Below are 64,421 nucleotides of genomic sequence, written 5' to 3'. Positions count from 1 at the left end.
CCCCAGGACACCAGCATTAGTCTCACCTGCCAGTTATGATCCAGGCCTGCCCCCCAGAGAACGTGCCACCTCAGGAGGGGGTACAAGAGGACCATGTCCAGATTCAGCCCCATCTCAGTATTGCTGCAGGGGTCCCATGCCCACTTATTTCATGGGTCCAGGTCGTGGCCACCTTAAGTGAACACACCGAATCTCTGCTGATTAAGCTGGAAGAGGGTTCCAACAATGGGCACTGAAGTGTCAAATCCTACTTACAAGTGCCCTCAACTTTCCAACGTGATTTCCACAGGGCTGTGCCCCATATGGGCATCCTTTTATTTATTTATTTTTAATTTTTTCTTTTTGGCCTGGCCTTTCAGCTTGCAGGATCTTATTGCGCCAACCAGGGATCAAACCCAGGCCCCTGCAGTGGAAGCGCAAGTTAGAGGAGTCCTCACCACTGGCCCACCAAGGAAGTCCCCAGGCATCCCTTTAAGAAGCTAGCTTTCCATCACCCTCCTGCCTGACTGTGAGTCTGTAGAAACCAAAACATAGGAAATTTCACCACTGCCAATTCTCCCATCACAGCTCGGAAAACAGCTTGCAGTTCAGCCCACCAGGCTGACCTGTTTTCACCTTCTTTGGTCAGAGTGGTGACCTTCCAAAGACGAGGTTGTCTGTTCACCTGGGAACTACTGTCCACAGGCCGAGCAGCTCTTTGAAGGTCATTTAAGAGCTGTTAATGGAGCATTCGCTGTCCAGAGATGGAATTCAGAACTGCTCACACAGTGGCACGTTCAGTCCTCGGAGAAGAGGCTCCCTGCTCCTGTCGGTCTCCGCGGGCAGCACCATCCTGGGAAAACGACTTCCGTCCTATGAGGGGACTTTTCTGGGCACTGCCCTCTCCATTGGAGCATTTTTCTGACATCTGCCTAGACGTTATGGATATTTCCGGTTTCAAGATCATTGTATGTCCTTTAGTCATAGGGTAGCTTCAGTTAACGTCTGAAAACTAGGTCCTGTAATCCCCTACCTAGGAACCTTCAGGTTGCAAACTTTCAAAGATGCAAGCGCACACTGGCATATGCAGTCACATAAGGCGCGAGTGACATTACAGCTTGCCGTCCGTCTCCTATTGCTGACAACCTTTCAGCTCTACCATCTCCCGCCTCCTCTCCCCGCTCCAGTCAGTAACTCTTCTTCCTGTTCACTTGATGCCAGCCCCTGTATGCCAGCTGTTGCACTGTATTACTGTACTTTTCAGGGTACAGTGTGGTAAGATTAAAAATGTTTCTTTCATTTTTTTGGTTTTTACTATACTATTTGAGTGAAAAGTATTATAAGACCATTACAGTTCAGGACTGCATAGCTGATTGTGTTAGTTGGGTACCTAGGCCAGCTTTTTTTTGGACTCCAAACGCACTCTTGGAATGGAACTTGTTCATATGTAGGCGACTTACTGTAGTAAATAACCCTGGAAACTCTCTAGTTAAAGTCCCAGTAGTCGTCGCTGGGCATGCTCACAGGCTTTTGCCTTAAGCCACAGTCTACACTCCACATAGGGCTACTGTGCAGAGATTTAGTCTGAGCCAGCACCCCGCCTTCTATTCCACACTGTGTGGACTCGGGCAATCTTACTGGTTCCTGTTTAGCTTGTCCACATAACCTTGCTTGAAATTCAGATTTGCACACCTTCTGTTTCACAGTACCATTTAAGGGAAACAGTCCCCAGTCAAATACAGTGTCAATCCCATAATTCAGTTCAGTTCAGTTCAGTTCACTCGCTCAGCCATGTCCCACTTTGTGACCCCATGGACTGCAGCACACCAGGCTTCCCTATCCATCACCAACTCCTGGAACTTGCTCAGACTCATGCCCATTGAGTCAGTGACGCCATCCAACCGTCTCATCCCCTGTCGTCCCCATCTCCTCTTGCCTTCAGTCTTTCCCAGCATCAGGGTCTTGTCCAGTGAGTCAGTTCTTCACATCGGGTGGCCAAAATATCGGAGCTTCAGCTTCAGCATCAGTCCTTGCAATGAATATTAAGGACTGATCTCCTTTAGGATGGACTGGTTTGATCTCCTTGCAGTCCAAGGGACTCTCAAGAGTCTTCTCCAACACCACAGCTCAAAAGCATCAATTCTTCAGCATCAGCTTTATTTATGGTCCAACTCTCACATCCATACATGACTACTGGAAAAACCATAGCTCTGACTAGACAGACCTTTGTTGGCAAAGTAATGTCTCTGCTTTTTAATATGCTGTCTAGGTTGGTCATAGCTTTTCTTCCAAGGAGCAAGTGTCTTCTAATTTCATGGAAATTAAAATTTCATTGAAATCTTTTCATTTCAATCCCATAATTGCACTCAGGTAAAAGAGGCACTTCACAGAAAGTCTGACTGATTATTCCAATTAGTAGAATTCCAACTAGTAGAACTTTTACCGTAATTCCATAGACCCTGTGATTTCATCTATAGGTTTGGAGTTTACGATACCAGGTAGGGGAAATGTGCCCAATAGGACATAATATTCGTTCCCATGAAACGTTAGGTAGAGGAGATACCACTGCTCACATAAAGCCTGTTCAAACATCCCACCTTCCGTAAGCTCATGAGCTCTTGCCATTCTGTGCTGTTCTCTCAGTCTAACTGCAGCCGAGTCAGGGCTTCATACACAGAGTTTTGGTACCACAGTGAGTGAGGCCCCTGTGTCCAGGAGTGCTGGGAACTTCCCTTCTCCTCCGCCCCCCGCCTCTCCCCCCTCAGTTTCCCACTCTTGTGCAAAAGGCTTTGGATCAGAGAAGATTCTGGAAGATGGTGATGCAGGAAGCACCAGAAATCTGTCTCCCCACCTGGGCAGCAACTGCAGGGCAGAGTCTCTCTGATGGAACTGTTCTGGAGCCCTGAAGGCTTCCAACTTCAAGGGGAAGCCTCCGACCGTAAATGGACATCCGACAGTAAATGGGCATCCCCGTCAGCTCTCAGTCCGGTAGCCCCCGCCCATCCCCGACCTGGAGGGCTTCCAGAAAGGACCTGAGCAGAAACAAACTGGTCCCCCAGGGGTGGGGGATCTGGGCTCTGATAGCTTATCACCGAGGTGCAGACAGAGGGGGCTGAAGTCATTCTTGCAGCCCCTGCCCCCTGCTGTAGCCTCCGCCTCCCTCCCAAGTGAGGGTTTAAAGGGCCGGACCCCTTTTTCACCGCCTTTTTTCGATTTTTCCCTTTCGGGAGTCAGACACTAAAGAAGAGGGCATAAAAAAAAGAAAGAAACCCTACATCCATGGGGAAAATTAGAAAGTAACTGTGTGTCCCCAAGGCTCAGAGAAGACCTAAGAACATATAAAGTTCACACTTCAGTCACAGACAGCCTATAACATTAAAAAAAATAAAAATAATAAAGCTCCCAAACAACAACAAAAACCAACAAACCCTGGGGAAGGGAGAGAATCTGACTTTCAGAGTTACCACATTATTAGATTTAAATGTCCAGTGTTCAACAAAAATCACAGGGCAAACAAAGAGACAGGAAACGTGGCCAGTTCAAAGGAAAAACACTGACAGAAACCTGTCCCTGGAAGACTTGTGTGCGTGCATGCTAAGTTGCGTCTGACTCTTTGCAGCCCCGTGGGCTGTAGCCCGCCGGGCTCCTCTGTCCATGGGATTCTCCAGGCAAGAACACTGGAGTGGGTTGCCATGCCCTCCTTCAGGGGATCTTCCAGACCCAGAGATCGAACCTGCATTTCTTTATCTCTTGCATTGGCAGCTGGGTTCTTTACCACTAGCGTCACCTGGGAAGCCCTGAGAAAGACTCAATGGCAGACAAATTCTATACAGTTCCACTAATATGTGGTACTTAGAGCTGTCAAATTCACAGAGACAGGAAGTACAGTGGTGACTGCCAGGGGCCAAGAGTGGGCAGAGTTTCAGTTTTATAAGCTGAAAGGAGTTGTGGGATTGAGGGTGCTCATTTCTGCACAGCAATATGACTGTATTTAATACCACTGACCTCTCCACTTAAAAATGGTCAAGATGATAAATTTTATATACGTGTATTATACCACGATAAGAAAAAAAGGTTAATTTTGGGAAAACTATATGATTCCTTTTATGTTTAGCAAATGCAAACCAATCTACTGGGATAGAAAGCAGTTGGTTGGTTGCGGGGAGGCAGAAGGGAGGAACTGAAACTGAGCAGAACACTGTGGTACCCTGTCCCCCACCCCAGATACAAAGGTCCTTCCATGCCCCCTGCCTCTTGTTTATAGAAAAGCTGAAGTCACCCAAGTTTGATCCCTGGTCGGAGAACTAGATCCCATGTACCGCAACTAGAAAACCAGGCATAGCCAAAGGAGAAAAGGAAAGCTGAAGCCTCCCGATCCTCACAAAAGGGCAGGCTCAAGCAGTTAATGATCCGGACAATGGAATCACAGCACCTTTCAGTGTCGGATGTACACTCCAGAGTTGCTTTACAGATACTGTAACTGCTCCCCGGTGGGGAAGGGCTAACTGAATGATGGCCGGACAGCAGCCATGATATAAGCTGTGCCATCTTGAGCAGTACTGAATTTATGGTGAGCGACATTCCAAGAGCTGGCCCCAAGAGAATGGGATTAACGCTACTGTTCATAATAGTCTGTATCTTTGTGGACATCAAAATAACTGTAGCTTGCTCTGCCCACATGTGTGAGCGGGCAACTAAAATTGTCAGCAGAGATGCTCCAGACCCATGTCGACATATTCCACTCTAAGAATAGGCACCCTGTGTCAGCAGGAGAAAGTTGTAGGAGACAGAACTTTGCCCATGATGCCCTGGAAATAGAGTGAGGATATGTAAGCAGCTTTTTGCAGGAAAAGAGGGTTTGTTTTCTTTTTGCAGGAAAGAGCTCTCTGCAGGAGGTCCCTTTTGTTTTATCACTTTAGCAAAGCCGTATTGTAACTAACCTCCGGCCCAAGCCCACGTTTCAAATCTTTTGCTCACACAATACTTTGCCTAAACTGTTTTCTTTCCTTAGATCAAAGAAATAGAGATGAAGAAAAAGGAATTAACAGATGGCTAGATTTCTTCCTTAGCTTCCCCTTCAGTAATCTCCCAAAGAAATTATGTGAACAAGATAACATCGAAAGAAAGGTTACAAGGCTGCCTGCAAAGGGAGATGGCGGTCAATGATTAGCTGAGATTACTTTCCGTTTTGCTCTTCCAGAACGTTCATGGCCAAGCAGAACTTCAGAGAGAGTTCTGGGACACAAGTCTGCCTTCTCCCCAGCTTGCTAGCTTCCCAAGTTTTTTTTTTTTTCTGGCCACATGCACGGTTCTCAACCAGGGATCAAACTTGCGCCTCCTACACTGGAAGCCTGGATCTTAATTACTGGGTCACCAGGGAAGTCCCTCTCTCCGCTTGTTTTCCTTTGTTTCATTCTATCGATATTCGTTTTATTCACCTTGTTTTTAATAACCCTTTAAAAATTGTTCACCTGCTGAGATCTCTCTCTTGATTCTCTACTCTGCCTTTCCTGATTTTCTTGTTAATTAGCCTGATGTTTCTTTAGTAAGACCCAGAAGGGGGAGCTGGGACCACAAATTCACAAGGCTTCCTGAACTGTCCTTTGGTTTGGGCAGCAGTCAGGTTATCTGAGGCACTCACGCGGAAGGGCCACCCCAACCACAGCACGCACTGTGGCCCGGGTGAGGGGCAGCCTCAGTGGGTGAACGTCCAGGCCCACCCTGGATTGGCCACACCGGGTCTTAGTGGCGGCACAGGGGATCTTCTAGTCAGAATGTGTGGGATCTAGCTCCCCGACCAGAGCTCGAACCTGGGCCCCCTGCATTGGGAATGTGGAGTCTTAGCCACTAGACCACCAGGGAAGTCCCTCCAGGTCATCACAAAGTCCTTCCGGGTCATCCCAGGTGGCTGGCATACCGCATTATCAGCCGCTTCGTCTGGGAGCGTTCCTTTTGGTGTTTATGGGGGGAGATGGACAGTTCTCTTTCTCAGGGAAATTAGACCTTATGGGGGCTTTTATCTAGTTCACCAGGCTGGCTGTTCCCTCTGAAATAACCTCCTACAGGGCTGGATCCTGTAAAAACCATCCATGATGGCTTCATGTTGAGCTGTGTGTCCCCACTCAGACTCTGCAGATTCAGAACCAGGGAACGGCCCCTAAGCTAGTGACTCTCACCATCCCTTTCAGTAAAGGGTCTTCAAGAAGGTGAGGATAAGGATACACAAAATGAGAAGTCCCTCCAGGCTGTCCCTCTGCTCTCAGTAGCTCCTTGGGTTTGCCCTTCCCCGCACCCTGACTCCCTTCCTGGTGACTCGAGGTCTCAGAGGTACTTAGAGTTGTCCCAGTGTGACTCTTCCCTCCGTGGCTGGCACTAGACTAGTGGTCAAACCTCAGATTCACCGAAATCTGCCCAGTACCAAGGTTCCAGCCAGCACTCCCTTTTACTTTCCTTCTAGCTATCACAGATAACAATAATAACCGGCAGAATATTAATAGTTAGCCTTTTTCTTATTGCTTTTCATTTCTTTCTGCCTCCCTTAAACCAACTCCCTGGGAGTTGGATCCCTTCCTAAATTCCGTTGCCAGCTGTTACTTTCAGTACTTGAGTACAGGGGGCTTCCCTGGTGGCTCAGTGGTAGAGAACCCGCCTCCCACTGTAGGAGACACGGGTTCAATCCCTGTGTCAGGAAGATCTCCTGGAGGAGGGCATGGCAACCCAGTCCAGTATGCCTGCCTGGGAAATCCCATGGACAGAGGAGCCTGACAGGCTTCAGTCCGTGGGGTCGTAAAGAATTGGACACAACTGAGCAACTAAACAATAAAAACAACAATCTGAGCACAGCGCAGCTGCTTCTCCAGACTGTGGGTGACCACATGGCCACCAGGAAGCAGAATGTCTGCAACCCCGCCCCTTCATCCTTTCTCTTCCCAACCCACCAGTTTCCGTGAGTTCCAGCAAAACCCACTTCACTGACAACAACATAACGAAAGCCTCATCTCTCCTAGCCTCTTATTCACAAGGGCTTTAGGAGCTTTGCACCAGAAACTGAGAGCAGAGACTGATAAGTAAGTTTTCTATTATTTCATACCATGTCCATCATCAGACTGGCAAAACTGATAAAGCCTTGTAGTCGCTAGGTTCGGGCCAGATGAAACTCACACTCTGCTTATAGGAGTATGTTTCATGGTTGCTCTGTAATGGGATCAAACCTTCCACACAAAATTTGGTTCAGGGGACTTCTGCAGGGGGTTCAGTGGCTAAGACGCCATGCTCCCAATGCAGGGGGCCTGGGTTCAACCCCTGGGCAGGGAACTAGATCCTACATACAGCAACTAAGAGTCCACAAGCTGCAACTGAAGATCCTGCGTGCTGCAACTAAGACCCAAATAAATGAGCAAAAATACATTTAAAAATAAATGTGGTTCAGATGTGAAGACTGATGAGGCCACAGGGAGCAAGAGAACAGGATGAGATTGGTGACTCACGTAGTGAGGCTTCCTGGGTGAGCCGGGCAGGTGTTCCAGCCGGTCTGAAATGGCTTGAGAGGGTGGGGAGGGGCCTTCACTGTGGTCAAGGGGAGAGGCTGGGCTGAGGGCCCCTCCACTCTGGCCAGAGCACTCCTGGCTTAAGTTTCTCTCCTCTGCATGGAAGCAGGCATCAGGGCCTTCTTATTAGTTTGTCCAGATGTGGGACAAGAAGAAAGAGGAAGCCTGTTTTAGGCCATCAACGAACATCAGTAATGGTGTTAGACTTATTATTACAGAGTGTAAATTAATACCTACCCCTTGGGCCATATTTACTAAAGAGGTGAAGTCGCTCAGTCGTCTCCGACTCTTTGCCACCCCCTGGACTGTAGCCTACCAGGCTCCTCCGTCCATGGGATTCTCCAGGCAAGAATACTGGAGTGGGGTGCCATTTCCTTCTCCAGGGGATCTTCCTGACCCAGGGATCGAACCCAGGTCTGCCTCATTGGAGGCAGACGCTTTAACCTCTGAGCCACCAGGGAAGCCCAAAGGTGAAGGAGTCTGAAAAATGACCGCAAATTCTACTCCCGCGGAGCTGCGGAATCTACTCCTTGCCCCTTGAACCTGGGCTCACTCAGCGCCTTGTCTGACCAGAAGCTTGCTGTAGAAGTGACGGTTCTGGGAACTTCAGGACTTCCCTGGTGGTCTCGTGGTTAAGAATCCACCTGCCAATGTAGGAGAGCCAGGTTAGCTCCCTGGTCCCAGCAAGACTCCACGTACCGCGCGGCAGCTTAATCTGTGCCACAGCTGCTGAGCCCGCCCTCTAGAGCTGGAGAGCCGCAACTGCTGAAGCCTGTGTCCCAGGGCTGGTGCCCGCAACAGGAGAAGCCCGGACTCCGTAACGAAGAGCAGCCCAGTGCAAAGCAACAAAGATCCAGCGCAGCCAAAGATAAGTGAATGAATTTAAAAAAAAAAAAAAAAAAAGAAGCCTGGCAGCTTCTGCTCTGGTTTCTTGGAACCTCATTTTGGGGAAGTCAGCTGCCTCCAGTCAAGGATAGCCTCCCTGGGAGGAAATTCAGGCGGCCACGTGCAGAGGCTGCATCCAGAAAGAAACGCTGTCTGACCCCAGCTGACCCAGCCAGCCAGCCCAGGCGCCAGATGTGGAAGCTGAGACACCATCTGACTCCAGCCCCACCGCTGTCTTACCTGCAACCACATGAGACTCCAGCAGAAGCCAGCCGACCCTCAGAACGGTGAGAGAGAAAACCAAATTGTTGTTCCAAGCCTCTAAATGGTGGGATAGTTACTACCCAGCAAGAGGTCACTAGAACACCTCCCCCCACCGATTTCAGAAGTAGATGAACGACGGCATAAAATTTCCACCCAAGAGTCCACGGAAATCTGTGTACAGCGATGAGGATCTGCGTTAAAACACTGTTTATAACTTGGAAAAAGTGCCAGGAGACTAAGTGCTCAGTGATAGGCGAGTGGAGAAATAAACTGGGGCATAAACATTGGATGAAATACCTTACAGCTGTTAAGTACAAACTAAATCTAAATACATCTTCCTGGATAAGTCTGAGAACATTCTGGAAAGCAGCTGCTCGAATTCACCCCCACAAAGTCAATGTCCCAAAAGACACATAAAAAGGCAGGGGGAGTGTTGTTGATGAAAGGAGGCTAAAGAGAAACGGTCAGCTGATCACATGTGATAAAGGTACATGGTTCCGTAGCGGGGTGTCTGCGTCCTCAGAGAGGCAAGCCGAAGTAGCTGACGCTTAGCAAAGTGTGTGCACGTGTGTGTAACAGCGGAGAAGGCAATGGCGCCCCACTCCAGTACTCTTGCCTGGAACATCCCGTGGACAGAGGAGCCTGGTAGGCTGCAGCCCGTGGGGTCGCTAGGAGTCGGACATGGCTGAGCGAGTCATGTAAGAGAGAGAGAGAGCCAGTGGGGCAAAGTGGCCACCACTGGGAGCCAAGTGGAGGGTGTTTGTTATGTCATTCCTGTGACTTTCTTTTGTGTGTCTGTGTGTTGGTTGCTCAGCTGTGACCCATGGACTGCCACCTGCCAGGCTCCTCTGTCCGTGAAATTCTCTAGGCAAGAACACTGGAGTGGGTTGCCATTCCCTTCTCCTGGGGATCTTCCCAACCCAGAGATTGAACTCCAGGTCTCTTGCATTGCAGGCAGATTCTTTACCATCTGAGCCACCCGGGGCTTTGTTGCCATATGCGGGATCTATGATCTTCCTGCGGTGTGCCAACTGTTCGTTGAGATGTGAATGCTTAGTTTCATCATGCGGGATCTTTAGTTACAGCATGTGGGATTTAGATCCCTGTGCATTGGGAGCTCAGAGTCTTTGCCCCTGGACTACCAGGGAAGTCCTCAACTCTATTGATTCCACTGATACACACAACATGGGTGAATCTCAGCAGCATTATGCTGGGTCGAAACAGCCAGGCACCAAAGACTACACATGGGACATGACTCTGATGCAGGAGATTTATAGCTGGCCTCCTGCTGGCATCTCTTGGGGCACCAAGAAGTGGGCTTCAGGCTGGCTACTTACAACTGTTAGCATTTCTTGAGACAAGAGATAGGTGGGCTCCAGTGAAGGCATTTACAGTTAGCCTCCTGTTTGCCCTCTAAAATGGAAGTAACAACAGAAACAGGGTAAATAACCAGTGTTTGTCTCTTGTACGTAATAGTGTTTGTCTGTTGAGATAAAAGTCATAGCAGTAGTCAAGGTGAGGGCAAAGAGGGACAGAAGCCTGTTTGAGAAAAGGATTAAGGTATCTCCGCTTGCCCCTCTTTGGGGGCAAGGGAGACTACACATGTGCAGAAAAACTCCTTGTGGGTCAAAAGTCGAGGGATAACGCCAGGCCATAATGAGTCTTGCTTCTCCCAGAAGCCTTCACTTTGAGATCCATCTTGGCTGAGGGGTGTACGCACACCCAGGGGAGTGTCCCAGGGTAGGTCATGTGTGGATAAAGGAAACAGATAATTGGCCTGAAGGAAGACAAAGACCCGGAAGGACTGTCCTGTATAAACAACTCAACCACCTCTCTTCTGCGCTCCTTCTCACTAGGGGGCACGCTCACACCCTTTCTCTCTGGGTGTCCATCCCTGCCTTGCCTCTGGCTTAACTAAACAAACCATTCCTCTATGTGCTCTCCCACTTGGCGCGCTGTGTCTCTAACAATAAACTTTGTACCTGTATTTACAGTTTCTGCCTCTGTGATAAGTGCATTTTTCAATGGGGGCAAAGATCCAGGGGGAAATAGCTTCTAGCCTCTAGCCCTCGCTGGTCCTGTGGCTAGGACTGATGGTTCTCTCTCATCCAGGCTTCTCAGTTTCAACTCCTGGGCAGGGAATAAAGATCTCGTTTCACCCCACTGCTCACTGCTGCCTCGCTGTGATCAATTTCACTTAGAGAGCGTTCTGGAGTGAAATGAAATATTTCCTGAGGTACCAGTGGGCAAGAGATGTCCCAGCTATCCATGATTCAGTTCAGTTCAGTTCAGTCGCTCAGTCATGTCCGACTCTTTGCAACCCCATGAATCGCAGCACACCAGGCCCCCCTGTCCATCACCAACTCCCGGAGTTCACTCAGACTCACGTCCATCGAGTCAGTGATGCCATCCAGCCATCTCATCCTCTGTCATCCCCTTCTCCTCCTGCCCCCAATCCCTCCCAGCATCAGAGTCTTTTCCAATGAGTCAACTCTTCGCATGAGGTGGCCAAAGTACTGCAGTTTCAGCTTTAGCATCAGTCCTTCCAAAGAACACCCAGGACTGATCTCCTTTAGAATGGACTGGTTGGATCCCCTTGCAGTCCAAGGGACTCTCAAGAGTCTTCTCCAATACCACAGTTCAAAAGCATCAATTCTTCGGCACTCAGCTTTCTTCACAGTCCAACTCTCACATCCATACATGACTACTGGAAAAATCATAGCCTTGACTAGACAGACCTTTGTTGGCAAAGTCCTCTGCTTTTGAATATGCTATCTAGGTTGGTCATAACTTTTCTTCCAAGGAGTAAGCGTCTTTTAATTTCATGGCTGCAGTCACCATCTGCAGTGATTTTGGAGCCCAGAAAAATAAAGTCTGACACTGTTTCCGCTGTTTCTCCATCTATTTCCCATGAAGTGATGGAACCAGATGCCATGATCTTCGTTTTCTGAATGTTGAGCTTTAAGCCAACTTTTTCATTCTCCTCTTTCACTTTCATCAAGAGGCTTTTTAGTTCCTCTTCACTTTCTGCCATAAGGGTGGTGTCATCTGCATATCTGAGGTTATTAATGTTTCTCCCAGCAATCTTGATTCCAGCTTGTGTTTCTTCCAGCCCAGCGTTTCTCCTGGTGTACTCTTCATAGAAGTTAAATTAGCAGGGTGACAATATACAGCCTTGGCATCCTCCTTTTCCTATTTGGAACCAGTCTGTTGTTCCATGTCCAGTTCTAACTGTTGCTTCCTGACCAGCATATAGGTTTCTCAAGAGGCAGGTCAAGTGGTCTGGCATTCCCATCTCTTTCAGAATTTTCCACAGTTTATTGTGATCCACACAGTCAAAGGCTTTGGCATAGTCAATAAAGCAGAAATAGATGTTTTTCTGGAACTCTCTTGCTTTTTCCATGATCCAGCGGATGTTGGCAGTTTGATCTCTGGTTCCTCTGCCTTTTCTAAAACCAGCTTGAACGTCTGGAAGTTCATGGTTCATGTATTGCTGAAGCCTGGCTTGGAGAATTTTGAGCATTACTTTACTAGCGTGTGAGATGAGTGCAATTGTGCGGTAGTTTGAGCATTCTTTGGCATTGCCTTTCTTTGGGATTGGAATGAAAACTGACCTTTTCCAGTCCTGTGGCCATGCTGAGTTTTCCAAATTTGCTGGCATATTGAGTGCAGCACTTTCACAGCATCATCTTTCAGGATTTGAAATAGCTCCACTGGAATTCCATCACCTCCAGTAGCTTTGTTCGTAGTGATGCTTTCTAAGGCCCACTTGACTTCACATTCCAGGATGTCTGGCTCTAGGTGAGTGATCACACCATCGTGAAGAAATGGAGTAGCCTTCATGGTCAACAAAAGAGTCCGAAATGCAGTACTTGGATGCAATCTCAGAAACAACAGAATGATCTCTGTTCGTTTCCAAGGCAAACCATTCAATATCACAATTCAATCCAAGTCTATGCCCCAACCAGTAACGCTGAAGAAGCTGAAGTTGAACAGTTTTATGAAGACCTATAAGACCTTTTAGAACTAACACAAAAAAAGATGTCCTTTTCATTATAGGGGACTGGAAAGCAAAAGTAGGAAGTCAAGAAACACCTGGAGTAACAGGCAAATTTGGCCTTGGAATGCAGAATGAAGCAGGGCAAAGACTAATAGAGTTTTGCCAAGAAATGCACTGGTCATAGCAAACACCCTGTTCCAACAACACAAGAGAAGACTCTACACATGGACATCACCAGATGGTCAACACCAAAATCAGATTGATTATATTCTTTGCAGCCAAAGATGGAGAAGCTCTATACAGTCAACAAAAACAAGACCAGGAGCTGACTGTGGCTCAGATCATGAACTCCTTATTGCCAAATGCAGACTTAAATTGAAGAAAGTAGGGAAAACCGCTAGACCATTCCGGTATGACCTAAATCAAATCCCTTATGATTATACAGTGGAAGTGAGAAATAGATGTAAGGGACTAGATCTGTTAGATAGAGTGCCTGATGAACTATGGAATAAGGTTCGTGACATTGTACAGGAGACAGGCATCAAGACCATCCCCATGGAAAAGAAATGCAAAAAAGCAAAATGGCTGTCTGGGAGGCCTTACAAATAGCTGTGAAAAGAAGAGAAGCAAAAAGCAAAGGAGAAAAGGAAAGATACAATCATCTGAATGCAGAGTTCCAAACAATAGCAAGAAGAGATAAGAAAGCCTTCCTCAGCGATCAATGCAAAGAATTAGAAGAAAACAACAGAATGGGAAAGACTAGAGATCTCTTCAAAAAAATTAGAGATACCAAGGGAACATTTCATGCAAAGATGGGCTTGATAAAGGACAGAAATGGTCTGGACCTAACAGAAACAGAAGATATTAAGAAGAGGTGGCAAGAATACACAGAAGAACTATACAAAGAAGATCTCCAAGACCAAGATAATCACGATGGTGTGATCACTCACCTAGAGCCAGACATCCTGGAATGTGAAGTCAAGTGGGCCTTAGTCATGGTGGGAATCAAATTTGAACTTCTGAGCCACGCCAAAAGGTGGCGCCACTCCCTACATGCGGAACTTAAGGATGTCACAGTCAAGATTGATTACAGCCCTCCAGTGTGCCCTAAGGGAATTCAAGAAGATTTGGATACCTCTGTAAAAATGCAGGATGCTGGTCTCAGATAGCTGAGATGCATGTGAAAGGAATGCCTTCAATAATCCCAGACACTTGGGGCTCTCCCTGTGGCTCAGACAGTAAAGAATTTGCCTGCATTGCAGGAGACTCAGGTTCAATCCCTGGGTCAGGAAGATCCCCTGGAGAAGGGAGTGACAATCCACTCCAGTATTCTTGCCTGGAGAATCCCATGAACAGAGGAGCCTGGCAGGACTGAGCAACTAACGCGTTCACTTGCTTTCACTTGCATCTTCCCATACATAGAAGAATGCTAAATTCCTTAACGTGATCTTTGGTTTGCTTTACCTAACAGTAATATTTGATGTTCAGACCACCTGCCCCCTTTGTTGCAAGCTTGTTTATAGCCTGACTCCCTCTCCCACCTCCTCAGAGCAGTCTCTCAGGGCTACCTGAATTGCTATCTCCCAGGCTCGGAGTCCCTAAGGTTCCCACCAAATAAAATAACTGCCTAAGGCTGTGACTGGTTTTTCAGTTGACTCTGGAAGAGGCAAAGTCAAGCTGATCAGTGGTTGCCAGGGGATAAGCCCTGCGGAAGGAGCCTGGGGAGCTCTGAGTACTGGACCACAGAGCTGGGAGAGATGCCACCGACCGACGCTCCAGGAGGAGCCAGCCCTGCCTGCAGCTGACCCCCAGGACTATGAGACAATTTGCCCCTGTTGTTTGAGCATCCCGTTTGTGGCCGTTTGTTAGAGAAGCCCTAGGAAATGAGCGTGTATGCATGCTCAGTTCAGTCCAGTCGCTCAGTCGTGTCCGACTCTTTGCGACCCCATGAACCGCAGCACGCCAGGCCTCCCTGTCCATCACCAACTCTAGGTCGTGTCCAGTTCTTTGTGACCTTGTGGTCTATGGCCCACCAGGCTCCTCTGTCCATGGAATTTCCCAGACAAGAATACTGGAGTGGGTTACCACGCCCTCCTCCAGAGGATCTTCCCAACCCCGGGATCGAACCCACGTCTCTTGTGTATCCTGCACCGGCAGGCGGATTTTTTACCACGGCACCACCTGGGAAACCCATAAGAAATCAAAGTCCTTTTTTTTTTTTTAAGTTGAGGGGAAGAAAAAAAAAAAAACCTTGGAAATAACAGGCTAAATGAAAAAAGCAAGTTTCAGAACAATGTATTCAGTGTAAAACATTTTATAGGAAGGTTTGCAAAGGCCCCAAACAATACTGCTTATTGTTCATAGGCTTTGCATATGTTGCAAGCACCGGGAGGTGCCCTGGTCTGGAAGTGCACCAACCCCCAGTTGTCTTAATGGAGGGGGTGGAGCATTCTGCCGGCTTCCCCCACCCAGCGGAGTCCCTGTGAGGCCTGCAGAGGCTTCCCGAAGGAGGAAATGCCTAGGAGGAAATGCCAAGATTTGGAACACTAGGCGCCCACCAGGCGGCAGGGAGGGTCGGGGAGAGTATTCAGGGCTAAGCCCAGGCTTGGAGGCTGAAGGAGGCAGGCTTGCTTGAGGGGCACCTGGAGACCAGAGGACTGCATACCTTCCCTTCTTTTATCTGAACCTGTCCCAGTATCACTAGGGCTTCCCTGGGGCCACTCTGTCCCTCTTCTCCATCTTCACCTGGAATCAGCAAGGAGCCTGGAGGCCAGGTTCAAATGCCCCAAGAATGACCCTGGCTGGGAGGCAGGCAAGCTGGGATGAAGCGCTGGTCATGCAGGCACAGACAAATCACTTTACTTCCCTGAGCTGGTAAACTGTGAATGGTCATGACCTCACAGGGCTGCTGTGCAGATGGAATACACTGTCATATTAACACACGTGGTGAGTCACTTCTTATGGCCCTGCTGAGCGGCAGCGCAGCCTAAGTGCTCACACCCTACCTTCACCCTCATTCAACAGTCAGAACTCCATTACCTGGGGACTGTGATCACCTCCATTCTACATATGGGGGACTGAGGGCAGCTGAATGACTCAGACACACACAGCTGATATGTAGCCAGTCTGGGATCTAGACTGAAGCCATGCAATGCCAGCACCTGTGAGCTGCACTCCGTAATGTGTTGTTTTATTGGTTCATTTCTAGTTTACATAGGTCTACACCTCCTCCTACCTCCTGGGGTGGACTGTGAACCTCCTAAGAGTAGGGCCTTCATGACTTATCTCCAGGTGAGCCCAGCCCCTGCCTGGTAGGACTGGGGCTCAGGGAAGGCGTGCTGAGTGTGGGTGTGGTATAGGTGGAGCCCTGGGTGATCCTGGCATTTGGAGGGAGTTGTGCAGCCGCACAGAGGCAAGGCTGGGGTGCCTCCAGCCCCCTGAAGTCCACCAGGCTGTCGCCCAGGTGCTGCGGAAGAATGTGGTGGCTTTACCAGGCGAGGCAGCCCACAGACCACTTTGCTATGGAACTAGTGGCGCCCCTGCTCTACGCTGGCAGGAAACCCTGTCCCATCCTAGAACACAGGAGTCCCAGACTGGAACCGGCCCTCACATCCAATTCCCCACGAGTCAGGAGTCCCAGCTTCCATCTTCCTTTTTCTCTAAGACTCAGCCAGACAGGACCCCAGTCCTCCAAGGCTCAGAAACCCTGACACACCAAAGTCAGAGGGGCAGGGGACCCAGCCAGTACTGGCTGGCAAAAGCTGATATGGACGTCTCTGCCCATCTCCACATTCAAAGATGTCATGTCAGTAGCTTGAAATCAGCCTTGGGACATTCCCTGGTGGTACAATAGTCAAGAATCGCACTTCTAAGACATCCCTGGTGGCACAGTGGATAAGAATCTGCATGCCAATGCAGGGGACCCGGGTTCTATCCCTGGTCTGGGAAGAGTCTAACTGCCTTGGAGTAACTAAGCCCGTATGTGACAACTTTTGAGCCGGTGTGCTGCAACTACTGAAGACCGTGTGCCTAGAGACCATGCTCTGCAACAAGAGAAGCCACCGCAATGAGAAGCCTGTGCACCGCAATGAGGAGCAGCCCTGCTCTTCGCAACTAGGGAAAGTCTGTGCGCAACAACAAAGACCCAGTGCATCCAAAATAAACACATTTTTAAAAAGAGTCGTGCTTCGACTGCAAGGGGCATGGGTTCAGTCCCTGGTTAAGGAAGTAAGATCCACATGCTGCCCAGTGCTGCCAAAAAAAAAAAAAGAAAGAAAGGAAAAAAAAAGTAATCAGCCTTGGAGGGAGTATTTATAGCACAGAAATGGGCAGAATTAACAAGTCAAGGCTTTTTCCTTCCCCTGAAAGCCTGTTATTAGAGTTACCAACACACCACTGCTCCCAGCCCTCCATCCGTCCCCACTCACTAGGCCAGGAGCCCCTTTCACAGGGACCCAGGGAGCCCTGAAGTCTGAGGAGACTCTTGAGAAGCCACCAGGCCACGGCTGGGGCATCGCCCACAAGCCCCAGGCTGCCCTGGGCTTGACCCTGGAATTCAGCCATGGGTCCTCCTAGTCTCCTCACCCCATCCTCTGCCCCTGACTCTGCAGCCTAGGAGCTGATAGCGACAGGCTGGGAGGAGCACAGGCTAAGGTGTGGTTATGGGCAAGTCACTTCAGCCGTCCTCACCTACCACACGGGAATCAGACTAAGAAGTCACATCTGTGCTGCTCACGTTCAACTCCTGTCCATGTGACCCCAAGCAAGATAGATCCTTGCTAGGCCTCAGTTTCCTCATCTGTAAAACGGGGATAATGGCAGTTCCTGCTTCATGAGGATGTCATGAAAGTAAATAAGAGCTTTCTTAGCAGAGTGCTTAATACCCGCTAGATTTGCTGCTGTCGTTAATAATGTCCTATCTCAAAGGGCAGTTGTGAGGGGAAAGGGAACCGACGTCTATGTTCAGCGTGGGGTGTGCATACAGCAGGTGCTCAATTAATGGGCCCTGTCGTTTTCGGCGGCAGCAAGGTGGGTCAGCGGCTCTGACCTGGGTGGAGTTGCCTTTCTTTAGGCCCCACCTGGCCATTCCAGCCACCAGGGGGCGCCCCGTGGCCCCGCCCCTCACCTGTGCGGGCGGAGCACCCGGCACCGCCCCCGGAAGAGGGGATCCGGGGCCGCGGGGACCTCGGAGGCAGCCCGGCGCCGTCGGGTGAGAGCCGAGGGGGCGCGAGGACAGGGGCCCTCTCGAGCTTCGGGTGGACCCGGCCGGGCCAAACGGGCGCGGGCCGATGGGGCGGGCAGGGGTGGCCGGGCCGGACTCTGGGGGCCGGGAAACCCGGGAGCGGGCAGGAAGGAAGGCGGGAAGGCTGCGGCTGGGCTTCCGACGCCGAGGGTTGGGGGTCGAGAGGCTGGTGGCCCCGACGCCCGGGTGGAGGTGCTAAGAGCTAGCAGCTCAGTGCGGGGAGAGGCGAGGAGGCGGGATGCGCCCGAGTCCCGGGGCGGGCTGGACCCGCGGGGGCCACGTCGGGGAGACCCCCGGTCCGTCCGGGGGCAGTTGAGTTGGGAAGACCGCGGATGCCTGGGTCCTGCGGAGAGGCCTGGGGTCTGACACCTGTCAAGAGGAGGAAGGGAAAGTCAGGTGTGTGTGTGCTTGCGCGTGCGCGTGCGCGCGCGCTCACAGTGGGCGAGGAAGCCCCAGGCATGCTGGTGGGGGGTAACATGGGGAAAAGGCCAGGGAAGCCCGTGGGCCCCCTCCCTCCTGAGCCCCAGAACTGCGGGCCCTGGCGGCCCTGGGGGAGCGCCGCCAGGCTCCCATCCCCAGGGCCGGGCGGGAAGTAAACAGAAACCTGGAGTGGCCAGGCGGCAGTGCCCGCGCGGGCATAACCTGTTACCTCGCCCAGGGTGGCTGGGAACTGCGGCGCCTGGGCCAGCAGTCCAGAAGCGGTGGGCTGAGGGCCTGGGGAAGAGGAAGCGGGGGGGGGGCCGGTGGCTGGGGCGGGCTGTGGTCCTGGAGCACTGGGACAAGTTCCCCGGGGCAGAAACCATCCACCAGAGGCGGGGCTCCGCAGCTCTCTTCCTGCTTCCCCCTGCCTCAGTTTACCCTGGGGACATTAACGGAACTGGGCGGACAAGACACAGATCATTAACCCTTCTTGGCCCGGAAGACTCAGAGGGCCAGTGGCAGGTGAAGAATTTCAAGAGAGCCTTGTCTTGGCCAGCGAGGGGGCAAACCCCTTTGGGTTGCAGAGGAGTCCTGTCGCCACTTCTCCTCACAGCCCTACCTGCCCCTACAGATGCTGCCGGTGCCATGAACTCCCCAGAAGGGCCCAGCTTTCCGGCCAGGCTGCTCTCTGGGGGCGCCTCGCCCAGTGGTGACGAGGGCTTCTTCCCCTTCGTGCTGGAGCGGCGGGACTCATTCCTGGGAGGGGGCCCAGGGCCTGAGGAGCCGGAGGACCTGGCCTTGCAGCTGCAGCAGAAGGAGAAAGACCTGCTGTTGGCAGCGGAGCTCGGCAAGATGCTTCTGGAACGCAACGAGGAGCTGCAGCGGCAGCTGGACACGCTGAGCGCCCAGCATGCTGAGCGTGAAGAAGTGAGCTGGCGGCAGAGGGCAGGGCTGAGGAGTGGAGGACAGGGGGCAGGGACCAGGCCAGGGGCGGAGGGACGAAAGTGGGGCAGGGGGTTGCCTCTGGAACAGCAGTCCAGGGCTAGGACCAGTCTCCCTGGCAGTGTTGCCCAATAGTTAAGAACATGGGTTCCCTGGCGGTCCAGCGTTTGGGACTCTGTTTCCAATGCAGGGATGCAGGTTCCGTCCCTGATCGGGGAACTAAAGGTCCCACAGGCTGCCCACTGCAGAGAAGAGAACACGGGCTCCGAGGGCAAGGCAGGACCCAAGTTCAGATCCCTGCCAGGCTGTGTGACCTTGAGCAAGCCGCTGGCCCTTTCTGAACCTTGGGTCTGGCTCCTCAGCAGTATTGCACAAACCCCAGCGAGCAGATCCTAGGCACTCTCTCCCTGGCTCGCTCTGGGCTGAGCACTTTCCACTCATGATCTTGGTCAATTCTCACTCAGCTCTGGGAGATATGCATGGTTCCCTCTGCCCATGCTGCGGTCACCCTCACCCTGGGCGTCACATCCGGCCCCCTACACACGCCAAGGACACCACTGACTCCTGCATCCATGTTGTCGGCCCCACACCCGCCCCACTTGGCCACCTAATGGGCATCTCAACATAAGTGGCACTGGATTCCGTGATCCCATCACCTGCTGCCCACCCCAGCTTCCCACCGCAGGGCCCCAGCCTGAGCATCTCCACAACCCCTTTCCTCCCACACTGGCAAGTCCTGTTGATTCTTTTTTGAAACTAGACACCAAGTCTACTCACTTCTTATCATCTCTCCAAGCTGGCCGCAGTGCCATCATCTCTGCCCTAGACACAGCAGCTGCCTCCTCACTGGTCCCCAGCTTCCACCTTCCCCCTTGAGCTCCTTCTCCACGGGGTAGCCAAACAGATCTTCAAAAATTGCAAATCAGATCATTTCAGTCTTTGCCCAGAATCTCCCAATGGCTCCCCCTCATTTAGAATGAAACCAAAAGTTCTCACCAGGGCCTAAACGTCCTAAGTGACCCCCCCGATCTCATCTCAGCCACGTGGCCTCTCCTCTGAGAGGGCCTTTTTTCAGTTCTCTGAGCAACCCACACTTACTGCCTCAGGGTCTTTGCACCTGCTGTTCCTTGGTGTAGCCCTCTTCCTTCTTACCCTGCAGGAGTCAACTTAGATACCACTTCCTCCTGAAGGAGCCCCCACCGCACCTCACTCCTCTTCATCACTTCCCAGGGTTTCTTTAGAGCCCTCAATGTGCCCCTCTCCGAAACTGCCTGGTTCAAATGTGTTCATTCGCCTCTGGACTCTAAGCTGTTTCAGGTAGTGAATTTGGTGGTCTCACTTACTGCTGATAGCCAGACCCCAAAATGGGGCAAGCTCAGGAAATACTGGATAGATGAACAGATGGATGGATGGATGGCTAGATGGGACTTGGAGGTGTTAGGGAGCTGGGCACTGGCCAGAGCAATAGGGCCCCAGACTGGTGGGCTTAATCCTAGAGCTGTGTTGTCCACACCCCACCCCCGTGGTATTTGGTTAAGGATTTGGCTGTCTGGGTTAGAATCCCTGCTCTAATAACTCACTGTGTGTCCTTGGGCAAGGCATTTAACCTCTCTGAGGCCCAGTTTCCTCATCTGTAGAATGAAGATGTTAAAGATTTTAAAGGTTTCCCTGGTGGCTCAGCGGTAAAGAATCCACCTGCCGGTGCAGAACATGCGGGTTTAGTGCCTGGGTCAGGAAGATCGCCTGGGGAATGAAATGGCAACCCGCTCCAGTATTCTCGTCTGGGAAATTCCGTGGACAGAGGAGCCTGGCAGGCTACAGTCTATGGGGCTGAAGAGTCGCACATGACTTGGTGACTAAACAGCAACAATAGGATTCTAATTCCCCGGGAGTAAAGACAATATAGGTGAAGCCCCAGCAGGAGGGCTTGCTAATCATCGTAGCAGCTATGGTTAGTGTCACCGTCCTGCATGGAGTCTACAGAGGGGTGAGGGGGCAGACGCTGGCCTCTGACTTGCCTGCCTCCCCAAGCTGGTCCTCTGGGTGTGCCAGGAGCGTCCCCCCGCTGGTTAGACAGGTTCTAGGGGAGGGCAGGCAGAGGCGTGGGGCCGGGGTGCGGCTGCCCAGGGTTAATTAGAGGGAGCTGGCCAGGAGGAGCTGGGGGAGAGGGGTTGAGCAGAGGCGGAATCTCCAGAGCACGCAGCTGTGTGAGGCCATGGGCCGGGGCTTCAATTCTGCCAGACTCAGGCGCCAAAAACGGCGCCTGCAACCTCAGGCCCAGAAACCCCGGAGGCAGGCAGAGGTGAGTGGGCACCGGGGAGCCTCGCCCAGCTCAGGCCCAGGGTCAGCCCCTCCAGAAGCCGCTCTAAGGCTCCTCTGCCTCCTCTACTGTCCAAGGCTGCGTCTTGCCCCCCTGCCTGCTCCCCCCCAGCTCTGTCCTGTTTCTGGCTCTCAGGCCTGCCTCGGACCCCCTCGGCCCCCCCCAGGTCTCTGCCTGTTGCTCTGCATTCCCTCCAGTCTCACTGTCCCGTCTCTGTCTCTGCCCCACAGCAGCTGCAGCAGCAGAACCATGAACTGCGCCGGGGCCTGGCAGCCCGGGGAGCCGAGTGGGAGGCCAGGGCAGTGGAGCTGGAGAGGGACGTGGAGGCCCTTAGGGCTCAGCTTGGGGAGCAGCGTTCCGAGCAGCAGGACAGTGGCCGGGAGCGGGCTCGGGCCCTCAGCGAACTCGGCGAACAGAACCTCCGGCTCAGCCAGCAGCTGGCCCAGGTGGGACGACCCTGACCCTGGGTCCCTTGGCAAGGAGGGGGCGTACGCCCTGTCCTGGTGGGGGTGGGCGCGCTGGGCCGAGTCCTGGTGGCGGTGGTTGCGCTGGCCCAGGCTGGATGGCCCTGACCCTGGGTCTCCCAGCAAGGAGGGGTGGACGTCTGGGGATGGGAGTGCTGGGCCTGTTGCAGTGTGGGCCAGCTGAGGACTCTGATCCCCAACCCCATTCCCAGGCCTCACAGACTGAGCAGGAGCTTCAGCGGGAACTGGACAGCCTTCAAGGGCAGTGCCAGGCTCAGGCCCTGGCTGGGGCAGAGCTGAGGACGCGGCTGGAGAGTCTGCAGGGGGAGGTGAGTGCCAGTTGGGGCCGGGGGTCTGTTAAGTGGGGAAGGCTGGTGTGGGGGCTGTGTAGGCCCCCACAAGGAGGGCAAGGCTGGGCCCTGATGTGCTTTTCCCCAGAATCAGATGCTCCAGAGTCGCCGGCAGGACCTGGAAGCCCAGATTCGAGGTCTGCGTGAGGAGCTGGAGAAGGGACGGGGCAGGCTGCAGGCCACCCATGAGGAGCTGCTGCTGCTGCGGCGGGAGAGGCGGGAGCACGGTCTGGAGGTGACTGGCAGGGCTGGGGTGGGTGGGCGCGTCAGGCTGAGGGCCTGGATCACTGCCTCGGGGCCTCCTGGGAGAAGACCCCAGAGCTGGGTCACTGGGAGCCCTAGCAGCCAGGCCAGAAGGGCAAAGGCATTAGCACAAGGGCAAGTGGGAGCCACAGAGAGACTGAGTCGGGCTGGTGGTTCTAGGATGCATCAGAGACCAGCAACTGGAGGCCAGGGATGGGGCCGAGGCGAGAGCTCACCATCGGAGGTGATGGGGACCTGGACCAGGTCTGGGTGTGAAAACAGAGGAAAGAAAATGGAAGGAGGCAGTATGCCTTGATGTTTGAGATCTTAGGAGCTTGCGCTTGCTTTGAGGTCAGATTACTGGGTTTCTTATCCCAGGGTCCCTCCCTACTATTGTGGGACACCAGCCTCAGTTTCCCCATCTGTGAGATGGGTGGTAATGCTGCATGGCTGCGGGAAGGGTGTGAGACGTTCAGCAGGTCGCCTGGCTGAGAAGAGAGGATCAGTCAGGGCCGAGTGACAACTTTAGTAAGAAGGTGGGCCTGCCGGGTCAGGGACGGGGCGGGGCTTTTCCAGTGATCGGATGGGGCGGGACTGGAGGGTGACTGGAGACTTTGAAATCTGGGTGCTCGTCGGGGCCCTGCTCTGTAGGTGAGGCAAGTGGCATCTGCCGAGGGGTACTGCGGGTCCCACGGCCGCCCCGCGCTGTGGGAGCGAGAGCCAACTTCGGCGCTGGGCGGGGCGGACGCGCGCGGATGCCTGACTCCTGCGGCGCGCTGGCGCCCCCTGTCGGCCGGCGGTGGGGGCATCCGTCTGACGCTCACTGTTTCGCTCTGCTGCCACAGCTGGAACGCGCGAGGTCCGAGACGGAGGAGGCGCTGAGCGCGCTGCGGAGGCTGCAGCAGCGTGTCTCGGAGCTGGAGGAGGAGTCGCGCCTCCAGGACGCCGACCTCTCGGGAGCCTCGCTGCAGTTAGAGCTCGCCCACAGCCTAGACAGCGACCAGGACCAAAACCAGAACACGGACAGAAGCGGAGGTGCTCTGGTGAGCTCTCGGCCCACCAGGCTCCACACTCACCATCCCGGAGGGCTGCAGACTCCGCCCCTCCTTTTTTATCCCTAGAAGGTTTGACACTGCCCTGATCGATTTCTTTGGTGGACAGACCACTCTATCCCCGGAGACCCAAGAAGCATCCAGCCAGCAGTGTTCGCCCCAAGAGGAGAGGTTGGAGCCTCCCAGGAAGGGAGCATCCCTGAGCCCAGAGGAGATATTGGGAGAAGAGGAGGAGGAAGTGGTCCGGTTACAGGTTGAGGTGAGGGAAGCATAGTATTGGATGCAAAGCTCCTCTCAATGTCAGTTTCTCTTTCCCATCTATACTGCCAAGGCTTTGCCCACGAATCCCTCTCTACTTGGATACCCCTTCACAAACTTGCCATCAAGTTTCAACAGCCAGCCTGTATGTCACCTCCAGGAAGACTTCCTGAACTACACTCCCCCTTAAGTCCCATCTCCTCCATGCATCCTTCCTGCAGGCTTAGACCATCCATCTAACCCCGACCCACCCCACCCCGCTAGGCACTCAGAAGATTCATCTCCAGCACAGGACCATTAGCTGTCAGGGTTGTTTGTGGAGCAGGTGGAGATGGGAGGTGGGAGGTGCGCGAAGGCAGCGAATGAGTCTAGACTGCCTGGAAGAGCAAGCGCTGGGACACCCAGGGGCCTAACTGCCTCTTCTGGACTTTGCCCTGCCCGCAGATGGCACTGCAGCAGGCAGAGCTACAGTCCCTGCGGGAGGAACTGCAAAGGCAGAAGGCACTGCGGGTGCAGGACCCCGAGGAGGCCTTAAGCAGCGCCCTCTCAGACCGAGACGAGGCCATGAACAAGTAAGCATCTGCAACCATTCACCACCGCCCCGGGGGCCCTCTGACTTCCCTGGTTTCGTATTAGTGGTCTGACTCCCGCCTGGGTCCAGGAGCCCCCATCACCCCTGCACGCTGAAGCCCCAGCGTCCTCGGACCTGCTCTTTGCCCCTCGCCTGCAGGGTCCTGGAACTGTCCCTGGAGCTCAGCCGCGTTTCTCTGGAGCGGGACTCCCTCTCCCGGGAGCTGCTTCGCACCATCCGCCAGAAGGTGGCGCTGACGCAAGAGCTGGAGGCCTGGCAGGTGAGGGGCGGGGCGCACGGGGCCGACGGGGAGGAGCCGGTGGGGCGGGGCCGAACGCTGACCCGCCCCGCCGGCCCGCCCACAGGACGACATGCAGGTGGTCATCGGCCAGCAGCTGCGCTCGCAACGCCAGCAAGAGCTGAGTGCTGCCGCCTCCGCCCCGCGCCCCGCCCCAACGCGCTTCTCCCTGCGCCTGAGCCCCGGGCCCGCCGGCGGCTTCTTCAGCACCCTCTTCCGAAGGACCTGAGCGCCGGGAACAGGCAGGGCTGGCTTTGCCCTCTTGGCTCACTTTTCTTTTCTGGCCAACAGAGCGATGTGTCCCGACTGTCTGCCAAAGGCGGCTGGTGCCCTCCCCTCCCTTGGAGGCTGGGCAAGGGCTCACTGGGAGCAGGGGCCAGCTTTGGGGTCCAGAGACCCCAGACGGGTGGCAGGGGCATGTGTGGCAGAGCTGTTTATCAAATCTATATAAATCTATCTTTTCTAGGCATTAAGCCCCCTGGCCCTCAGCTGTGGGTCGGGGATGGGGGTGGGTATTTATGTATCAACATCAGACAGAGTAATATATAAATCATTACACTGACTTGGCCTCCATTCTTGGTAAGAAAGCACATTAAAAAAAAACAAAACACTAATTTTATTTGTATAAAAAAAGAAGAAAACACTGTGAACTCCTCAGATGGAGGTGGAGACACTGTTGGAGGTCAGAAGGACAGAGAGAAAGCTCGGTAGCCCAGATTAGTGAAGACATCCACCCTGCAGCTGTTGCCTGCTGCTGTCAGGACCTAGAAACAAGAGGGGAGTGACTGACCTGCCCCAACGCCCTGGCCTCCCAGGGTCCCCACCACCCCTGGCCGGACCCACCTTGCACTCAGGGGCTGCTGGTTGCTGGTTGAGGCTGAGGCTTAGCAGTCCCGGGGAGGAGCCAGGCACTTGGGCCTTGAGCTCCCCACTCAGCTGCCACTGGTTGACACAGCGGCCCTGTCCAGCTGATAGAATCTGTGGAAGACAGGGAGGGAGCTCAGAGTTCAGGCCTGGAGGGGGAGCGCGGCAGGGACAGCAGAAACAAGACAGAGGGCCTCACCAGGTCCTGGTAGAAGGTGACGTGCTTCTGTGGCGCCCGCATGGGGAAGACGGTGGTGGGTGTGGAGGATCGGAGGTGCCAGAGGGTGAGTGCTGGGCCTCCTCCGCAGACCTGGGCAGGAAGTTGGGGGTCCCAAGTTACCGTGAGCCATGGGCCCTCAGCCAGACAGGGCCCGAGCTGCCACCCCAGCCTGCACGCTGCCTGGCTCACCATCCAGTCCGAGTCAGTTGCCAAACATCCGATCCAGCGCCCATTGTGGGGCCTCGAGCACTCCTGGGAGGGGGGAGAACAGAGCGGAAGGTGAAGACACCGGGGATGCCCAGGAAGGAAGGAGGGAGGACAGAACGTGGGGTGTGCCCTCACCTCGTGCTTATAGACCTCGACTGTCTGGACCTCCTTGGCTGTGCGCAGGTCTGCAGAGGAAGAACCTCGAGAGGTATCCTCCTCGCCTCAGGCTCCCTCACCACCAGCCTTCCCTCCGATGTGACACTCCTTACCCCAAAGCCGCACGGCCCCATCCTCGCCGCCCGACAGCACCTCAGGGCTCCGCTCCCGCAGTGCCAAGCAGTGGATGTAGTCCGTGTGGCCCCGGAGGGCCCACTGCAGGGAGAGAGGTAGTGTCAGGACAAGACCCGGGAGGAATGCCGTTGCCCCTGCTCCCCTGGCCCTGCTCTCTCACCATGAAGGTCCCTGTCTCAAGGTCCATTGCATGCAGCTGACAGTCTCCCCCCGCCAGGATGAGCAAATTCTCCTGCAGAGGAAGGTGGGATGGAGTCAGAAGTCAGGGTCAAGTCAGGCCACGGAGAGGGGAAGGATCAAAATCTGGGCCAAAAACAGGACAGGGAAGAGCCCTGAATTTACGAAGGGCTCGAACCTTGGGCACGAGAAGCAGAGCATTGATCTCAGGTACTTCCAGGCTGGTCCTGGGGAAAGGAAAGCAGAGTCAACTCTGGTGAGGTGGCACCTTCACCCCCAGGTGCCCTCTGCTCACAGGGCCTGGCTCACCTGTATGGGGGCTGACGACGCCACAGCTCCTTACAGCCCTTCGTGGAGAGAAATGCTTGTTGTACAATCGCTGAATTGTGTTAGACTCTGTGACCCCATGCACTGGGTGGCCTCAAAGGCTCTCTGTGTCTGGGTACCTCACCCTTCCCCCAGCTCCACACTCACCTTCTTAAGGATCTCCGCCCAAAGCCAGGCCTTCACCTCCCCATCACCAGCACTCAGCAGATGTCGATCAGTGGAGACCATGCTGTAGACGGGCCCATCATGGGCTAAATGGAAGCACAGAACCTGAGTGACCTCGTCCTGCTCCTGTCATCCACCCTGGGGTCCCCCAAGCCAGACTCAACGTCTGCACCCACCATGGAAGGTCACCATGGGCTTCTTACTTTCCTCTTTGGCCTCGGAGCTCAAAGCAGCAGACAAGCTGAAGGGAAAGGGGAGAGGGGCCTGAGTGTCAGAAGAAGGGGGCATTAGCCCCCCAGAGGGCCAAGTGCCAGAGCTCATGGACAGTGGGGAGCAGGGGCAAGGGTACCTAAAGATAGCTATCTGTCCATAATTGTTGCCAGCAGCCAGGAACTTCCCACAGGGTGAGACGCTCTGGGAGAATATGGTCATGTGCAGCCGCTGCAGAGCCTGAAACACTTCCATCTGTGGAGAGAGGCTGGATAAAGGCAGGCTCGGGCATCCGGGACCTCTGACCCACACACTTCTTCCTGCTTCCCCTGCAGCAGTCGGGCCTCCCATCACCCAGTTCTCCTTTGAGACAGCCCACCAAGTGGGCCTTGCCCATTTAAGTCCCAGGGGCGGCTCCAGGGAGGTGAGGAAGAGGAGAGTTGAGGCATGATGCCCAGTGGAAATCTGAGCAAAGACTCAGCCTCTCCTCCCGGTTTCCTTAACTGTCTAATGGAGCTCATGGGAGATTTTGTCATGATTGGATGAGCTACTGTACATAGCGTCGCAGTTTCTGTCTTCGCTCAGAAACGGCTTAAAAAACTCTATTACTCCAATACAGAAAAACGTACTGACCCCTGATCCGCATCCTATGACTTTCACGTTAGGCCCCTGAGGTATTTCTGGGTTATCCTCCCTCCCCTGGGTCAGAATCCGATCCCACCAACAGCCCACGCAAAACAGTGCTCAGGGCACGACTCCCCGCCGCGCCCCTTCGGAGCCAGACGTGGACTACAAATCCCAGAAGGCACTGCGCATCGCCCCACCCTCACCTGACCCAGAGGCACCGCTTGCTGCGCCGCTCGCTCCATCTCGAAACTAAAAGTCCCAGAGTGCTCCGCGCGCAACGCAGCCTCACGAGTCCGGAAGTGCCAGTGGGCGCCTCCCTTTCGCGGTTCCTCACCTACCCTATACCGTTGGCCGGCCCAGCGTGAAGACGGCCACCGCGTAACCCGAGTTCCAGGAGCAGAGGTGACCACCGAGAAGACACCCCAACACCAAATGGCGCCCACCGCAACCCCGCTACGCCGGGTCCCCTCCCCCACCCCGCTGAGCGGACCCGCCTTCTAGCCGCGTGAGGTTCTTCTTCCGCGCCTGCGCGGAACCTGGCAGCGCACGCGCCTAAAGCCACGCCCCACGCACTGGGTCACGCCCTCAAAGGCTCCGCCCCTGCTGCCTGGATCCCACCCCTCTGCCCGCAGGACCCCGAACACCAATGATCCTGCAGCAACCCCTGGAGCGAGGCCCCCAGGGTCGGGCCCAGCGCGACCCGCGGGCCGCCTCGGGGGCTTCTGGAGGCCTGGACGCGAGGTGTGTGTGGGACCCTGGCTGGGCCCGGCCTAGGGTCCCAGGAGCTTTGGCTGGGGCCTCGAGCAGGTCTGCAGGATGAGACGCGGTGGGGCTTATCGGCAGAGCTTGGGCATAAGCTGAGACAAGGTTGGAGACCTCCGAGGCAGGCTCGTGGATGGTCTGGGCGAGAGGGTGACTTAGACGTCAGCGACAGGCATGGGCCGGGGGGCTGCTGGCTGACGCTGCAGGCTCACGCGGGCAGATCCTGGGGATGGCGCCAAGAGGGTGGGGTGCTCCTAGCTCTCTTTTCTTCCCAGCTCCCCTCTCCGAGGAGCTGTGCCCATGAGCACCAAGCGGCGCCTGGAGGAGGAGCAGTGAGTTTGGGGGCAGGGAGGGACTCCCGCCAAGTCCTCCGTCACCTCAGGTCCCCATCAGGCTACCTCTCCTCTGAATCCCAGCCTGCCTGCGCCCCCGTCTCTCTCCAGGGAGCCCCTGCGAAAGCAGTTCCTGTCCGAAGAGAACATGGCCACCCACTTCTCTCAACTCAGCCTGCACAATGACCACCCTTACTGCAGCCCCCCCAGGGCATTCCCCCCAGCTCTGCCCCCACTCAGGTAGGCACCATCCACAGTCCTCCGGCTGGGCCTTCCAGGGTATCATACCCAGTCCTCGGAGCCCATTTCCAGGCTCTGCCTCACTCTGCTATTTTTAGCTTCTCGCCAACCTCTGTTGTTTCCCTACTTGGCTCCTTGGAAGGTGCCAGCAGTCCAGGAGCCCCTGGGGACCTGGACCAGGTGGGGCGTGGCTCTGCCAGGCCAGCCTCTGCCCCTGTGTCCTGTTATTTCCTCTTCCAGAAGCCCTTGCTCTGAGCTGCTTCTCTGGCGCTACCCTGGGAATCTGATCCCTGAGGCTCTCCGGCTGCTGAGGCTGGGGGACACTCCCACCCCCCACTACCCTGCATCCCCAGCTGGGGACATGATGGAGCTCTGAGATCTGGGGAGGAGTGCCCCTGCCCCCCCCCCCACTTCCTTCTTCCCCTGAACAAGGGAGAGCAGCACTCACAGGAAGGGACCAGCTGCCCTGCTTTTCCTCCAGACCAGGCCTCTGGGCACCAGGACCTCCCCTCAACAGAGGACACAGAGCCCTGAGGTGAAAGGGGCAGGAACATGGGAAAGGAGGCCATCCCCTCCCCGCCGAGAACTGAATAAAGATTGCTGAGTGAATGAAAGCTTCATCTGGAACCCAGCCTCTTTGGGGAAGGGAGGGCAGGGAGGGGTGCTGGATGCCGGATTTCTCCTCAAGCACTTCCCTGGAAAACGGTCGCAGCCGGCCAGGTCCTGGCAGGCTGGGCTCAGGCATTGAGAATGGGTGAGTCAGAGCCTCGCCCCCACCCCCGCGGTGACTCACTCCTCCCCTCCAGCTCTGGGAAGTCAGGCTGGGATCATGGCATTCTCCAAACCATTTAAAGTTAAAGATTCTTTTATTAATAAATTCTCTCCCCCTCCACATTTTCTCCCCAAATAAATATCTCCCCCTGTGTTAGGGGGTTCGAGGGGGCAGTGTCTTAGGGCCAGCCCCATTAGAGGGCCAGCCCTCTAGTGTTAGGAACAGGTCCCTAACCCCCCCCAGGCTGAGATCCCAAGTAGTGGAATTTCAGTACATCTGAGTGGGTGGGGCCTGGTGTTGTGTCGGTCCCTCAGGTCAGCCTGGCCCCCAGGCCATGGTAGGGGTGGGGGTGGGGACCCTTGTGCAAATGCTGCGGTTCCTTAGCGTCAGCTGTCTGGCATGAGCCAGCCAGGGTCTCCTTTTCTATTCTGGAGCCAGAGACAGGGCGGTCAGACACCTTGGAAGGCCCTTCGGAAGCTTGGGCCCAGACCGTAGAGAGGTGATTCACTGTCCCCCATCCCTCCACACCCCTGTGGTTGGAGCAGCCTGGCTCTGGCTGTGTCTGGGAGGCTGGAGCTGGCTCCAGAATGAATGAATGATGAGCGGGCACAGCCTCCTGCTGGCAGGGGGCGCGCCCCGTCACTGGATCAGGGCCACGCCAGGACAGCTCTCCCCACCGGTCTCCTCGATGGGGGCTGCAAGATAAGAAGAGGGGTGTCAGGAGTGGGGGAGATGTTGAGGAATGATGGGGGGCCATTGGGCGGGCGAGGACACACTTACTGGTAAACTTCTCTCTCCTGCGGCACCGTCTCCAGACCAGGAAGCCAGAAAGCAGCCCCAGCACGAGGGCCAGGCCCAGGGCGCCCCCCAGGATGGGCCACAGCAACCTGAAGGGGGCTGGAGGGGCCGCAGTGCCTGGGGGCCGGACTTCAAGTCAGACCTCGCCCCTCTCAGGCCAGCCCCGCCCCCTAGATCGGACCTTCCAGGCTTCCTTTCCCCAGGTCCCTACCCTGGTGAGAGCCCCTTCCTCACTCCAGCCTCCCCCCAACCCCGATTAACTTCCCAGATCTCAAGTCCCCTGCTCCCCCCTCCACCCCGCAAGCCTCTCCCCTAACCTGGGGTCCGCTCACCCCGGCCCCGCCCCCACTCACAGCCCAGGCAGAAGTCGCTGTGTGGTCTCGCCCGGCACGAGGCGCAGTCCATGCACTTGTCTAGGTCCGCGCTCCAGGAGGTGCCGCGAGAGCAGGGGGTGGTGCCTGGGGAGGGGGCCGCGGGTCAGAGGCTGGGGGCGGGGCGCGGCTATTTTGAGGGCTGAGGTCAGGGTCGGCCCGGCTCGAATTACGTGAGTCACCGGCGCCCTCCGCATTCCTCACAGGTGACCGCACGGCCCGACCAGGACACGGCAGCGCGGGGGAGCGGGGGGCATAGTGCGGGACGCTTGCGGGGGGGTAGTCAGGTCCCCATAACCGGCCCCCCCACCCCGCTGCAGGCGGGTGACTCATTCCCGGGCACCGGGCCCGACCCCGGTCCCTCCCCCCGCATAGCTGGGCACTGAAGTCACCGGATAGAAGGGGGCACCCCACATGGTATAGGAGGCACAGACCTCCGTGCCCCTCAACAGCCCCCCACTCTTTTGTTAAGGCGGGGTGCGCAGACCCGGTATTGATCAGGTTGGGGGCGTGCCGCCTTACCAGACGAGACATCCCTCCCTCAAACTTTCTCTCTCCACTTCCTAGTCCAGACTCTCAGGACCGAAACACCCCGCCCCCCACGTCGGACAGGCGGGAAACTGAGGCCCGGACTACGGAAGAAGCTGGGAGAGGAATGGGACCTCTCCTGATCAGGGGAGGCCGTGTCTGGGGACTGTCTGACCCCGGATCCCCGTGTCCGCCTGGTCCCCTGGTTCTGCCCCGCCTCTAGGCTCCTGGTGCCGGCTCCCCGATCCCGGCCCGGGGACTCCCCCCGCTCCCACGCTCTCCCGCCCGGCCGGGGACCGGCATACCTGGCACTCGCTCCCCGGCCGCGGCGCGCAGCAGCGCCAGCCCGAGCCCCAGCACGAGGAGCCGCAGCAGCGGGCGTAGCGGGCAGTGAGCCATGGTGTTCCTCTGGCAGCCGCTGCCGTCTGCGCTCGCCACCGGTGGACCCGGGCATACAGTGGCGGCCCCGCCCCCGCCCCCGCCTTCCGGGGCGGACCCCTCGTCTTGGCCCGCCCCTCACGATCCGCCCCTAGACGCCCCGTCCCGCCCAGACCCGCCCGCTAAGTTCAGGCATTCGCTCAACAAACGCCTCCTCTGCGCCGGGGCGGCCAGAATGCCAAATGTATGTGGCCTTGCCCGGGAGGTGTGTGTTGGGCGAGGGAGAGGGTCTGACACGAGACAACCCATCTCAGAGATAACTGCAGCTTTCTTAAGGGCCCCGAGGGTATAATAATATAACAAAAATAATACTGTGTCGTTTCATTTCTACCTTAGGACATTTGTTGTGTTTGTTGTTCAGTTGCTCAGCGGTGTCCGACTGTTTGCGACCCCATGGACTGCAGCACGCCAGACCTCCCTGTCCTTCACTATCTCCCTGAGCTTGCTCAAACTCATGTCCATCGAGTCGGTGATGCCATCCAACCATCTCATCCTCTGTCGTCCCCTTCTCCTCCTGCCATCAATCTTTCCCAGCATCAGGGTCTTTTCCAGTGAGTCCGCTCTTCACATCAAGGCTTCCCTGATAGTTCAGTTGGTAAAGAATCCGCCTGCAATGGAGGAGACCCCGGTTCGATTCCTGGGTCGGGAAGGTCCCCTGGAGAAGTGAAGTGATAGCTACCCACTCCAGTATTCTTGGGCTTCCATTGTGGCTCAGCTGGTAAGGAATCCGGCCGCAACGCGGGTAGGCCATGGACTGTATAGCCCGTGGACTCGCAAAAAGTCGGGCGCGACTTTCACTTCACTTCACTTTACATCAGGTGGTCGAAATATTGGAGCTTTAGCATCAGTCCTTCCAATGAATATTCAGAACTGATTTCTTTTAGGATTGACTGGTAAAATGCTGTCTCCCGTTTTCGGAGTGAAATGAGGCTCAGGAAGGTTAGGTGAGTTCCGGAGTCCAGACCCGAGCTCTGTTTGAGCTCTGTTCGGCCCCACACCGCGCGCCTTCCCAGCGGGCAGAACTGCAGCCGGCTGCTACCAGGCGCCTGGGCCAGAGGTGTGCGAGCAGAGCCTGCAGGCTCGAGCGCCCCTTACTGACCAGGTTGGGATTCGCAGCTTCGCCGCAAGTCGGACAAGGGTCTCTGCCCCTCCCCAGGGCGGTGGTCCGGTGACGTCACTGCCTCTTTAAAGACCCCCGCCTCCGCCCCCATCTCCACACTGCCGGCTACTCAGAATCTTTGTTGACTCCTTCTCAGGTGAGCCTGGGCAGGTGCGCCTGTCGTGGGGGAAGGGGTAGACACCTGGGATTGCGGGGCGCGTGGGTCGTGGCAGAGTTGGGTTGCGGTGCGTGGAACGAACCTGAGCTGATTTGACCGCGGGGGGCACGCCTGCACCCGAACCGGGGCCCTGAAGGGGTCCTTCGGCGGAAGGGTTAAGTGCCCCTCCCCCTGCCCAGGACAAAGGCACCGAAACCCTCCGGAGCCCATCCCCCACCTGCGCTGCTCTCTAGGGCCAGGCCCTTCTCCCCCTCACCTGTACGAGCGGACCCCGCGGCGAGCGCCGCCCTTAGGCCCCTCCAGGGTGCGCGGCTTCCACGGCGGGGGGCTGAGGATACCCTCCTTCCGGCCAGACTCAGGGGAAATAGGGATCGAGATGGGGAGGGGACGCCCTCGGATGAGCCGAGGCCGCAGAGCGTGGAAAGGGAAGGGGCCGAGGGCAGGGGCGCGCTCGTAAGGAGGAGGTGCCGGGCGCCTAGGCTAGCGCGGCCCCCACCCTAACCCTGCCGGAGAGGCCTGGAGGGCTTGGGATTGGCGCAATAGGGCCCGCCCCGTCCGATCTCCCCTGAGGTCGTGACTTCTCCCGGGTTATGGGCGGGGTGCAAAGGAATGGAGAGTCTGCCCTCTGGCCAGCCCCTGGGGCTGGTGCTGAGTTTAGGTCCCAGCCATGTGCGGGAACTTTGTGCAATGGAGGATCATAGGGGGACCCTGAACGGAACTGATCGCCCCCCCAAACGACGTCGAGACAAATCAGGATGTGAGGGGGCCAGAGTTGCCCCAGAGGAGCTGGTTCACTGGACAGACTCCAAAGGTGGCAGCTTCTTTTAGGGGAATTTGGGCCCTGAGAGGATGGCATTTGGGGTAAGAATACACAAGAAAATGTCACCAACCTTGAGAATCTGTTGTGTGGGCCCCGGGCAGGGCAGAGGGCAGGACCCCAGGAGGCAGCTGGGCACCTTGGGAAAGGAAGTACTTTGGGTGGGAAGGGCTGGTGTTACTGTTCTGTTGCGTTTCTTCTCCACCTCTCCTGCCCCATCCAGGTTTTGAATGGGTGGAGCTGGTTTGAACCAGGCAGTGGTGAGCAAGGCCAGGACTGTCTGGCCACCGTCCATCCACACTGTATCTTAGATCAAACTAGCAAGGGCCTGTGTGAGGGCATGGATCCAAGTTGGGGTGAATTTGGACACTTACGTTGGATGCTAAGAGGAAACTTGGGTCTGTTCTTGGTGTTAAAACTAAGTTTTAAGCCTGGAACTCATGGCTAGAGCCAACCCACCACCCATTTCCCTGTGGAAACTATCGAAAAATTGCATTCTGTTGTTTCACCCCTTTTATCCCTTGGTACCCAAAGGGCCATGGGCTAACCTTTGCATGTGTGTGTGTGTTAGTAGTTCAGTCATGTCTTTGCGACCCTGCTGACTGTAGCTCACCAGGCTCCTCTGTCCATGGAATTCTCCAGGCAAGAATCCTGGAATGGGTTGCCATTTCCTTCTCCAGGGGATCTTCCCAACCTAGGGATCAAACCCAGATCTCCTGCATTGCAGGTGGATTCTTTACTGTTTGAGCCACCGTGGAACCCCAGCATTTGCATAGGTGCTTTATTTCATTTACACTCAAAACAACCAGGACTGGGTTGCTTGCTTTTTCACTCTTATACGCCAGTGTCTGTCACATAACTGGTGGTTTAGTCACTAAGTCGTGTCCGACTCTTGCGACCCCATGGACTATAGCCTGCCAGGCTCCTCTGTGCATGGGATTCTCTAGGCAAGAATACTGGAGTGGGCTGCCATTTCTTAGGGAGAAAAGTTAATGCTGAAGCATTAAATGTTCATTTGCCTTTGAGAAAATAAGGCTCGGAGCGTGCCTTGCCCATGTACAGGGTTCATACTCTTGGTGTCCTATGTGGTGGCTATGGCATGTGGCAAGGGCCCTAGCGTTCTTTGGGAACGAGGGGCTGAGCCAGCTGGTCTTAACCTTACTCCACTTTTGTCCCCCAGTGCAGCATCTCAGCCCCAGCCTCACCATGGCTTCCGCTGGTCTGCAAATCCTGGGGATCGTCCTGACCCTGTTTGGCTGGGTGAATGCCCTGGTGTCCTGCACCCTGCCCCTGTGGAAGGTGACCGCCTTCATCGGCAACAGCATCGTGGTGGCCCAGGTGGTGTGGGAGGGGCTGTGGATGTCCTGCGTGGTGCAGAGCACGGGCCAGATGCAGTGCAAGGTGTACGACTCGCTGCTGGCGCTGCCGCAGGACCTGCAGGCCGCCCGGGCCCTCTGCGTCATCACTCTCCTCGTGGCCCTGCTTGGCCTGCTGGTCTACCTTGCCGGAGCCAAGTGCACCACCTGCGTGGAGGACAAGGACTCCAAGGCCCGCCTGGTGCTCACCTCCGGGATCATCTTTGTCATCTCGGGAGTCCTGACTCTGATCCCTGTGTGCTGGACCGCCCACACCATCATCCAGGACTTCTACAACCCTCTGGTGGTCGAGGCCCAAAAGCGGGAGCTGGGAGCTTCCCTCTACCTGGGCTGGGCAGCTTCCGGCCTTTTGTTGCTGGGTGGGGGGCTACTGTGCTGCACCTGCCCCTCTGGGGGCTCCCGGAGCTCCAGCCATTATATGGCCCGATACTCAGTATCAGCCCCACATACCGCCTCTCGGGGTCCCTCCGAATACCCCACTAAGAATTACGTCTAATTTGGGTAGGGGAGTGGGGGCCCCTTTGGCAGTGGAGTCTAACCCACTGCACTGGAGTCATGGAGATGGTCATCCATGACAGCTTTGGGGTTGTTTTGGCTTCTTATTGGGGGAGGGGGGCAGTGGTTAATCCACTTTATTACCTACCTGGGGTCTGCTACTAGTGTTCCTCACTTTGGAAGATGGAGCCAAAAAGGTGATGCTTCAGTTTCTGGATTGTTCTCCACCCTGGACAACCCTCTCTTAGAGACCAACCTGGAACTGAGGTCCCATGTGAAGGGTACCATGCCATCCCCTGCTGGTGCTGGGGGCGGGGCCTCCCTAGGACAAGCCTTTCCTTGCTGGTCAAGCCTCTGGAACCCCCAGGGGCTCTCGAGCCTCATGTAGTCTCCAGAAGAGCAGGTGCTAAGTTACCAAAGACCCGCCAGTCTCCAAGTCTTCTGACCTCTGGCTCCTGCATCCTGAGTCATGTCCCCCTTGTGCCGACCCCTGACCTTCCTATTCCAGCCCCTGTGCACTTGCCATATCCTGCCCGCACTCACCAGTTTTTACTAAATAAAGCATGTTTGTTTGATTACTTACCTTTGGTGTTGCTGGGGGAGGTTGCTGAATGCCAGACTGGCAGGAGGTGGGCACGAGTGGCACACCTCCCCGTGTTGTCATTCCATCCCCTGCCCCGTGACTTGCGTGACCTGAGTGAGGTCACCGCCTGGGCATGACCTGGAGCAGGCCTTGCCTGACAAAACCCACGGGAGGCCATCAGGTCATCCCAGCCCAACCACAAATACTCTGTTTATTCTGAGTTACAAATGCTCAGTTTATTCCCTACTTGAAGGTGGGGTGAGGGGGGAAGGTGATGGGCAGGGTCTCTAGGCCTGGAGGAGAGCGGCTGCTCTGGATGCCGGTAGTGGCCAGGCAGAGAGGGCCAACTTCAGGCCAGAGAAGGCATAAGGAGCTACTGCTCTTTGGGTGAAGCCCAGGTTCTGGGAGCAAGGGAGGACTCGGGAAGAGTCCTGAATCTAGGACAGAAGAAGAAAGAAGCAGGAGCACCGGCGGGGTTGGAGGTGGACCCTCCACAGAGGAGGGTCTAGGCTCAGTCGGGCCGAGTGCTGAGACTAGCTCTGCAGCCAGGCCTGCTCCTGCCTCTGGAAAGCGGGTTCCACCTGGCTGAGGGGTGGGAGTAGAAGGCAAGGTTGAGAGCGGGGCAGCCAGCACAAGGTCAAGGTTTCCAGCAGCAGGCTTCCTGGGACATTTGCCTCACACGTAGTCCCTCTTGTCCAGCCCAGATGCCCCCGAGCGGGAGGGGATAGAGTAGCCCAGCCTCGGTCCCCGGGGCCGCTCGATCTGAGGCGGGGGGCACGTGCAACACAGTAGCCCCCCTCCCAGCAGAAGCAGGGCAGACGCGGCCCAGCCCAGGTAGAGGGAGGCTCCCAGCTCCCGCTTGAGGGCCTCGGCCACCAGGGGGTTGTAGAAGTCCTGGATGATGGCGTGGGCCGTCCAGCACACTGGGATGAGCACCAGGATGCCCGCAAGGAGGAGGAGGACTCCTGCGGTGAGCACGATGCGGGCCTTGGCGCCTTCGTCCTCCACGCAGGTGGTGCACTGGGCACCCGTGATGGCCACCAGCACTCCGAGCAGGGCCAGCAGGAGGGCGATGACGCAGAGGGCCCGGGCGGCCTGCAGATCCTGCGGCAGCGCCAGCAGCGAGTCGTACACCTTGCACTGCATCTGGCCCGTGCTCTGCACCACGCAGGACATCCACAGCCCCTCCCACACCACCTGGGCCACCACGATGCTGTTGCCGATGAAGGCGGTCACCTTCCACAGCGGCAGGGCGCAGGACACCAGGGTCCCCAGCCAGCCCAGCACAGCCAGGGTCATACCCAGGAGTTCAAGGCCAGTGGAAGCCATTTGTCCCCTCCCTCAGTCAGGTCTTCCCCTCTCTAAGCGGCCCAGTTGATCGGAGGAGTGGGTCCGATGCTCCAGCCCTGTGGGAGCGCAGGTGAGGGGCGTCACCGTCCTCTGACCCAGACAGCTCTCACCACATCCGAGAGCCTCTTTGCGGGCGCCTCCTTGCTCTGTGCCCTTCACAGATGTGTCTCTGAACCCCCAGCAACAAATCCACCCCACAGTTTCGCTCAGCTGAGTGGCTGCCGTTCCCAGGCAGGTCCCGTCGCCCCTCAGGTGCCCTGCAGCCGGTCCCGCCGCCGCCGTCTGACCAGCTTGCACAGACCCTCCCGACCCACCTGCCGGCAGAGGAGAGCCAAGCCGAGCCGTGTCCCTTGCCGGGGGTTGGAGCAGGTTCTGGGGCTGAGCAGCTCGCCCGGCGGTGCCACCTGGGGACGCCTGGCTGCAGGCAGGGGGTTTTAAGGCCGAGGCCGGGGTGGAGCCAGAGTGATGGGAGAAGGCGGGGCTGGGGGTGGAGGGGCTCAGAGTCGCGGGGGGATTGGTGACCAGAAACGAACCTGGGAGGAAAGAACCTCCACGCCTGTGGGGACGCAGGGACAGAGGAATGAGGAGGAGACGGGACTGGCCCTGGCTCAGGCTGAAAGTGGGAGGACCCCTTGGGCACCATGCTGAGCCTCCCGGAAACCCTGCCCCCCCCCCCCCCCGCCCCCGCTGTCTTTGCTCTCCCCCTCCCCATTTTGTTTCTGTTTCATGATGCAGACACACCAGCTTCCCCGGTATCGCATACCCCTGTCTCCCCAGCCCACCCACCCAGCACTCTCTGGAATCTGATCCATCTCCCGGTCTCAGCCTAGTGGCTCTGGCGGCTCCCGAGGGAGGGGCCCCGCCCGTATTGTTCCCCTGGCGACAGGTGCCTGGCGCCCAGCTCAGGTGGCATCACCCAGGCAATGGCCTAGAAAACCATCCCCCCCCCACATTGACTTCAGCTCAGGTGTGCCTTCCCCACCCCTGTTGCTGCCACTGGGGGCTGAGCTGAGTGGCTGAGGGTGTCTTGGGGCGGGGCGGGGGGGGGGGGATAAAGAGCCTCTTGTGAAGGTGGGGGAAGGGGGAGAGTAGCAGAGGGTGAGCCCTGGTGGGGGGACGGCCCAGCGCCTGGCTCTGTTTGGGAGACACCGCAGGGGAGGGCAAGGGGGGTGAGACCCAGGTAACTTGAGAGTCCCTGAGCCCTGCCTCGCAGAACTCAGGATGCACATCCCTTCCTGAAGACCCCATCAGACCCCAGGACTCCCCTTGTGGGAACAGCTCAGCCTGGGGCTCACGCAGACCAAGGCTCAAGTCCTTCCCGCTCCCCCTCCAACCCACCCACCTCCCCAGCCAGGAGCAACTTCATAGAAGGTCAAGCCTCCTTGGGTCAAAGACCCCTTTGAGAAACTTCACAGGACCCACAAACAGCAGCCCCTCATTTTGGGGGGAGGCATGAGCTCCTTCAAGCCCCTCCCTGGGTGCTAAGCACTGAGCTTTATTGTTTGAAAAGGGAGTTGGGGGGTGATGAAAATTCCTATCTCCAGGGTGATGGGGAGGACTCTGTGGGGAGAGCCTCTCCCCTCCCCCTAATCCCCCGGAGGAAGCTGGAGCTCATTTGGCCTGTGGGGGCAGGGATGGGAAGGCACCCCCCCCCCCAAGCACACCTAGTTGAGGCTCTGCTCAGCAACCCTGGGGGAGGGGTCGTCCCCTGGTCCTCCTCGTCCTCCTTGTCCTCCTCATTCCCCCGGTGGGGCTGCATTTATAAAGAATTCTAACTTCAAGTGGCTGCAATGCTCTGGGAATGGCTTTTAGCAATTTTTTGGAAAAGAAGTTTATATCTTGATCAGATCTGCAAAGGGATGGGTGCCCCCAGAAAAGGAGACCCCCTCCCCCTTAAATGAAGAGACTGAGTGAGTGACAGTCACTCAGTCCTGTCCAACTCTTTGAGGCCCCGTGGACTATACAGTCCATGGAATTCGCCAGGCCAGAATACTGGAGTGGGTAGCCGTTCCCTTCTCCAGGGGATCTTCCCAACCCAAGGATCGAACGCAGGCCTCCCTCATTGCAGGCGGAGAGACTGAGGCCAGCGCCGATCAGAGGGTCTGACAGGTGGACTCCAGTGGCCGGGGAGCCTCCCCAGAGAGGGGTAGAGACCCTGACCAGAGAGGAGCAGAGTGTCGGCCAGCCTGGTGGTCCTGGCCTGAGAACGGGGAGGAGGGTGCTGATGCAAAGGCTGGGAAATGACCAGAGCTCCCTGCTGGCTGGGATAAGCAGGGGGAAAGCAAGGGTGGGTTGTCCAGCTTGTCCAGGCCCCTGAGGACTCACATTTCATGGGGGAAGGGGGGATGTGGAGAAAGAAGAATGGCAAATAGAGGCAAGCCTTCAGTGGGCTCCCTCCGGGGCTGCCAGGAATCCAGTCACACAGGTTTGGGTAGGTGTCAGGCGGCAGCCAGCCGTGTTCTCAGGAGGGCCAGGAGGGCCCACCGACCCCGCGTACAAAAGGCCTCCCATCCTGGACAACCCCAGCCCAGGGCCTTTTCTCTCTCCAGGCCTGGAGACAGTCTGCCTCTGGCCCAGAGTATAAGGCCACCAGCTCATCTTGATTTGCCTGGTAATTACTAGTTTGAGCAGAGTCCTGCGTCATGGTTGGGGGGACGGGGGACAGTGAGTCAGCCTGCAGTCAGGCCTGGCTTTGCTGTTAGTCGTTCAGTCGTGTCCTGCTCTGTGTGACCCCATGGACTGTAGCCCTCCAGGCTCCTCTGTCCGTGGGATTCTCCAGGCAAGAATACTGGAGTGGGTTGCCATTTCGTCCTCCAGGGGATCATCCCTACCCAGGGATCGAACCTGGGTCTCCTGCATTGCAGACAGATTCTTTTCTGTCCAAGTCACCGGGGAAAAAGCACCAAGGAGGCCTTGCTTTCAAGGCCCACCAAGTCCACTGGCGGCTGTACCCTGCCCCACCCCACCTAGGCGACAGGGCCCAGTGGTGGCATTGCACACACCAGGTAAGCTTGTGCCCAGGTAAGCGGCCCCTAGGTTTCCTAGATCCCATCATCTACCCTCTACACTGCCCCTCACGCAGCCTCGTGGGAGGTGGGCGCTCAGGAGATGAAGATGCCCCTTCTCACTTTTGCCCCCAGAGACCAATCCCAGCCACACCTGCCGCACATCTCTGCTCCTCTCCCTTCTGATAAGGCACCTACTCCCACAGCTCAGAGAGGGAGTCAACGCGGGGGCATTCATTCGTCAGAGAACAAGGAGAGGCCCAGGGTCCCAGGGTGGGGGGTAGGGGGGAGGACAGAGCCCTAGGGCACCAGGGCTGGAATGTGCCACCCACCCTCAGCCCTCAGCCCTCCTTAGCTGCAGCCAGGAGGCGCCTGGGCCCTCTCTAGGGTTTTCTGGTCAGCCTTGATTCAGTAGGATCTGGGAACTGAAGGGTTAAAGTTGGGGTCTACGGAGGGGCAGGGACTCGACTTGGAAGGCCATTGTTGGGGAGAGACCAGCACCCCCACTGTGAAGTTACCATCTCAATGACAATTTACCAAGTCCCCAGGAATTGCCACCTCCTGGAAAAGAGATGGGAGGGGAACCTTCCCTGCTGCACAGGGGGTGGGGGGCGGGGAGGTGGGGGGAGGAAACCGAGGAGTGAAAGAACCAAATCGAACCTTTGTTCTCTCCGGGAGGGCAGAGGGGCTGGAGGCTCAGGTGGGCCCAAGAGACCGGGGCTCAGATGGAGGCGAGGGGGGAGGGGTCAGCGCCAACCCTATAGTCCATCTCAATCCCTTTACAGGGGAACAGGACAAAAGAGGGGGAACTGACTAGAGCCACCAGGGGTCAGGAGGTGGCTATGGAGGCTGCACAACAACCCCAAAGGCTGCGTCACCCATTTCCTGAGGCCCCGATATACAGGCAGAAAGCCCCCGGCTGCTGAACCAAGAGGAGCAGAGGAAACTGACATCCCAGTAATCATTCTCCTGAGCTCACACCCCCATTTTATAGGCAGGGAAGGAAGCTCAGAGAGTGAAGGAACTTGGCCAAGAGAACATGTGAGAAAGAGGACAGGCCTGGTGAGACCCCAGACCGACTTCAAAGCCACCGGCTCCATGCCCAGCATCACTGAACTTCCCGATGGTGAGCTGGGCCTCCTGGTGCACCTTTCCCTGAAGGCAGTGCCATCTGTCCACAGCCAGGCCAAGCCTCCCTAAACCCATCCCCCTGCATCTGACTATGTGGGAAAGCCACCCTCCACCTGGGTTCACTTTCACCATGTCCACGTTCCTACAGTGGGGCTTCCCAGGTGGCGCCAGTGGTAAAGAACTGCCTGACAATTCAGGAGACATAAAACACTCAGGTTCCATCTCTAGGCTGGGAATATCCCCTGGAGGAGGAAATGATAACCCACTCCAGTATTCTTGCCTGATGAATCTCATGGAGAGAGGAGCCTGGCGGGGCCCAGTTCGTGGGGTTGCAAAGAGGTGGACACGACTGAGTGACTTAATATGGAAGCATGTGTCCCTGTTGCAGAAGAGGCTGTGTTGGCTTGCCACTCACAGATCAGTGGACTCTGGATTAGACCTGGTGTCAACCCCACCCACGTCTCGCTGGGCAAATTCACAACTGCCTAATCTTGGTGTCACCTGGCTATAAACCAGAGGGAGAAGCCTGCCCTGCCGAACTCTAGGGCCACTGGCCCAGGCCCCCTGTGCCCTGCATATCTTAGGATTTATTGGAGGTATTGACTGTGTGTGTGTGTGTGTATGTGTGAGCATAATGATAGTTTCACTTGTAAACCTGTGCCGACTCCATTGACTGGTTAACAATTAACTTCATTATCAGTCATACTTGTCAGCTTTCCACCAGCAGCAGTTATCCATCTGAAGCTCTGAGAATGTTGTCTTCTTTAGGAGCCCACGTTGTCTTGTCCTTGTTTGCTGTCTGAGTCTTGGCTCAGAGGGCAGGAGGGCCATAGGACACAAAGAGGGTAGAGGAAGCAGCGAGCTGGCAGCCATGGGGACTGGGCCGCCATTCAGCTCAGGGGAAAGTCAGTCTATTTTTCTCGTTCGTCACCGAGGCTTCCCTTGTGACTCAGCTGGTGAAGAATCCGCCTGCAATGTGGGAGACCTGGGTGGGGAAGATTCCATGGAGAAGGGAAAGGCTACCCACTCCAGTATTCTGGCCTGGAGAATTCCCTCGCAAAGAGTTCACAAATTCAACTCGCAACGAGTCGGACACGACTGAGCGACTTTCACTCACTGAGAGCTTTATCAAGACACTAGGTCCTTTGGGTCCTGCTCAGGGACTCCAAGGGCACCCAAGGCTCAGGTTTAGCAAAGGACAGAGCCTAAAACATGGTTTAGCGAAACCATGGCAGGTGGTCAGCCCCACAGCGGGAGGACGCTGCCTGTACAGATGAGGGTGGTCCCCAAGCCCTGGGAGAGATTGAGGGCAGGAGGAGAAGGGGACAACAGAGGATGAGATGGTTGGATGGCATCACCAACTCAATGAGTTTGAGCAAAGTCTGGGAGATGATGAAGGACACGGAAGCCCAGCATGCTGCAATCCCCAGGGTCCCAAAGAGTCAGACACAACTTGTCAACTGAACAACAACCCAAGCTCAGGAATGTCTCAAGATCCTTAATTACTTAATCCTTAAACATTCTGGACTTAGGGTGGGCCCTGTATTCAATGGCAAGTGTTATAAGAGAAAAAAGATGGGGGGAGATATGAGATATAGATACAAGGGAGAAGGTCACGTGAAGATGGAGGCAGAGATTGGAGCAATGGAGTCACAAACCAAGGAACACCTGGAACTGCCAGAAGCGGCAAGGAAGAATCCTATCCTAGACCCTTGGCAGGACGTGTGGCCTGGGGACATCCTGATTTTGGACTTCTGGCTTCCAGAACCAGGAGAGAATAAACTCCTATTTTAAGTCACCCAGTTTGTGGTGGTTTGCTACAGCAGTCTGGGGAAACTCATCCACTTCCTTTCTTGCTCCTGGGTCCCAGGCTCTCAGAGATCCCCTGAGGTCAAGTTGGCTTTCTGATACCACTACTGATCTGCTGTAGAAGAGCCCACTGAGATAGGGCGTCTGCCTGGTTACCTGAGCCCAAGCCACCTGAGTAACAAAGGGAACTTTATTCTGTGCTGTACACGCTGGGGAGAAGGGGGGCGGAAGGGGGTGGTAAGGATGGGGAGAGGACAGGGGCTTCCTCTCATGACTCACCCTGGGAGCTTTCCTATCCTGTTGGTGTGACTTCACAGCCCTTGCATGTGACACTCCTGTTCCAAGGCCCAGTATCGATTGTCCATCAGCACCACTGGTTTCCTGGTGCTCCCAGGCCCAAGGGACCCTAGGATCTATTTCAGCTGAAAGTTTGACTTCTTAAGACTTGGAAGGCATGTCTGAGTTTCCAAGAAGCCTTACAAACTTGAGCAGAGGACTTTAGTGATAGTATTCAAACCTTTTATTATACAAGAGAAAATGAGACATTTTGCATACACTAGTAAAAGTATTTCAAGTTCTTTGTTTTCATTTTCTCTAGCTGTGTGCTGTGGGCTCCTCAGCCCCACCCGCCCAGATCACCAGCCAGTTTATCAGTACAGGGAATTAGTTCCATTCTCAAATGACCAGGCCAGAGGCTTCTTGTAAGGCAGTAGGAAAAAATGGAAGAAATGGCTCCAATCTTCACATGAGTTTATTTTCAGGCCTGATCTTTCCTTCTCCAACCTAAGCTGCTCCGGACACGCTCTCCCTGCTCCCTAGGCCGTGCTCCGACCCACGCCTTCTGAACCTGCCCGAGGGGAAGGCGGCGAGGGGCACAGTCCCTGGGTCCAAGCAGGGCTGCCTACTCACCCGCCCGCACTCCCTCCTGGGCGGGGAGGTCCGGGTCTTCAGCAGGGAGGCGACAGGAAGAAGTAGGACGGCGGGGGCGGCGGCGGCAGCGGCGGGGGTAAGGCGGGCAGTGGCCAGGAGTCTCGAGGCATGGGGGGCGCCAGCAGGTTGAAGGGCGAGGGCAGTGCAGGCAGCGGCGGCAGCGGCTGCGGGGGCGGCTCGGCGATGAGGGGCGGGCGGCCGCGCGCGCCCACAGGACCGGGAGAGGCGGCGGCCGCGGCCTCTGGCAGCGGCGGCAGTGGCAGGTGCGCCGGCAGGGGCGCGGGCGCGGGGAGCCGCGGCAGGTCCTGCAGGGCGAGCGCGGCGGCGGGTGGCGCGGGCACGCAAGCCTCAGGCGGCAGCTCCGGCAGCGCCACGTGGGCGCCTGGGCCCCAGGGAGCCGGCGGCGCGGGCCTCAGCGGGAGCGCAGGCAGCGGCGGCAGCTCGGCCAGGGCGAGCACCGAGGGCGGCGGCGGCGGCGCGGGGCTCAAACCCGGCGGGAGTCCCGGCAACGGCGGGTGCGGCAGGGACGGCGCGGGCGGCGGGGTCAGGGACAGCGACACGCGGGACCGGCCCAGCCGCGAGTGGACGCGGGCGCGGGCCAGCCGCGGATGCGAGCGGGAGCGGGGAAGCGGGGCAGCCAGCTTGCCCACAGCCGCGGCTCCAGGGCCCCTCGCGCGCAGCTCGCGGAGGCCTTGTCCCTCCAGCAGGTGGCCAAGCGTCTCTCTGAGAGGCCCAGCCAATCGGAGTCGTGCGCTGCCGCACTCCAGCCAATCAAAGGCCAGTGCGCCGGCGACCTACACATTTCTCCCGCCGGCAGTCAGGAGCTATCACTGAGAGCCAATCAGAGACAGTAGCGCTCTCTGTCACGTCCTTCTTCCTGCCCCTCCCTCAGCCCCAGCCAATCACAGTGCCCCGAGGTGCCACAGGCTCCATCCCCACTATCCCTGAGAACAGACACTGCGTGTTCAGTGGGCGCCCCCAACTGGCCTGAGCGTCCGCGCCTCCAGCTTAGCCTGACAGCCCTGCATCGCCTCCCGCTCTGACAGCCCTTAGCTACAGAGCAGCTTATGGATGCGGGGTTTGTCCTTAAGAGATGCTCTTTGTGAGTCAAGATCCATGCAAATTTCCATCCAGTGGTCTGTGCGTGTACATGTGTGTGCTAGTCACTCAGTCGTGTCCGACTCTTTGCCACCCCATGGATTCTCCAGGCAAGAATATTGGAGTGAGTTCTCATTCTCTTCTCCCTGGCAGGATCTTCCCTCCAGGGGTGTAACCCTGCCTGTCAGCAGCAGATTGCTTTTGCTTTAAGCCCCATTTGCCTGCTGCTGCTGGCTGCTGCTGCTCTGCAGTTCAGACTGTTGCAGTGACAGAGCACAGAGCAGGCTTCAGTACCTCCCCAGGATTCTCCAGGCCTAGAAGCAATGGATGTGGAGTTGCTCAGTTTCCTTCCTCCAGCCTGCTAGGCTCTCTCCAGGCTTGCCATTTCCTCCTCCAGGGGCTCTTCTTGCCCCAGGGATCGAACCCAGGTCTCCTGCATAGCAGTCAGACTCTTTACCAACTGAGCTTCTTTGAGGGGAAGCCCAAAGAATCAATACTTTTATGAAAAAGCAAAAGCCTATGATGATTCTCAAATAGAACAAATTAAATGAGGTAGGCTAAGAGATATCAGGCTGGAATTCCAGTAATGTTTACACAACCTCCTCAAGGTTGTGCGCACTGCAGTCAGGTTTTGGTCTAGATCTGTTATCTTAAATCACACCATAGAAAAACAATCTGAGTTCCTCCCTGGGTGGCAAATCCCATCAACTCTATTCAGCTGAAATTCTTCAGTTAAGGTAAAACTTCACCAGATTGCAAGAGGTGTAGACTGGGGGAGGCATAGCTCAGAACAGAGACTCAAGGACACTGGTTCTGGGACCACCCAAGCCCCAGGTCAAAGTTCAGAAGAGCAGATCTATCCTCAATTGTGCAACCTCCATTCTGGACCCAGCCTAGGAGAATAAATTTGCTTCCACATTTCTGGGTGATTACATTTATAATCATGGGATGAGAAAAGGAAGCATTCAAGTAGCACTGATTATTGATACTGGATTAGTAACTAGCTTTTTAAAATGTTTGAAAGTGTTCAGTAATCTGAGATATTAAACGTCTGACTGGTTTCCAAGAACCCCTTAAGTGCTTCGGAAGAAAAGTTGCTGGTTGGATTTGTACACACACACACCCCAACCCTGTTAAGAGATCAAGTAGATTATGTGCATAATTATTTGAAGTGTCTAAGGGAATTGAGTAGCAGGCGTGTAAAGCATGCTAAATATTTAGGGAGAAGCTGATCTGACAAATTTATAATCTAACTGAGTATTAATCTAAGAATGTGAAAGTGAGTTTTACATCGAAATTATAAAATGAATCAATACAATGATATCTGGAAGCAAGTATAAAGGCTTAAGGAAAATTAAATTTTTAGTGGATCATTTTAGTAAGATAATTATCAATTAAAACACAAGTAATGTACTGGAGTGGATTGCCATTTCCTTCTCTGAGGGATCTTCCTGACCCAGGGATCGAACCCGGGTCTCCTGCATTGTAGCCAGACACTTAACCGTCTGAGCCACCCGGGAAGCCCTAATGTATAATGGGGGCTTCCCATGTGGCCCAGTGGGTAAAGAATCCACCTGCAATGCAGGAGATGCAGGTTTGATCCCTAGGTTGGGAAGGTCCCCTGGAGGAGGGCATGAAAACCCACTCCAGTATTCTTGCCTGGAGAATCCCATGGACAGAGGAGCCTGGCCGGCTGCAGTTCATAGGGTTGCAAAGAGTCAGACACGACTGACTCTACTGAGCATGAACACAGCGTGTAACGCACACGCCCCCTAACCTGGACATGGCTCCATCTCTACTCTGTGACCGCATGTTGTCCCTGAGAGCAGGCCTGAGTTTGTTCTGTGCTCACGTGGCTCCTATCTGGAGCACAGCCCCTGGCACACAGCTGTGTTGATGTTTGCTGAAGGAATGAATAAGGTGCTGGGTGGAGGCTGCAGGCCCAGGTGGTCCCCCAGCCCAGCTAGTGATCCCCCCACACAGCACACAGAGGCAAACAGGGAAGCACACTGCCTTTATTGAGACTTCCAGCCTGCAGGAGACCCCAGGCCAGAGGCCAAGCCGGAGGGTCTGGCTGGCCTTGCCTGAAGACCAGGCTTGCAGGCAGAGGCGCTCAGGACAGGCAGTGGGTGTGCTCGGGTGCTCAGCATTTCCCAAGAAGTCAGCGGCCTGGGCAGAGACAGAGCAGGGCCCAGCTGAGCTCTGGCCCCTGCTCACCTCCAGGGGGACACGGGCCCTCTATCTGATCTCTGGGGACAGCCACCCACCAGGCACCCACAGGTGGCCTGAGAGCCACTCTCTGTTCCTCCCACAGGTCGGGGTTGCCTCCAGTGCAGCCCGGAGGGGTGATGATGGTGGCATGGGTGGCTGGGGGGGGCGGGGCACTGAGTTCCCTCTCACCTCCAAAGCCATTTCCCAGGGGGCCATTGCTGCCTCTTTTCACCTCAGGGCCTCCTAAGGCACAGAGACAAGCCAGGGCACCCAGGTCAGCGGAGGACTTCGGGGTCCTTCTGCCCACCCCTAGCTTTACCCAGGGCCCTGGAAAACCCCTACTCACCCAGAGGCCCAGGGCCCAGCGCTGGCCTCAGCTGCCCATAGGGCCCTGGGGAGAGATGGAGGTGAGGATGCTGAGTCCCTCATGCCCACCTCTACGCCCTCTGCTGGGAGTGCCCCTCTCCTTCTCTGCAGGGCAGTCAGGTAGGCCCAGAGCCCAGTTCCCTGCAGCCACCCCACAACAGCTCTCTTCCGCACACCCCATTACCTGGTTGGCTCCCGACTTCTGGGTATGTGCCTCCGACCCCATATCTAGGCTTCAAGGCAGCCCCCCAGGCCCGGAGGAAGGGCCAGGGAAAGCCCCTCGGGCCCGCAGCCTGACCTGAAGGAGGAGAGCTGCGTGGGACCCCTGCCCACTGGAGCTGGGTGTCCAGGATGCACCAGTCCTTCCCGGTTCTCAAAGCCCCCTGCCCGCCTGGCCTGGTCCCCACCGCCCTTGCTAGGGCCCCCTCTGTCCTCTCAGTGTATCTTTACCATTTCCTCCAGGGCCTGGAGTGGCCACTTTGGGGGGCATGAGGGCGGCTTCCCCACACCCGTGAGAGAACCAGCCCTTTCCCCACCCCCTTGCACTCGGTCGCCTAGGTCCAACTCACCGTTCAGAAAGCCATCGGCCCCTGGGAACCCTGGAGGACGAAAGACAAGGTCAGAAACACCATTAGCCCCCCGAGCCCAAAGCCCCCCACCCCACCCCCAGCCCCCCCAGGCACCTGGCTGTGGGTGGGCCTCAGGGAAGAACCCGGCTCCCAGACCACCATTGCCGTAGCCCAAACCTGCAGGAAAGCGGTGGGAGGGGGCTGGGTGGGGAGGGGCAGGGGCCGCAGGGGGTGAGGGCAGGGCGACCTGCTCTAGGAGAGACAGGGAGGGGCAGACAGACAAGCTGACTCTGAGGCAATCTAGAGAGGGCCTCCCACAATCCTGCCCCTGCAGGCAGCTAAGGGGGACAGCCCAGCTTCAGGAAGCCATGCCTCCCCCCACGCTGGGCACCTCCCTCCCCACCTGCTCTGCCAGTCACTCGACTCTGACCTGAGACGGGACCCACCGCACAGCCTCTGGCCATCCGTGTGGCCCAGCGCTCAGTACGCGAGAGCCGGGCGAGTATGGACAGAGACAGACACACAGACAAGCCGTGCTTGCCGTGAGGCGGTGTGACTCATGCCCAACATGGGGGCCCAGGGGGCTCACCGACTTTCTGGGGCCTGAGGCCACCACCAAAGCCTGGGGGAGAGGAGGCTGGGTCAGAGATAACCTCGGCTTCCTGGGCTGGTGGAGGCAGGGGAGGGGAAAGGGAGGGAGGGAAGGGGACGCTCAGAAGGGCCTCCTCACCCAGTCCTGCTCCTGGTCCATAGCCATTCGGGGGCTGGTACCCTGTGAGGGGAATGGAGGTGAGTGGGGAGGACCCCAGCTTGCCCTCCTCCTTGGGGCCCACGTGTGGACCTTGGAGACTCTGAGGCAGAAGGGAACTCTCCTCATCCCCAGGGAATGGAAATCAGAAGACATGAAGTAAGAAAGCAGCACGAGGGACCAAGGGGAGACTCAAAGAGGGACTTCCCAGCCTTAGATGCCCGAACACCTGAGGTGGCCAGGGAACAAGGGAGATGGAATGGCATAATCTGGCACAGAGAGGGAGCAGAGAGACACACACCTGCTTCCTGAGGTTTCGGGCCCCACTGGAGGGCTGGAGTAGGCACTAGAAGGAAGGCCAGGGGACAGGAGTGAGCCCATGGCGAGGCGGGTGGGGAATGCCCCAGGAAGCCACGGGGGAAGGGCTGGGGCCTGGGGGTGCTGTCATACAGGCAGTCACATGGGGTCTCAAGGCCAGGGTTCAGGCTCTTCTCCACTGACTTGCTGGAGATCCGGCCTGGGGGCTTCTGAGTGGCCCAGCCAACCCCAGCCCCTCCTGGGACTAATTACCCACCACAGCCCCTCAGGCCCCCCAGTCAGCACTGACCTGGGAACTTGCCATCCTGCCCTGGGAGAGGTGGCTGGGATTTCAGGCCCCAGCCACCCCCTTTATCAGAAGGGATCCCTGGAGTGGGAGGCTTGGCAAGAACCCCACCACTGCAGGGACCTTAATGGGGAGGAAGGGAGAGGGCAGTGACCCCAGGCTGGCGCCGGCTCCAGGCTTGCCCTCCTGGCCTCCACCTGGTCAAGCCATGGCCTGCAGTGGCTTTTAGGGCAGAAAAGGTGCTGCCAGGGGGACAGTAGCCATGTCAGAAAAAGCCCATCTCCCACGGGTCACAGTCTGCTCTGGGGACAAGAGGACTCAGCCGCCTGCTGTGGTTCCTACTGTTGCCCACCCCACCCCAGCATCCAGCAACATCCCCCCACTTCCCTCTGTTTCACCCCTGCCTCACCTGGCTGGGCCCCCAGCCCATTGCCGTTGTCATATCCTGGAGAGGAGAAAGGGATGTGAAAGGCACTGGGCGTGGGTGGGGGGGCGGGGTCTGAAAAGAGAGGCAGGAGGAGGTGCAGGACAGGGAGGGGAGGCTCACCTGGCTTCTGAGGTTTCAGACCTGCTCCAAGGCCTGCAAGGGGGACGGAGGGCACCTCAGGCCCAACCAGCCCTCCCAGCGGAAGGAGCGCTTCCCCTCACCCCAGGCTCCCAGCAGACTCACCTGGGAGGAGCTGCAGCCCGTTCCCCAGTGGCGGCATGTATCCTGGGAGGAAGCATGGGCATGAGGGCAGGGGCCCGGGAGACTTCAGAGGGGGCAGAGGAGAGATGGATGGACTCACCTGGCTTCAGAGGGCTCGCGCTCCCTCCCAGGTCTGGGGGGAGACCAGCAGAGGCTGAGTGACCGTGGACCCCACCCCGCCCCACCTCTTCCCCAGGACCCAGCTCTTCACCCAGTGGGGTCCCCTCCCCACCCCCCAGAACTCCAGGCCTGCCCCTGCCCCGCACCTGGCTGGGCTCCTTGGCCTGGGAAGGCTCCAGCTCCCAGTCCATTCCTGTAAACTAGAGAGGCAGAGGCAGGGGTTACGAGGAAGAGCAAGGGTGGCAGGAGATGGTTTCTGGGGGTAGAGAGAAGGCGGGGGTCCAATCCTGACAGCAAGTCCAGGCTGCACCAGGGGACCCTGCAGTGTGACTCGAGTCTGCCGGGGTCGACCTGGAGATGACAGCGTCACGGGCTCAGTCCCACAAGACGGCTCCCCCCACCCCGCCCCACGTTTCTGCCACCAGTTTCCTGTCCAAGTTGTCACCTGTGCTTCTGACCGGCCGGCTGTAGATCAGAGATTCCCATGACCCCATCCTTGGGGAGGGGTTTGATTAATTTGTTAGAGCAGCTCACAGAACTCAGGGAAACATTTTACTTACCAGATAATCGATTTACTAGAAAAGCAGGGACTAGACCTGTAGGCAGGCACTTAACTGCTCCTGTCCCCTCTGCGCACGCCACTCCCAACACCTCCATGGGGTCATCAGCCCAGTGTTGTTATTTGCTCAGTCATAGCCAACTCTTTGCGACCCCATGGACTGTAGCCGCCAGGCTCCTCTGTCCAAGGGATTTCCCAGGCAAGAATACCGGACTGGGTTGCCATTTCCTTCTCTAGGGAATCTTCTCCACCCAGGGCTCAAACCCATGTCTCCTGTGTCTCCTTCTTTGGCAGGTGGGTTCTTTACCACTGCACCACCTGGGAAGCCCTATTTCCTCTTACAAATCACAGTATCACAGGGTAGGTAGAGAGAAAAGGACGGTTTACCTGGCTTCTGAGGCTTCATGGCCTCAGCAACTCCTGGAGAAGAAGGAGGTGGGAGCAGGTGAGGGATCATGACCTGCTCTGAGCCTCTCCCCCGCCATCAGCCCCCAGCACCCACTCTTGTACCTGGGCCATAGCCGACGGGAGCTGCAGGCCCTGTGGGGACCAGGGGGAGAGGCTGAGGTGCACAGGAGGCCGGAAGCTGGTCCCCCCCTTCCTCCCAGTGTAGAGATCAGAGAACTTGGAGCCTCCTCTGCTACATGGCCACCCTCTCCAAGGAGCCCAGGAGGGGTGTCTCAGAGCAGGGTCTAGGCCCTTGCCCCCTCCTCTCCCCTTCTCGCCCAGCCTCCAGCTTCTCCCAGCCCCTCAGTTCTGAGCTGGGGGGCTGGTGGGGACCCCATCACCTGTCCTGACCCTCAGAGGCCTGGAGGGAGGCAGGAGAGGATGCCCAGGCCAACCTCCACCCCAGAGCCCCCCCGTCTCACCTGGCTGGACGCCCAATCCGTTGCCGTTCCCAAATCCTGGGGGGAGGGGGGAGATGGAGGTGGGCATGTGAAAGGAGGCAGGGAAGCTCAGGGTTTTGGGTAGACAGGGAGAGGCGGCTAAGGCAGGCTCACCTGGCTTTTGGGGCTTCGTGCCGGCCGCCAGGCCTGGTGAGGAACACACAGTGAGTGCGGGCCCCCAGGCCCCCACTGCCTCCCTGGGCAGGCCCCCCCCGCACCTGCTCCATAGCCGTTTTCAGCCGCAGGGCCTGTGCAGGGCGGAGGGCAGTGATAAGACTAGTCGTGAGGCTGAGGCCAGCACGGGGGCCCCTCGGTATTGCTCCCTCTTCTCCCCAGGGTCCTTGGAGCCCCTAGACACCCTCCACTTGTGAGCAGGGGGAGAAGGCTGGAGGGACCAGGAGGGCCAGGACGACCTGCTCTCCTCTGACACCCCGGGGTTTCCCACGCCCTTTAGGCCTGGGGAGGCAGGAGGGCTGACATGGACTCCTCTAGGCCTCCCTGGACCCCCAGGCCCCAACATTCAGTTTCCTGTGGCCCCCACCTCATGTATCCCTCCTCACCCGCACCCCCTGAGGCCCCGGGCCCAGCTGCCCTCACCTGGCCTGGCTCCCAGTCCGTTTCCATTACCATAGCCTGGGGAGGAAAGTGAAAGCGGGCGGGCAGTGTTTGAAGGTGAACCCCTTCAAAGCAGGAGAGAGACGAGGCGGGGGGCACCAGGGGGTCTCCCCTTCACCCGGCTTCCCTCTACTCAGAGCCCGCCCTCCGGGTCCCCTGCCCCGGGGAGGCCCACGCCCAGCCCATGCCCAGATCTTAGAGCGAGGAGGCAGGGGGTGGGGGGCTCTGATTCCGGGGGTCCATGGAGAGAGACGAGGCCAGGGTAGGACTCCCCTGGCTTCTGGGGTTTCATGCTCCCCACGAAGCCTGAAGGAGACATGGGAGTGGGTGAGGGGCCCAGAGCCCCCATCCTGGGCACCTGAGGGCCCCTCTGCTCCTACCTGCTCCGTATCCCTGCAGTGTTGCTGGGCCTGTGGGGAGAGGAAGGGTGAGCGGGGCGGATTTGGGGTCCAGCTGAGGCAGAAGTCAAGCCAGAAGGCTGGAATCCTGGGGGTTTCCTCCCAGCACCCCTCAATCACTCCCCAGCCCTCATGAGGCCTGGAAAGGAGGCGGGAAAGGACACGGGCATGTGGAAGTCTCCAGACGCCACCACCCTCACCTGGCTGAGCTCCCAGTCCATTCCCGTCCCCAAATCCTGGGGGGACAGATGGAGGTGGAGGTAAGGGGGGAAGGGGCTGCAAACTCTGATGGGGGACAGAGACACAGCCGGGGCTGGGGCTCACCTGGCTTCTGAGTTTGCACACTCTCTCCAAAGCCTGGAAGAAAATGGGGAGTAGGTGACGGACCACCCCAGAGCTCCAGCACCCCGACACCGGCTTCTCCCAACCCTCTGGTACCTGCTCCGTAGCCATTCTGAGCCGGGGGGCCTATGGGGGAGGGAGGGGTGAGAAAGGAGTTTGGGGCCCTGGCTAAGATGGGGGGAAAGTATCAGTCGCTCAGTCGTGTTGGATTCTTTAGACCCCGTGGACTGTAGCCCACCAGGTTCCTCTGTCCATGGGGTTCTCCAGGCGAGAGTCCTGGAATGGGTTGCCATTCCCTTCTCCAGGGCATCTTCCCAACCCAGGGATTGAACGAGGTCTCATGCATTGCAGGCGGATTCTTTATCATCTGAACCACCAGGCAAGCCCCAGTGGCCCCCTCCAGAGCCCAGGCAAAACCAGGGTCCCAGAGGCTCTCCCCCAGCCCCTCTCATTCCCTCATCAATCCTGCCCCTCAAAGGCCTTGGGGGTATGGGAGAGGAGGCCCAGATGTGGACTCCCCATCCCGCCCCAGCTCGGCGGGTCCTAGTCCTGGAGTCCAGCCTCCCTGTGGAGCCTGAAGGCCATCCTGCCTGCCTGGGGTCCCCCCACCCCCACCCACCAGGCAGGAAGGGGCCCTGACACCCCCTCATCAACCACACACTCTGCTCTCAGCACGGGCTCTTGCCGCCGTGGCCCGCAGCCACTTCCAGAGCCTGTTCCCTCTCTGGTCCTCTCTCTGGGATGCCCCAGCTCCAGATTCCTCAGTGGGGCACGGTCTGCCTCTGGCCCCTCCTCCCAAGAATGTGCCCCCCACCACCTGGCTACCAAATGAGTATTTGCTGTGGGACCCCAGACGGGACGGCAGGTCTCACCTGGCTTCTGAGGTTTCAGCCCTCCTGCTCTAAGGCCTGGGGACGAGGAGACTGGACAGTGAGTCCACCTGGATCCTGCCTTCCCTCAGAACCGGGGCAGCCCCCTCCCCTTCATCCGCCACCCCCTGGGTGAGCCCTGCGGCCCTAGAGCTCTGGGCCTCACCTGGCTGGGCTCCATTCCTGGTCCCGAATCCTGGGGAGACAGCGAGAGGCCCGAGACTGAAGTGGGGCTTAAAAGGAGCACAGATACAGAGAGGACGGACAGACAGACAGTCCGACCAAGAGCCCAACAGGGCAGAGTAGGACTCACCTGGCTTTTGGGGTTTCCCGATCCCTCCGAAGCCTGAGGAGAGACCGGTGGGTGAGGGACCCTGGAGTGCCCCCTCCGGGCCTCCCTCCTCAACTTCCCCTGGTCCCCTCTCTACCTGGTCCAAAGCTATCTGGAGCTGCGAGACCTGGGTGGGGAGGGAACATAGGAAATCCAGACAATGCTGACATGGGGGTGAGCCCCAGCCTCCCGCTGCGGCCTCCCCTGGACTCCTGCCCTCCCCCCAATTCTTCTATCCGCCTGGGTAGGTTCACAAAAGGGGTGGGGAGGTCACCTTGGGGACCTGTGCCAGGAAAAGGGCTGGGGAGACAGCAGCAGCTGAGACAGGAACCCCAGATCCAGCCTTCCTCCTCATTCTGGCCCCGAAGACTCCTGGGGTCTTATCCACACTGATCCCCCTCTGACTGCTGAGCCCTCACCCCCACCCCCCTGCAATGCCAGCAGCCTCCTCCCCAAGGTCTCCTACTCCAGGTAGACCAGCTCTTTCACTCCCAGCTTAAAACCACAAAGGTGAGTCCCCCAGCTAGGTTCAGGTACCGCCTGGCCTCCAGCCCTCTGGCTTTCTGCCCTTGGTGGGTTCTCCCCCAAGTCCTGACCTCAGTCCGCATGGGCACCCAGGGGTCCCGGCTTGGGTACTCGGCCCAGCGGGCTTGCAGCCCCAAGGCTGACCCGTGTGGGGTCTGCAGTGTGCAGTCAAGGCCGGGCTCAGATGGGCACTCGGGAAAGGTGGTGGAAGGAGTGAACCCCTAAGGGGCCCCTGTTAGGAGTCCAGAGTGGGGCACGGCGGTGACCCCTCCCTCCGCCAGCAGCCTGGGCCCTAGCCTCCCTCCCTGGATGGGCCCCCAGGCCTCGCCCATACCCTCTGTGAGCCGTGGATGGGGCACCGGGGAGGACTTGGGGTGGGGACAAGGGCAGGGAGGGGCAGGGGCGAGTCTCTGTCTCACCTGGTTTCTGAGGTGTCACGCCCCCTCCCAAGCCTTGTGCCTGCGGACCCCTCCCAGCCCCTACTCCCCATAAACCAGTTTTCTGCCCTCCTCAGCCCCTCCTCTCCCTCCTCCCCAGCACCCCAGTTTGGCCCGGAGCCCTCACCTGGCTGGGCTCCAGCTCCGGGGAAGGCCCCAGCTCCCAGCCCATTCCCAGCGCTGAGTCCTGGGGAGACGGAGCAGGAGGGAGTAAGGGGGAGGGTCAACAGGGGGAGAAGGCAGGGAGCTAGGGACAGGGTGGGGCTCACCTGGCTTCTGAGGTTTCACGGCCCCTCCAATTCCTGAGAAAGAGACCGAGATGCGGTGGAGCTCCAGTGAACCCCAGCCCAAGCCCCCCATCATCCCCAACCCTGTCCCTGACGACTCTGAGCCATGGGGCCTGTGGGGAGAGGGAGGTGGGGTCTGGGCTGCCAGGGGTGGGCCCACACCTCCAGGGGTGTCCTCACCCCATGAGCGGGGCACCCCCTCCACAGTTCTCAGAGAGTTATGCCCAGAGAGGGACTGGGGAGCCTGGACCCTCCCCAGGACCCCAGCCCCAGCCAGAGGAGTGGCAGCAGCGGCTGGATGAAGGGAGCGCAGGCCTCTCCCAGATCTCACCCCAGCCCCGGGGAGAGACAGACAGGCCTACGCTGACCCAGCAGGCCCCTCTCCTAAGAGCGGGGCCGAGTCCCTGAGCACCCCCTTGCCTGCCCCTCCCTGCAGCCCTGCCCCCCTATACTCACCTGCTCCTGGAAAAGCCCCAGCGCCGATACCATTTCGAGCCCCGAATCCTGCGGACAGGAGATGAGGCCGTTAGTCACGGCTGGGCAGGTCGCGGCGCACAGACGGGCTGGGATGGGTGGCGGTAGCGCCGAGATGGGTGCGGGGCTCACTGGGCCGCGGAGGCTCCACACCCCGCCCCGCCAGGCTGCATCTTCGTCCCCCTGCACGACACCACTCTCTCCCTGACGGGTTCCTCGATTCCAGCTCCGCGCACTCCCTCCCCCATCCCTGGACCCCAAGGTGGTGCCCCAGGCGCCCCTACCTGGCTGGGCTCCCAGCCCCGGGAAGGCACCAGCTCCCAGCGCGTTTCCGTACCCTGGAGACAGAGAGGAAGGGTGGAGGGGGCCGGGGCCGGGGCCGGGGCAGGGCGGGAAGACAGAGAGGCGATCTGAGGGCCATCACACGGTCAGGGAACGGGGCTCACCCAGCTGCTGGGGCTTCGCGCCCCCTCCAAAGCCTGGGGAGTGAGGTAGTGGTTGAGGGGACCCAGGGACCCAGCCTCTTCCTGGGACTCCATGAAGGAGAGGTAAGGGGGGGCATTTGGGGTCCCAGCTGAAGGGGGGCGATTCCGTGTTCTCTGTTCCCCAAACTAGACCACAGGATCCTTTATGGACCAGCTCTGCCCTGAGGGAGCCGGGGAGAAGCCCCCCCCGGGGGTGACCCGCTGTGCCCTTCACACCCCTCTCTGCTACCCATACCTGTCCTTGCCCCACCTCACCTGGCTGGGCAGCAGCACCTGGGAGGGTCTCGACTCCCAGCCCGTTCCCGTTCCTAAACCCTGGAGAGACACCTGGGGAGACAGGGCAGGCGGGGTCAGGGAGAGTGAGGGTAAGGGGCACAGAGCCGGAGGGACAGGTAAGGTGAGGCTCACCCGGCTTCTGGGGCTTCGCGCCCCCTCCAATGCCTGAGAAGGAGACAGGGGTCAAGGGAGGGTCTCGGGACACCCCGTGTCCAGGCTGCCCCGAGACTCCTGGACCCACCTCTACCTGCTCCGTAGCCATTCTGAGCTGGAGGGCCTGTCGGGAGAGTAAACCATGAACTGGGTAGGTTCAGGGAGAGGAAGCCACGAATTGGCTAGGTTTAGGGTGGGGGACGCAGCGCCTTGGACCCCACCAGAAACAGCAAACCGGACAGACAGCTCCCTATCTGGCCCCCACCCCCAGAATCATCCATCCTGCCCTCCCTTCTGAGGCCTGGGAGCCCAGTCCCCCTCCCCGCCCTCCACTCACCTGGCTGGGCTCCCAGCCCACGCCCATTCCCGAACCCTGGGGGAAGAGAGCGAGCTGAGGGGTGTGAGAGAAAGATGGGGAGGCAGAGAGAGAGCTGGGGCCGGGCTGGGCCCACTTGACTTCTGCCCACCCCTCAGCCATTCCGAGCCTGATGACTCAGCTCCAGTCATCCCTTCCAAGGAAGGGGGAAGGCGTGAGGGTGTGGGTTGGGGGGCTCCCGGGAGCCCAGGCCCCTTCCTCCCTTCCTCCGCTCAGAGCTGCCTCGCTCTGAGCCCGCTCAGCGCCCCTGGAGCTGGCTTCTGCGGCAACCAGGGAACAAGCAGGAAGAGGAAAGAGCTGTACCCCCAGGCGGGTACCGGGTGACGCGACACCAGGACGGCCTTGGTGGACTCCTGAGGGACTCCTGGGGGGCGCGGGGCACGACGTGGTGAGAAGGAGGCAAAGGACAAGGAAGACGGTGCAGGAAGGGTGGCAGGTGGGTTTCTGGGGGAGCAGCAGCACGGGGGTCCCCGAGTGTTTCTGAGATGGCTGCCTCCCCCAGACCCAAATCCCGTTTCCCATGCCTCACCTGCTCCTAGACCACTGGGGGGACCGTAGCCTATGGGGGAAACGGGAAGGTGAGTGGGGGTGGGGCAGGAGGGGCCAGGAGCTAGTGTGCCCACTGGGAGGACAGGGGGACCCCCCGCCCACCCCTCCACCAGCTGTACCTGATCGATAGCCATTGGAGCCTCCTAAGCCTGCGGGGTCGGGAAGAGGGGGGACTTAGGGGGCAGCAAGGAGCTGAGTCTGCATGCTCCCCGCAAAGCGAGAGGGTGAGCCCTCCCCCCACCCCACACCCACCGGGCCTCAGGCTCCCCAGGGGTCACCGCAGGGTGAGCAGACTGGCTGCAGGGGGAGCGGAAGGGTCCCCGGCGAGGAGGGAGGGGTCTGGGCCAGACCCCTGGGGGTGGATCCCCAGGATCCGCTTCCAGGGGTGGCTGCACCCCTTGCCTCTGTCCTTACTTGAGCAGCCGCTGGAACCCCATCCTCCTTGTCCCCCCAGTCCCCCAGTCTGGCTCTCCTGCAGTTCAGCTGTGTCAGCTCTCAGGAGGGAGCCCTCTCCCACCTGTAGGAGCCCCCAGGTCCCCGCCCAGCTCACCGGTCTCCTCCCTCCTCTTCCCACCTCCAGGCCTTTGCCTCACCTCACTGCTGGTGGCAGGCAAGGTCCTTTCCCTTTCCCCATTGCAACCTGCCCCTCCCCAGGCCCTTCCTCCTCTGGCTTCTTTTCCTCACGCTGAGTTGAGGTTCTGCCCCCTCTCAATCCCCCTCCAAGGGTGCGGGGTGTCTGTGTTCCTCACACTTGAGCTGACATGAACAAGGCCACATGCCTCGCGTTCTCCGGGGCCCCCAGATCTGGATCCCAGAGAGCCCCCAGACCCCTGAGAGAGAAAGACCAGACCCTCTTCCTTGAGCCCAGAGCCTGGAGGGTCCACTTACCTTTTCCCAGGCCCAGAGATGATGGAGGGAGCCCTAGGGGAGCAAGCCGGGTGCCAACTCAGGGCAGGGACCCCGGGGACAGAGAAGGGGCAGGTCCCAGGCATCCATCCCTCAGCCTCCCCAAACCCTGCCCTGTCCCAGACTTCACAGACCCTCACCTCCCTCTCTGGGGCCCAGTGCTCCCCCGACACCCCCAGACTGGCCGGCAGCCCCACCGCTGGTGCTCACCGCCTTGCAGGCTTTCAGAGGTCAGGCCGAGCAGGAGAAGGGCTGCAGGGAAGGCCCAAGCACTCATGATGCCGGCAGAGTGGGAGGGTACCACCCTGTGGGCCTTTAAACACCCCTGCTGGGTGGGGGCCAGGGTCTCTGCTGGGCTGGCAGACCCCAGGGGGCCAGCCCCTACCTCCCACTGCTGCAGGAGATCAGCCCCAGCCTCCTCGCTGCCCCACTCCTCATCCATCACGGGTGCTGACAGACGGGACAGGCCCCCACCTAGCCCCTCCAAGGCTCCTCCACCCCTGTCAGGGGCTCGGGCCCTGGCGTCAGGCCTGCAGGCTCAGCTGCTCCCCCGCCAGTTGGCGACGGGCAGGTGGGCACCCCAGGCCCAGCCCAAACACAGCTGGGGGTGAGAGGGGAGCCAAGCCCAGAGACGTGGGTGTGGCTGGCCGGGGATCCTCTGAATGAGTTAGTGTGTTACAGGAAGGAGGCAGTGTTACAGGGGCAAGTGGCCCAGGAACAGGGTAGCACGTCAGGACCTCATCACTATCGCACAAGCGGACGCGTGCGTGACGAGTCCACTCCTAATCCTGGGGACGGCAGCGACCACACGAGGAGACGCTGGCCCTCTGCCCCCAGCTGAGCCCGGGTCGGCATGCGTGGGCCAGAGCCTCCCTTCCACGAGGGATGGTGACACACAGGGATGGCTGACACGCACTCAGCCCAGTTTACACTGTCTCTCGAAGGCTCGGCGGGGGCCCATCCGCTGCACAAGACACCCTCCACCCCGGCTTCACCTCCCTCTCGTGCTCTGCTCCACCAGCACTGACTCTAACTTTAGGGACAGAATCAGGGAGGGGAGCTGCTTAAGCTGCAGGGTGGGGGCAGAGGTGCAAGCAGGTTGTCTCGTGGTGGATGAGCCTGGAGCTGGGGCCCGGGGAGGGGCTTGTGGAGAGCTGAGTCCTGGAGGCCAGGACTGGCAGGCCTGAGACATGCCAGGCATGGGGGTCTAGACCCCAGCTCCCCCTCCTCCTGTGGGCCCCCACTGGGCTGGAGGGGGACAGTGGTGACTCAGGGTCCCTGGACCTTAGTCCTGAAGCCTCCGCTCTCTGTCTGCTGGCCTGGCCCCTGCCCAGCCAGCCACCCCTGGCATCTCAAGCTGAGGAGTCCAGAGTCAAGCCGGCTACACTAGACAGCCTGGCAGGGTGGGGTGTGGAGCGGGGCTACAGTGAGGAGTGGGCCACGGTCGGGGGGAGGGCTTCTCCCGGGTCCTCCTCACTGGTGGTGCTCCCAGCACTGCCCCCTCCGCCTCCCCCACACAGCCTGCACCCTTGCTGCTCAGTCTGCCCACACACGAGGGCCGGCACCCCTGGGGCACGCGCACAAGAGTGCACACCTGATGTGACCACGCCGGTGACACCCACCTCCCCCCCACAGACCCCTCTGCGAACACGATCCCTTCAGCCAGGCTCCCCGGCCCAGCACCCCACAGGCCCACTCCAGCCCCGCCGGGGGGCAGGTGTCCGTGACCTGGAGTCCTGGAGGCTGGGAGGGCTCAGGGTTGGCCCCTGGCCCCAACCACTCCTGAGAGCCCAGGGCAGCTGTGGCAGTCTACTCCCCTGCCAGGCCACCTGCTCAGCCCATGGCAGCAGGCACCAGCTCCCTGGCCCGCTCATGGAGGGCACCTAAGTGACCTGTGATCAGCAGCCTGGGTGCTGGGTTCAGATTCAGACCAGGTTCACATACCAGCTCCTTCTGGCTGGGGAGCTTGAGCAGAAATCCCACTTCCCTGTGTCTGTTCACTCTCCTCTAAAACGAGGGAGCTACTTCTTACCCCATTTTACAGATGGGGAAACAGAGGCAGAGAAGAGAAGGGACTGGGCCCAGATCATACAGCCAAGCTTGGGGGCTGGGGTTTGAAGGCATGCAGCCCATAGGCCTCCACCTTCTGCTCACCCACACATGCCTGAGCAGTAGACCCTCTTACCCCAGTCGTCACATTGCTGTCAACCCACCTTGAGCCAGTCTGGGCCCAAGGCCTCTGCCTCAGACCCGGGAGAGCTGAGGGCCCCCTGCACAGATCCAGACAAGGCCCACCCTGCTGGGCGCCAGGGAAGCTTGGCCCAGGAGGAGGCGGGCAGGGAGACCAGGAGAGGCCCGGTGGGAGGTACGGGCTAGGTGCCCGCTTGGCCACTGCCAGAGGGAAAGCCAGGGCCCGCCACCACTGCCAGGCTGCCTGGGTGTTGGCGTGTGCCTGCGGAAAATGCCAAACAGTCTGGGGCCTGGGGCCAACCGACTCCGCTCGGGATCAGGGCCTGGCCCAGCTGGGAACCCTGGCCCCGGCAATGCCACTACCACCCCCGCCCCCGGCACAGCTCAGCCAGGCCCCAGAGCTCAGCCCCACCCTGGGAAAGGCAGCCTGAGAGCACGTGGACCACTCAGGGGTCACGAGAGCCCCTGGCAGAGCCAGGGTCTGGGCTCCCCTTTGCTCCCAGAAGTGGGGGACACACACGGCCCAGCCTCTGAATAGAGGAGCAGCTTTGAGGGGCCAGAGCTGGGAGCCCAGGGCAGGGTGACAGCTGGGGTGTAGGAAGTGTGTCACCTAAAATGGCACGGCCTGGGTCAAGAGGCTCCCACCAGCTGCTCGAAGCAGCACCGCCTGCCTGGTGGGAATCTGGGGGAGGCCAGTTGAAGGAGAGGCCAGGAGCCTGCGGGTCAGACATCTGAACACGCAGCCATGCTAAAAGCCCCTCAGGTCACCCGGTGGCAGCTCTTTAGCCCAGATCCCTGCCTCTGCCGCCTCTGGGACTTCTCTGTCAGCCCCAGACACTCGCACTGTGCAAAGCTGACTTCTATTAACTCCTCCTCACACCTGTCGGATTATTAAAAAAAAACAAAAGAATCTTATGCCAGGGATAAGATTCTTATTCCCTGGTGGTCCAATGGTTACGTTCTTTCACTGCTTTGGGACCGGGTTCCTGGTCAGGAAACCAAGATCCCACAAGCCGGGCAGCACAGCTGTCCAAAAGACAAACAAGTAAACAAACAAAGCCATAGGCCAGGGTGAAGTATAGTGCACGAGGCGGAAACTACCAATATGACACGAACCTGCAAAGCACCTACGAGGCTGGCACAGAGGTCAAGAAACAGAACACAGCAGACTCCCCAGGAGTGCTCATCACAGTCTCCTCTTGCTGTTAGGGTAGCCATGTTTGCACCTGTGGTCATCTTTTCCTTGCCTTTCTAAAGCCACGTTAATCCAATTTTGTGGCCCCGTCCGGGTGAGTGGTGAATGCGGCTTCTCTCAGCGGGTCAGAGGTGCTGTTTCCGAGACAGGTCACAAGGGGGCGCACGGTTCAAGCCGGCTCTTGCCTGGACTTGCCGGGACCCACGCCTGGGCGGGGCTTGGGTGGCTTCCTCCTGGACAGAGCCCCGGCTAAGGGCTTTGGTCTCAAACCTTGAGACCCCCAGGTGGGAGCGGAGGTCCTGGGTCCAGCTCTCCTCCTGGGTCCTCCTTTTGAGCTAGGCAGCTGCTTTGAAAACCAAAATACTGTGGTGGCGCTAGTGGTAAAGAATCCCCTGCCAACCCAGGAGACGTGGGTCCGGGAAGATCCCCTGGAGGAGGGCATGTCAACCCACTCGAGTATTCTTGCCTGGAGAATCCCATGGACAGAGGAGCCTGGTGGGTCTCCGTCCATGGGATCACAGAGTTGGACACAGCTAAAGTGACTTAGCACGCAGACACATGAGGGACTGTTAACTGTTAGGAAAGAGTGAGTGAGTTCCTGCTGTGTGCTTGACTGTCCTTTTCTCACAGGCATTTTCTCTTTCAGTGCTCATACACCCCACGGAAGTAGGAACTATGATTTTCCCTAAAATGGGGAAAATATGGAAATATGGAAACAGGCCCAGAGACATGAAGCAACTTACCCACAATTGCACAGCTTCGGTGGGGGGCAGAGCCCTAAATTCCCTGACTCCACGGCCTGTGCTATCGTACTTAACCTTATATTCTAGCCCTTCCACACTTCCACGGAAAGCACGTTTTGAACTTAAAAAAAGTATGTTTAAGTCATTGTGAACGAGACTTTTCAGAATGAGGAAAAGGAACTGAGTCCAGGACTCCCAGAGGTGGGGCTGGCAGAGGGGATGGCAGCTGGAGAGGGAGGGGCCTGCCAGCTCCCTGGGTCTCCTGGGGACACGCCTGGGCTCTTGAGCAGGGACTCGGCCTGAGGGACAGGGGCGTGGCTGCCAGATATGCTAATACAAAGGAAGGGCACAGGGAGGGGAGCTGCAGCTGGCTGAGACTCTGCGTCTTGGGCCCAACCCAGGACGCCAGGCCTCCAGTCCCAGTCTATGGCTTGGAGAGCGTTCCCTGAACGTGGACACACCACAGCAATCAGGCAGCCCTGC

At 57.9% G+C, this 64,421-nt stretch overlaps 7 protein-coding genes across 23 annotated transcripts; 3 read left to right on the top strand and 4 right to left on the bottom strand.

The window, feature by feature from the left end:
- Positions 1 to 17,831: 17,831 nt before the first annotated feature.
- BICDL2 (BICD family like cargo adaptor 2) lies at positions 17,832 to 25,397 on the top strand. Of its 5 annotated transcripts, none has more exons than XM_027961754.3 (10): positions 17,832 to 17,884; positions 18,969 to 19,264; positions 21,830 to 22,045; positions 22,276 to 22,392; positions 22,502 to 22,648; positions 23,502 to 23,699; positions 23,818 to 23,967; positions 24,411 to 24,538; positions 24,697 to 24,817; positions 24,903 to 25,397. In XM_027961754.3, the coding sequence occupies exons 2-10, from the start codon at positions 18,983 to 18,985 to the stop codon at positions 25,062 to 25,064; spliced, it is 1,521 nt and encodes a 506-aa protein (XP_027817555.1). In that variant the 5' UTR covers positions 17,832 to 17,884; positions 18,969 to 18,982; the 3' UTR covers positions 25,065 to 25,397. The 5 variants fall into 5 exon arrangements, with proteins under 5 accessions (XP_027817555.1, XP_042096623.1, XP_042096624.1 ...); XM_042240689.2 differs by having other exon boundaries at positions 17,832 to 18,313; XM_042240690.2 differs by lacking the exon at positions 17,832 to 17,884 and adding an exon at positions 18,838 to 18,859.
- A 35-nt stretch (positions 25,398 to 25,432) lies between these two features.
- THOC6 (THO complex subunit 6) lies at positions 25,433 to 28,461 on the bottom strand. 3 transcript variants are annotated; one of them, XM_004020725.4, is made up of 13 exons: positions 28,127 to 28,461; positions 27,436 to 27,551; positions 27,263 to 27,327; positions 27,069 to 27,172; positions 26,904 to 26,941; positions 26,773 to 26,821; positions 26,578 to 26,649; positions 26,396 to 26,498; positions 26,262 to 26,311; positions 26,109 to 26,171; positions 25,899 to 26,009; positions 25,679 to 25,813; positions 25,433 to 25,599 (listed from the first exon to the last, which is right to left on the bottom strand). In XM_004020725.4, the coding sequence occupies exons 1-13, from the start codon at positions 28,163 to 28,165 to the stop codon at positions 25,519 to 25,521; spliced, it is 1,026 nt and encodes a 341-aa protein (XP_004020774.2). In that variant the 5' UTR covers positions 28,166 to 28,461; the 3' UTR covers positions 25,433 to 25,518. The 3 variants fall into 3 exon arrangements, with proteins under 3 accessions (XP_004020774.2, XP_011959397.1, XP_060261801.1); XM_012104007.3 differs by having other exon boundaries at positions 28,262 to 28,461; XM_060405818.1 differs by having other exon boundaries at positions 27,930 to 28,174.
- Positions 28,205 to 29,871, top strand: HCFC1R1 (host cell factor C1 regulator 1). Of its 6 annotated transcripts, none has more exons than XM_027961466.3 (4): positions 28,529 to 28,664; positions 28,961 to 29,017; positions 29,129 to 29,257; positions 29,498 to 29,871. In XM_027961466.3, exons 1-4 carry the CDS (start codon positions 28,570 to 28,572, stop codon positions 29,631 to 29,633), a joined length of 417 nt encoding a protein of 138 aa, XP_027817267.1. In that variant the 5' UTR covers positions 28,529 to 28,569; the 3' UTR covers positions 29,634 to 29,871. The 6 variants fall into 6 exon arrangements, with proteins under 6 accessions (XP_042096626.1, XP_027817267.1, XP_027817266.1 ...); XM_027961465.3 differs by having other exon boundaries at positions 29,102 to 29,257; XM_015104035.4 differs by having other exon boundaries at positions 28,529 to 28,730.
- Positions 29,872 to 30,104: 233 nt separating this feature from the next.
- Positions 30,105 to 32,185, bottom strand: TNFRSF12A (TNF receptor superfamily member 12A). The gene is made up of 4 exons (XM_027961470.3): positions 32,032 to 32,185; positions 31,181 to 31,285; positions 30,810 to 30,944; positions 30,105 to 30,724 (listed from the first exon to the last, which is right to left on the bottom strand). The coding sequence occupies exons 1-4, from the start codon at positions 32,123 to 32,125 to the stop codon at positions 30,669 to 30,671; spliced, it is 390 nt and encodes a 129-aa protein (XP_027817271.2). The 5' UTR covers positions 32,126 to 32,185; the 3' UTR covers positions 30,105 to 30,668.
- Positions 32,186 to 33,379: 1,194 nt separating this feature from the next.
- On the top strand, positions 33,380 to 36,707 carry CLDN6 (claudin 6). Of its 2 annotated transcripts, none has more exons than XM_042240688.2 (2): positions 33,380 to 33,420; positions 35,444 to 36,707. In XM_042240688.2, the coding sequence occupies exon 2, from the start codon at positions 35,465 to 35,467 to the stop codon at positions 36,128 to 36,130; it is 666 nt and encodes a 221-aa protein (XP_042096622.1). In that variant the 5' UTR covers positions 33,380 to 33,420; positions 35,444 to 35,464; the 3' UTR covers positions 36,131 to 36,707. The 2 variants fall into 2 exon arrangements, with proteins under 2 accessions (XP_042096622.1, XP_004020772.2); XM_004020723.5 differs by having other exon boundaries at positions 35,439 to 36,707.
- A 187-nt stretch (positions 36,708 to 36,894) lies between these two features.
- On the bottom strand, positions 36,895 to 38,468 carry CLDN9 (claudin 9). Its single transcript, XM_012104006.5, has one exon. The coding sequence runs from the start codon at positions 38,039 to 38,041 to the stop codon at positions 37,388 to 37,390; it is 654 nt and encodes a 217-aa protein (XP_011959396.1). The 5' UTR covers positions 38,042 to 38,468; the 3' UTR covers positions 36,895 to 37,387.
- Positions 38,469 to 48,030: 9,562 nt separating this feature from the next.
- GREP1 (glycine rich extracellular protein 1) lies at positions 48,031 to 61,388 on the bottom strand. Of its 5 annotated transcripts, XM_060405813.1 has the most exons (40): positions 60,021 to 61,388; positions 59,793 to 59,825; positions 59,024 to 59,053; positions 58,885 to 58,914; positions 58,317 to 58,352; positions 58,074 to 58,103; positions 57,959 to 57,991; positions 57,806 to 57,877; positions 57,350 to 57,403; positions 57,048 to 57,095; positions 56,574 to 56,606; positions 56,432 to 56,491; positions 55,440 to 55,469; positions 55,325 to 55,357; positions 55,178 to 55,207; positions 55,015 to 55,050; positions 54,239 to 54,268; positions 54,125 to 54,157; positions 54,001 to 54,036; positions 53,783 to 53,812; positions 53,385 to 53,420; positions 53,006 to 53,035; positions 52,902 to 52,934; positions 52,770 to 52,805; positions 52,411 to 52,440; positions 52,288 to 52,320; positions 51,488 to 51,541; positions 51,322 to 51,354; positions 51,204 to 51,245; positions 51,081 to 51,113; positions 50,943 to 50,978; positions 50,231 to 50,275; positions 49,912 to 49,953; positions 49,771 to 49,803; positions 49,296 to 49,358; positions 49,182 to 49,211; positions 48,797 to 48,910; positions 48,593 to 48,637; positions 48,436 to 48,489; positions 48,031 to 48,204 (listed from the first exon to the last, which is right to left on the bottom strand). In XM_060405813.1, the coding sequence occupies exons 1-40, from the start codon at positions 60,250 to 60,252 to the stop codon at positions 48,197 to 48,199; spliced, it is 1,779 nt and encodes a 592-aa protein (XP_060261796.1). In that variant the 5' UTR covers positions 60,253 to 61,388; the 3' UTR covers positions 48,031 to 48,196. The 5 variants fall into 5 exon arrangements, with proteins under 5 accessions (XP_060261796.1, XP_060261797.1, XP_060261798.1 ...); XM_060405814.1 differs by lacking the exons at positions 54,239 to 54,268; positions 55,015 to 55,050 and having other exon boundaries at positions 58,068 to 58,103; positions 60,021 to 61,387; XM_060405815.1 differs by lacking the exons at positions 54,239 to 54,268; positions 55,015 to 55,050; positions 55,440 to 55,469 and having other exon boundaries at positions 58,068 to 58,103; positions 60,021 to 61,387.
- Positions 61,389 to 64,421: the final 3,033 nt, after the last annotated feature.

The sequence above is a fragment of the Ovis aries genome, chromosome 24 (genome assembly GCF_016772045.2).
Source record: "Ovis aries strain OAR_USU_Benz2616 breed Rambouillet chromosome 24, ARS-UI_Ramb_v3.0, whole genome shotgun sequence".
Lineage (NCBI taxonomy): Eukaryota > Metazoa > Chordata > Mammalia > Artiodactyla > Bovidae > Ovis > Ovis aries.
This window is presented reverse-complemented; position numbering and strand designations above follow the sequence as displayed.

What these genes read in the sequence shown, in the direction of transcription:
- THOC6 (XM_004020725.4), bottom strand. Translation starts at nt 28,165, where the DNA reads ATGGAGCGAGCGGCGCAGCAAGCGGTGCCTCTGGGTCAG. An exon ending in AAGCGGTGCCTCTGGGTCAG is followed by an intron (nt 27,552 to 28,126) that starts GTGAGGGTGGGG and finishes CTCTCTCCACAG; the next exon opens with ATGGAAGTGTTTCAGGCTCT. An exon ending in GCCCATGGTGACCTTCCATG is followed by an intron (nt 27,173 to 27,262) that starts GTGGGTGCAGAC and finishes GCTTCCATTTAG; the next exon opens with CCCATGATGGGCCCGTCTAC.
- GREP1 (XM_060405813.1), bottom strand. Translation starts at nt 60,252, where the DNA reads ATGGATGAGGAGTGGGGCAGCGAGGAGGCTGGGGCTGATCTCCTGCAG. An exon ending in TGGGGCTTTTCCAGGAGCAG is followed by an intron (nt 56,607 to 57,047) that starts GTGAGTATAGGG and finishes TCTCTTTCTCAG; the next exon opens with GAATTGGAGGGGCCGTGAAA. An exon ending in TGAAAACGGCTATGGAGCAG is followed by an intron (nt 52,935 to 53,005) that starts GTGCGGGGGGGG and finishes GTTCCTCACCAG; the next exon opens with GCCTGGCGGCCGGCACGAAG.
- CLDN6 (XM_042240688.2), top strand. Translation starts at nt 35,465, where the DNA reads ATGGCTTCCGCTGGTCTGCAAATCCTGGGGATCGTCCTGACCCTGTTT.
- TNFRSF12A (XM_027961470.3), bottom strand. Translation starts at nt 32,125, where the DNA reads ATGGCTCACTGCCCGCTACGCCCGCTGCTGCGGCTCCTCGTGCTGGGG. An exon ending in GGCCGGGGAGCGAGTGCCAG is followed by an intron (nt 31,286 to 32,031) that starts GTATGCCGGTCC and finishes CCCCCTCCCCAG; the next exon opens with GCACCACCCCCTGCTCTCGC. An exon ending in CAGCGACTTCTGCCTGGGCT is followed by an intron (nt 30,945 to 31,180) that starts GTGAGTGGGGGC and finishes TCCGGCCCCCAG; the next exon opens with GCACTGCGGCCCCTCCAGCC.
- CLDN9 (XM_012104006.5), bottom strand. Translation starts at nt 38,041, where the DNA reads ATGGCTTCCACTGGCCTTGAACTCCTGGGTATGACCCTGGCTGTGCTG.
- BICDL2 (XM_042240689.2), top strand. Translation starts at nt 18,250, where the DNA reads ATGCCTGGGTCCTGCGGAGAGGCCTGGGGTCTGACACCTGTCAAGAGG. An exon ending in AGCATGCTGAGCGTGAAGAA is followed by an intron (nt 19,265 to 21,829) that starts GTGAGCTGGCGG and finishes TCTGCCCCACAG; the next exon opens with CAGCTGCAGCAGCAGAACCA. An exon ending in ACAGAAGCGGAGGTGCTCTG is followed by an intron (nt 23,700 to 23,817) that starts GTGAGCTCTCGG and finishes TTTGGTGGACAG; the next exon opens with ACCACTCTATCCCCGGAGAC.
- HCFC1R1 (XM_027961464.3), top strand. Translation starts at nt 28,570, where the DNA reads ATGATCCTGCAGCAACCCCTGGAGCGAGGCCCCCAGGGTCGGGCCCAG. An exon ending in TTGGCTGGGGCCTCGAGCAG is followed by an intron (nt 28,731 to 28,960) that starts GTCTGCAGGATG and finishes TTTTCTTCCCAG; the next exon opens with CTCCCCTCTCCGAGGAGCTG. An exon ending in CGGCGCCTGGAGGAGGAGCA is followed by an intron (nt 29,018 to 29,101) that starts GTGAGTTTGGGG and finishes TCTGAATCCCAG; the next exon opens with CCTGCCTGCGCCCCCGTCTC.